Source organism: Rhinatrema bivittatum, chromosome 14, assembly GCF_901001135.1.
Source record: "Rhinatrema bivittatum chromosome 14, aRhiBiv1.1, whole genome shotgun sequence".
NCBI lineage: Eukaryota > Metazoa > Chordata > Amphibia > Gymnophiona > Rhinatrematidae > Rhinatrema > Rhinatrema bivittatum.
In genome coordinates, this window is record NC_042628.1 from 12814498 (window position 1) to 12885923 (window position 71426).

A 71426-nucleotide genomic window follows, 5' to 3' on the forward strand; every position below is an offset into this window, starting at 1 on the left:
CACGGAGGGGTAACCCTACCGGACTGTGGCAAGATAGACCCGAAGACTTGCCTTGTGTGAAGAGGGGAGGCGAGGCCTTCCCATGCCTTGGCAGCACAGTCCATGCACAACGGGTCAAACCGGGCTGGGGAGACTATGAAGGCGTCATCCCCAGTCCCCTGGGTCGGGAGGAGATCCACGCATCGCTCAACAGTGACCCCCCTATGGGCCCTAGGAGGGGGGACCCAACCCTGGCTCGTTGTGAATAAAGGCGGGTGATGGGACCCCAAAGGAGCGGGAGGAAAAGCCATAACCTCCCTAAAACTTTCACAGACGGGTCACCCCGGATCCCGGCTTCCCCTTGGGACACTCACGTCCAGTGGTGGCCGCGGCTTATGGCTTCTTTCATTTTAGCCCCCGTCCTCCTGTTGAAGGTTGGACTCCAGGCGGCCCTGGTGCGCTCCTCGCGCACCTGGAGGAGGCGCTTTGGCGTTAGCCGCAGCCTTAGCGCGATCGCTGCGCACGCGAAAAGCCAAGCGCCTGCGCGCACGCGAAGCCTGGCAGCAGCTGCCGCCCCAGCGCCCTCCACTTTTCGGGAAAGTTCAGCCCCAGTGGGCGCCCGGGTTGGCGGCCGCCGGCCCTGGCTCCTCCCTCGGCCTCTCCCTGATATCCGGCCCGGCCCCCCTCGCTCCTCCCCCCCTCCCCGGACACGGCAGCGACCGCGGCTCCCAGGCTGGATCGGCGGAGATCGGAGGAAAGCCGCAGCCGTGGGTGGGGGGCGACCCCGCTCCCGGGACCTGGGGCCGAGCTGAGCGCTGAAACGGTGCCGCCGGATTGGGAACTTTCCCAGGACTTGAGCCACAACTTCTGCGGGGCGTCGCACATGTTGCGCTTTCCCAGCGAAACGTCCCGGCGGGGGCCAAAGCTTTAAGGCGAGGCCGCTGCCCCGGGGGCCCCCTCCCCTCCCCCGCCCGGCGGGATGGCGGCGATCAAAGCCCTCCAGCAGTGGTGCCGCCAGCAGTGCGACGGCTACCGGGACGTGAGCATCACCAACATGACCACCTCCTTCCGGGACGGGCTGGCGTTCTGTGCCATCCTGCACCGGCACCGGCCGGATCTCATGTGAGTAGGGGGAGCCACCCTGAGACCGGCACAAGTATTCCAGGTCCTTGCATGCCTCCTCCTCCCGTGGTCCCCCGGGGTTCTAGATCCGGGCAGTAAGAGCCACTCGCAGACCGGCACAAGTATTCCAGGTCCTTGCATGTCTCCTCCTCTTCCCGAGGTCCCCGGGGGTTCTAGATCCGGGCAGTAAGAGCCACTCGCAGACCGGCACAAGTATTCCAGGTCCTTGCATGCCTCCTCCTCCCGAGGTCCCCGGGGGTTCTAGATCCGGGCAGTAAGAGCCACCCTGAGACCAGGACAAGTATTCCAGGTCCTTGCATGTCTCTCCTCTTCCCGAGGTCCCCAGGGGTTCTAGATCCGGCAGTAAGAGCCACTCGCAACCGGCACAAGTATTCCAGGTCCTTGCATGTCTCCTCTCCCGAGGTCCCCGGGGTTCTAGATCCGGGCAGTAAGAGCCACCCTGAGACCAGGACAAGTATTCCAGGTCCTTGCATCTCTCCTCTTCCCGTGGTCCCCAGGGGTTCTAGATCCAGGCAGTAAGACCGGCACAAGTATTCCAGGTCCTTGCATGTCTCCTCTTCCCGTGGTCCCCCGGGGTTCTAGATCCGGGCAGTAAGAGCCACTCTCAGACCGGCACAAGTATTCCAGGTCCTTGCATGTCTCCTCTTCCCGTGGTCCCCGGGGGTTCTAGATCCGGGCAGTAAGACCGGCACAAGTATTCCAGGTCCTTGCATGTCTCCTCTTCCCGTGGCCCCCCGGGGTTCTAGATCCGGGCAGTAAGAGCCACTCTCAGACCGGCACAAGTATTCCAGGTCCTTGCATGCCTCCTCCTCCCGAGGTCCCCGGGGGTTCTAGGTCCGGGCAGTAAGAGCCACTCTCAGACCGGCACAAGTATTCCAGGTCCTTGCATGCCGCCTCTTCTTCCTCCCGTGGTGCCCGGGGCTTCTGATCGGCTTTGGTAAATGGTGCCCCGTGGTGCCAGTGTCTTTCTAGGTCAGCGTTTTACTCCTGAGCCCGGTGAGACAAGGAGCTGGGCAGAGTGTGACAGCTCCCAGCAGTGTAGGCAGGGAAAGAAAGGAGGGAGCTGGAGCTCATTTAATCTAAAACTCCAGGCTCCCATCAGAAAGCAGGATAGCAGCAGTGAGTCTAGAGGAGCTGGGATATCACAGAAGCAGGGCTGCTCCCTGACACACGGCCATGCAGTATACCTGTCATTTTTTTCTGTCCTTCAGCTTTACAGATGCTTTTTGAAAGCTGTGCTCTGTGCTTCAGCCCACCTTGGTGCTGGCTGCTGGCTGCTGTCCAGGGTCAGGTGTGCAGGCCTAGATTTAGGCACAGGCAACTGCTTTAGGGCCGTGCACCCTCGCCACTTCAAGTGGGCACCACTGATTCACTCTGGCCCAGCGTCCCCTCCCCTGCTTGCCAGTCCCCGGGAGGGGAGGGGAGGGGGGGGGGGGTGAATCTGACCTCCGAGGGTCCTGCCTATGGCTACTAAAATCTTAGAGCTGGCCCTGTGGGTGCGTAAGGTGGATGCTGAGTCCTGGGCAGCCTCTCGATCTGGAGATGCCACAGCCGAATGTTTAAACAGCGCAGGGTCCACCATCCTTTCGGTAACCGGAAGCCCAAGGGGGAAACCAGCCCGGAGTTCTTCAAGTGCCCTTTCCTGCTGAATCTACTTAAGTTCTCTCCTCCCGTCCGGTTCTGACGTCCATGAGAGCTGGAACGCCCTGACCGCTCCGTCCTGCTTGTCCCTTTGCCTCGGCCGTGCCCTTGGCCCAGTTAGTAAGCCACGTGGTCTGCCCCGGACATACAAAGACAACGAGTTCAGTATCAGAAGGGTTAACCAGCCCCGCTAATTGTAAAGTGAGTTGTGAAAGATTTTCTGGCAGGTTTTAATGTTTTGGTGTCACTTCTGTTGCTAAACAAGCTTAAACAACAGTTGGAGATTTTATTCTTTTGCAATTAAAGCTTGTGCTTAAGAAAGCAAATGAGTCTTATCATTCACTGATCGGGAAAATATTTCTACAAGCAAACGTGGGGGTTTCCAGGCTGCTGGCCCCACTGGTGTCGGGTACAAGCTGCTTTAGGAAATGCTTTTCTTTTCTTTTTTTCCTTAAGAATTATTATTCCTTGAGGGGCTTTGGAAGAGTCGTGGTCTCGCATGGCTTGCCCCTATTTCCGTGGAAACGTGGGGCATTTCTCCATTTACCACAGTTACTTGTTAACTCGGCACACAGAGGGCGAGACATGCTGAAGATGGTTTCCCATTTTATGTCTGTCGGGGGGGGGGGGGGGGGGGAGAAGCATAGCACATCTGGGGTGGCCACTACGCCACCTCAGCTAGGACGACCCGAAGAGGCCCATCTGTTTTCCCCATCGCACACACGAAGTTGTGGGTTCTGACTTCCCCCTAAGAAATGCAGGAGCGCATCTCTGCACGAAAGCAGGACTGGGTCAACCTGACCAATTTAGCAGCCACCCTCAGGACCGACGCCATCCTGTTTCTATCCTTCTGAAGGTGCGCGCTCCAGAACTGTACACAGCACTCCAAGTGAGGTCTCATCGTGGACTTATCCAGGGGCAACATCACCTCCCTTTTTCTGCTGCCCAAACATCTCCCTATGCAGCCAAGCATCTTTCTGGCTTTTACTGTTGCTTTATGCAGCTGTTTAGCCATGTTAAGATCATCAGATACAATTACCCCCAGATCCTGCCCTTTCTTTGTGCTTAGAAGAATTTCACCTCAAATACTGTACCTTATCTTTTGGGGTTTTGCATCCTAAATGCATTACTCTGCCTTTTTTTTTAGCATTAAATCTTAACGGCCAGACCATTCCTCGAGCTTCGCTAGATCCCGCTTCATGTTTTCCACACCTTCCTGGCTGTCCACCCTGTTACAGATTTTGATATCATCAGCAAAAAGACAACAACCTTTCCCAACAACTCTTCCATTATGTTGCTCACAAAAATGTTGAAAAGAACCGGTCCATGGACTGATCCCTGAGGCACAGCGTTAGTAACAACCCCCTCCTCAGAGAAAACTCCATTTACCACTACACTTCGTCACCTCCCACTCAGCACACAATTTATTTATAAGTTTTCTGTGCGGAACATGTCAAAGGCCTTGCTGTCTAGTGCTCATAAGAACATAAGATAAGCCATACTGGATCAGACCAAGGGTCCATCAAGCCCAGTATTCTGTCTCCAACAGTGGCCAATCCAAGTCACAAGTACGTGGCAAATACACAAACAATAAATAGATCTCATGCTACTAATACCGGCAACAAGCAGTGACTATTCCCTGTTGATTAACAGCAGTTTATGGACTTCTCCAGCAACTTCTCCAAACCTTTTTTAAACCCAGCTACAGTGACTGACTTAATCACATCTTCTGGCAATGAATTCCAGAGCTTAATTGTGTGTTGAGTGAAAAAGAAGTTTTCTCCAATTTGTTTTAAATGTGTGCTTGCTAACCTCATGAAGTCCTTGTATTATCCAAAAGAGTAAATACTCATTTCACATTAACCTGTTCAAGTCCTTTTATGATTCTGTAAACCTCTATCATATCCCCCCTCAGCCGTCTCTTTTCTAAGCTGAACAGCCCTAACCTCTTTAGTCTTTCCTCATAGGGGAGCTGTTCCATTTCCTTTATCATTTTGGTTGCCCTTCTCTGTACTTTCTCCAGTGCAACAATATCTTTTTTGAGATGCAGCGACCAGAATTGCACCCAGTATTCAAGGTGTGGTCTCGCCATGGAGAGATATAGAGACATTATGACATCCTTCGTTTTATTCACCATTCCCTTCCTAATAATGCCTAACATTCAGGCCGATACAGTAAAGTCTGCGGGAGAGTGGGCGAACGCCCGTTCTCCGGGCGCACGCACCGGCCACTTGCTGGTGCGTGCGATTCAGTATTTAAATTAGGCCCGGTGGTAAAAACGGGCAAAAGGAGGCGCTAGGGACACTAGCGCCTCACTAGTGCCTCCTTTTTCACAGGAGCGGCAGCTGTCAGCGGGTTTGACAGCCGATGCTCAATTTTGCTGGTGTTGGTTCTCGAGCCCGCTGACAGCCACAGGCTCGGAAACCGGCAAAATTGAGCGTCCGGTTTTTGACCCGACAGCCGCGGGACAAATTCAAATTTATTTTTTTTTTACTTTTTGAAACTTTCGGGACCTCCGACTTAATATCGCCATGATATTAAGTCAGAGGGTGCACAGAAAAGCAGTTTTTACTGCTTTTCTGTGCACTTTCCTGGTGCCCGAAGAAATTAGCGCCTACCCAAAGGTAGGCGCTAATTTCTGAAAGTAAAATGTGTGGCTTGGCTGCACATTTTACTTACTGAATCGTGCGTGAATACCTAATAGGGCCATCAACATGCATTTGCATGTTGAGGGCGCTATTAGGTTCGGCGGATTGGATGCGCGTTTTCCGCCCCTTACTGAATAAGGGGTAAGGGAAAATACGTGTCCAGTGGCGGGTGTACTGTATCGGCCTGATTGTTTGCTTTTTGACTGCCGCAGCACACTGAGCTGACTATTTCAATGTATTATGCACTATGATACCTAGATCTCTTTCCTGGGTGTTAGTTCCTATGAAACTTAACAATGTGTAACTACAACTTGGATTATTTATCTCTGTATGCATCACCTTGCACTTGTTCACATTATATTTCATCTGTCATTATGGATTTCCAATCTTCCAGACTCGCAAGGTCTTCGTGCAATGTATCACAATCCGCTTGTGACTTAACTACTCTGAATAATTTTGTCATCTGCAAATTTGATCATCTTATGTGTCATACCCCTTCCCCCTGAGGCACTCCACTGTTTACTTCTTTCCACTGAGAACACTGACCTTTTAATCTTACTGTTTCCTGTCTTTTAACCAGTTTACAATTCACAGAAGAACATCTCCTCCTAACCTATGACTTTTTAGTTTTTCCTAGAAGCCTCTCTCATACACACACACATCACAACAGATGACAGCAGATATTCTTAGTTTTATTCTCCATTCCTGTCCTAGTAATTCATAACATTCTTTGTGTTTTTTTTGACCGCCGACATACACTACCTGACTGGGGGGGGAGAGCCGATGAAATACTGTGGGCTCAGCCGAGCACACTGTTTAACCCGCAGTTGGACGTGTGTTGTGTAGGTGCGTCCACAGCCCCTTATGCTATAAGGGGATTAGCGCCTCCTCAATGCGCATCCACCATGTTGCTAAACTAATAGCGCTCATCACATGCAAAGGCATGTTGATGAGGCTATTAATTAGTCACCCCAAATGCGAAAAAAATAAATAAATTGTGCGTTCAATATGCACATTTTTGGGCTCAGAAATTAGAACATAAGAACATAAATTGCCATACTGGGTCAGACCAAGGGTCCATCAAGCCCAGCATCCTGTTTCCAACAGAGGCTAAACCAGGTCACAAGAACCTGGCAATTATCCAAACACTAAGAGCAGGCATTAATTTCTGAGTGCCCACAAAAAGTTGGAGTATAAATCAAATAAGGAAATAAATTTAGCCCTACTTCTTTTAACCAGTTTGCAGTGCATGATAGCTAAGATTAACAACTTTTTCCAGTGAAAAGAACAGTCTCCCTCTGACAGCTCTAGGAGTTCTCTTGGAGACAACGTTTCCCTACCTGATGATTGTGTATTTGCACATTTCCTGTTCTGCTTGTCACTTGCATGGTGTCTGCCACTCAATTCTCTAGTTTGATGTCTTTAAATTTTTTTTTTTTTTTTGCTATATAACCATTCTAAAAGCTCATAAGTATAGTATTAAACTAGAAAATTACAGGTAGTCCTCGGACGTACAATTGGCTCCTGAAAACCACATCTTAAGTCAAAATGTAACTCAAGACTGATTGTCCCATCACGAGAATGTCAAAAATGGGGGGGATTGGTTCTAGCCTCATGCGCTGATACCCTATTTTCACCAAATTAACCCAGAATTTAGTAAAACATAGTGCTGTAAAAAGCATAGACCTTGTTTTATCTGAGGAGGAACGTGCCAAGGCATGCCTGCAGGAGGCTGGTCTGATGTTGTCCTGGGATGAGGACATCCCCAGTTCTCTTAGGCCGGGCAGTCATCAGCACTCCCACGTGCTCCTGCTGGGAGACACTCACATGATGCTAAATTGAAACAAAGGTTGTAGGGTGGGGTAACAGTTATTCAGATCGTTATCACACCAATATCTTAAAGTGGAGAGCTGCTTGCCTATTGAATGCATGCTTCCTATCCTATTTTAGCACACACAGCTCTAAAGCTCCATACATAACAAAAGCCTGTTGCTTTTATACAGATTTATTATGATTCAGATTTATCAGCTGCCTTTTCATAGAAATTTGCTCAAAGTGGCATACAAGAAGTTAGACTGACCGTGGGTACACAGGGGCACCAGAGAGATGAACCCCTTTGGTCTTACATTAGGAGATAACATTGTCTACATATAGAAATGTACAACAATATTTATTCACAATACTAAGCCATATTTTAAAATGCATTTTTTTTTTAGCATGGGTCTGCCACAGTAGCAACTTGATTCTGTGAAGCTTGTGACTCCTGCAGTGACAACAGCTCAGCTTCATAGAAGGAACTTGTACCTGTAGTGATAACCAAAGCTAAGCTCCCGCTACCGCAAGGCCTCTAGTTTTAAAACACCTCCATCAGTACACTACAGAGCCTGGTGGTAGGACATTGAAGGCTGAGGGAGCAGGGTGGGAACCTGGGTGCTCACCCTCCCAGGACACTGTAGTACCCATGAATAAAACAAAAACTGACTTGAATAAGGACTGATGTCTTACACAAGTGATCCAGCTTCTATGGCTGACAGCTAGGATGTATCCTTACAATACAGACAGGAATAACTGGATGAGTCGATTGATCTTTTTCTGCTGTCACTTGTTGTGTAGTAAGTGATTACAATGTTCATTTACATTAATATTCTTAACAACAACAAAAAAACATGGCATGTTTGTCCTTTCATTGGCATCCATTGCCCTGTTCACAAGTTCTGATTTACCTAATTGCACATGTGCAATTTATTCAGTCTCTTGAAATCCTCAGAAATCCAAAGTTATTTTCTTTGCAATTTCTCGCTCATATCCACCGGGAATGCTTTATTGCTTGTCTGGCAGTGTTTTTATCTTCCTGTTAAGCCTGAGTAGAAGGGTCAGGCTGAGTTGGAACTGGCTTTGCCCCCCGTTCATAGATGCAATGGGGATAAATTCAGGGCTGCTGCTTTAAAGGTGCCAGTTGGCTAAAAGCGAGTTAAAAATCATTGCCTGCAGGAAACTCTGCGTTGCTCTAAATTTGAGCCATGGTGGAGCTCCCTCCTCCTGGCATTAGCTGTGAGCAGTGAAGGCACCCAGTGTGATCTCAGGGGTAACTTTGTTGCAGGCTGGAATGGTTGGCTGGCTCTTTCTGTTCTTCTTCTGCTTGATGCTCATGAATAGATGGCCTTTAAGCTTGGGTTGGGGGAGGCAGGGTATGCATATTTGGTTTTGTCTACTGTGGTGGGCATGGCAGGAAGCCGATGGGTCAGGGAAACAGAGCTGATAATGACTTTCTATTTTAGGGCTTGGAGTCCATAAGTCAGAAAGCAAGTTTAGCACAATCGTGTTTTTCCTTTTTCCTGTTGTTTTCTTGTCCCATAACATATGGAGAGAAGGATCATTGGTTGTTTTTTTTTTTATTTGAACTGGTGGCAAACCTCTCTGGGTTGAAATGTTACTGGCAGAGTATTTATCGAGTAGCCTAGAAGGGTAGAAGACCTAACAAAAGAATACTGTGATTTTTTTTTTTTTAATGCTGGACAGGATTAACCTTTCCACCTGCACTCTTCCTCCAGATTTCACGTCTCAGCAGGAGGCGGCAGCTTTCCTGTTGAGTTTAGATCACCCATGGTGAAGAGCTAGAATCTCTCTGGAAAGTGTAAAGCATAAATTGAGGTGGAGTATCCTGTTCTATGTAAGACAACGTTGTCACTGTTTTATGGTTGCAATGTAAACCGGAGTGATAATTAACTCTGTTATTTGAATTTCGGTATAGAAAAGTTATAAATAAATAAATAAATAAATTATCCACAAAGTTTACAACCAGCTGTACACATCTGAGCTGGAGTTCTACTTTTATCCTAGAAGGGGGTAGGCCTACCTTGTTTTGTGTCATTTCCTACCCCAAATCACCCGGAAAAACAGCAAAATTTAATTTCCTAGCGGGTAGCAGATGGACTCAGGACCAGTGGGTATAGTGTACTCCTGATCGCAGTTGGAGACGGATCAGATTTCAGTCTGACGTCAGCCCTAGTACATATACCCCTGCAGGAAGTGCAGCTCTTCAGTATTTTCCGTCTCCATAGCAGTTAGGGACTCTATGCACACTCGCTCAGCGTTAGAGTAATTTTTACCAATGAAAACCAAATTAAGAAGAAATCTTACCTCTACAGACTAGCCCCGCTCTCCTGCAGTGACACCCATTGGGTCCCTCCCCCAGTCGAGATTCCCGAGGTGATTTCCGCAATCCCTCGGAGGTAAGCCTCGGTCCGGCAGCCGACCCATGTTTAGGAGGGAGAGGTAGGGAGGGTGGGTGCTGGTGAAGGAAGAAGGATGAATGCTGGGAAAGGGATCAGATGCAAGAAGGAGATAAGAGGTCAGATATTGGTGAAGGGGGAGAAGAAGGCAGGAGGACATTCTGGGGAGAGAGTAGGTGGGGGGGGGGGGGGGAATGTTGTGCTGTGATAACTGCCAGTAGTAAGTCAATGAGGGAGGGGGTGCAAGACACCTAATGCCATTGCATGAGCCCTGCACAGGGCTGAATGAACTTGTGGTGTAAGCTCCCCTCACCTGCTAGGAAAGGTGGTCACTCAAGGTGGAGGAGACGAGTTTTCCCTGTGCAGCAGGTCAGATGGGATGAGCTACAGAGCTAACTTTCCCCTTTCCATTTGAGTTACGACTTTTTTGCACGCTGGCGTGTGGGTGTATCAACTTGACTTGTACATGCATAGCTGTGCTTGCAGGGGGTTGTAACATCTATCCTACATTAGAAGGGGGAACTTTACAGCATTAGTTGTAAATGTAGCAGAGACATACAGGGCCTGATTCAATAAGGTATTTCTCCCATTCTCTGTCTATTGACAACAACCTTTATGAATCGGGCCCATAGTGGGGAAACCTGAATTGATGTCACCCAAGATCCTCCCCTCTCTTTTGTGCCTTGGTTGGATTAATTCTGTACTGTAATTTGCCATTAGGTCAGCACTAAGGAATTGGGTATATGTGAGGGCCTGGAGGCTGGTTAGAGGAAAGTGGCTATAATATGTGATCCCTTCACCAATGCCAGTTTATTTTTCTTTAACAGAGAATTGTGGCAAATACTGGCAGCACGGGGGATTCCTGGAACCCTCAATATGCACCTAGAGCCCATCTGTTGAAGCATATGACTTTTATAATTATTTTTTTTTTTAACTAATCCAGGGCCTGATTCACTAAGGCTTTTTTCCCATTCTGCTCCTATGGGAAAAGTGCTTAGTAAGCAGGGCCCCAAATTACAAATTGTTACACACGTTCATAAAAATTCAAAGACAATAAACTACAGGTTGAGCGGTGCTTGCTAGAATCATGGTGCAAAGACGCGTGTCCCTTCCTTGGAGCAAGAGAAAGTCGGCAGAGGGGATCCAACAGTAAATGTTGTCGGGCAACTGTGATTTTACATCGGTTTGAATAAAGATCTGAACTTCCTGCCAACCTTCTACTCTCAGTCCTTCTACCATCCCCACTCTGTGCCGAATTTTAAGCCCTCCTGTCCTCCAAGTTAATCTGGCTTCTGCTCAAGTCTTCGAGCATTCAGCTGCTAGGCTCAAAAAGATGGAACAAGATACTTCTACCCCCTCCGTCTTCTCTCCCCTTCTAGAAGAAAATCAAGGCTTGGCTGTTTGGCCAGGCCTCCCCCTAGATTCCAAGCCAGAGATTTCAACTTGTCACGCTGCTACAACCTCTTGACCATGAACCCACAATTTCGACCACCGCTGGGCTAACGCTATTTAATGGTTTCTTAATGTCTCTAAACTCTGTGCTTGCACTATTGTACTGGATTGGTTTACTTGTACAGATCTCATTATTCTCGCCATCCACGTTGACCCTTTATTATCTACCACATGTACTGTACAATCTAGATGACTACTTACAATCTGCCTCACATCCTTAGCCATCTGTATGTGCGTCTGATGTTCTTTGCTTTGCAAATTGTGATGGAACTGTAATTGTAATTTTGATTGTAATCCACCTTGAGATGAATTTAGGAATAGGTGGAATATCAACAGTTTATGGATAAATGAAATAGTTGCTGAGGTGCAACATGTACATGGATGGACAGACAGATGACCGCACCCAATAGATACTCTTGCATTAGAGAAATGCACCTAATGAGCACTGTTTTATATGAAACAAACCTAGTTCAAGTCAGCTCTCACAGCACTTGTGAGCATGCAGCCTTTAAGAAGGTTGCCAACATTTATTATATTATTGCACTTTTCAGCAGTTTACATTTAGCTACTATAGATATTCCCCTTTCCCCAGATGGTTTACAAGGAATGGCAGTGGGATTTGAATGCTGGTCTTGCTGGTTTGTAGCCCACTGCTCTAACTACTAGGCTACTGCTCCACTCGGAACCTTTCAGAGAGAGGTTGCCAGGTTTGGTTGGAAAATTGCCAGTTTTCGTCAGTCAATTGAAGGCCCTTTTCTCACATTTTGTCAAGCGCTAATGTGCTTAGTAAACAGTTATTATAGGATAAGTATCAGATGGTTTTTATGCTCCAGAACTGGGGCCTCTGTGACATCACCTTAATCTTGCCTTGGTTCTGATATAAGTGCAGGATAGAAGATATTCCACAGGGGACTGAGAACTTGCGGGGATGTGCTCTCATATTTTAAAAATAGAGGCAAGCATGGAGGAAATGCGTGACTGAACAGAAGTGAATAGAGCGACACGCGCGCACACACACACACACCATGTAGCTTTGTCCAAATCAAGAGACGGCAGAGATTGGGCAGGCCCTTGGTGAGGTCTCACCTGGAGTATTACATTCAGTTCTGGAGCCCGTATCTCAAAGATGATAGAGACAGGATGGAGGCAATCCAGAGAAGGGCAACCTAAATGGTGTGGGGGGGTCCTTATCGGAAGGCTGAAGGATCTGAATATGTCACCCTGGAAGAGAGGAGGCGCAGGGGAGATATGATACGGACCTTCAGACACCTAAAAGGTTTCTTTGAAACTTTTCTGTTGGAAAGAAATCAGTAGAACTAGGGGTCATGAAATGAAACTCCAGGGGGGAAGACTCAGAACCAACGTCAGGAAATATTCCTCAACGGAGAGGGTGGTGGACGCCTGGAACGCCCTTCCAGAGGAGGTGGTGAGGACAAAAACAGTAAACAATTTCAAAAGGGCATGGGATAAACACTGTGGATCCCTAAAGGCTTGAGGATAATGAAGGAAAGGGTGCTTGGTGGTGATTACTTCCTTTAACAATATGCATGGGGGTTACTACCCTTAATCAATAAGCCTTGATGCTTGTGACACAACTGCTCCCCACTTCGACAGCATGGGGGGGGGGGGGGGGAGAGATTCAGAGGACAACCAACATGGGCCCTGACTTTTATGGTGTGGGGTACCGATTTGCTAACTTAAGGGGAAAAAGCACAGGACTGTTTCTACAGCAAAGTTCAAAAGCAAAGAAAGCATATCAAGCAGCACTGTCTGAATTTTCGAGAAGGCTCATCATCATCGGGGGCGGATTTCCACTGATGACCGGCCCATGGTCTGCCGAGCATGGCTCTGTCACAGCCGCGCTCGGCAGACCATGTGACTAGAGCGACTGGCCCACCGGGGATGCCCGATCCCCCGATAGGGCAATCCGCCCCTGCTCATCATCCAGTAAAAATGTTGCTTTGTTAATATATAAAGCTTGGGGGTAACCTGCACGGAGCGGCAGTCACTACCCTTAATAGAAACATGGGGGTAACCTGCACGGAGCGGCAGTCACTACCCTTAATAGAAATATGGGGGTAACCTGCACGGAGCGGCAGTTATTACCATGAGAAAATTGCTGGGCAGACTGGATGGACCTTTAGTCTTTTTCTGCCATCAATACTCTGTTACTACGTTTAGGCTGAGAAGTCCCGGATGTTTTGCAGGATTAGAACTTGCAGTACACAATTTTTTTTTTTTTTTAATTTAACTTGGCAGCCATCCATAACCCCTTTAACCCCTCCTGTATTTCCTGATGCCTTAGTAACTGTTGCTGCATTTAACTGCACATATTTGCATCCTCTTTGGGGAAAGTTCTTAGTTGTATCCTTCCTTCTGAAGGATTATAGATGAAGGGCTGCTTTTGGCTCTTAAGGTTCCCCACTAGAATAGACCTTGCTCCCCTCCAGTCTGCCTGTCCCCTAGAGTTTATTCAACATAATCTTATTAACACATGTCCCTAAGGAGAACCGCGTTGGACAGAGCTCTGCGTAAACGGATTCAGTCTACTGCAGTTTTATGGCTGCTTCTCAGCCTTATTTGAACTTTTCAAGTATCTTCCTGGTTCATACTTTGCACTTATGTTCCACAAGGTGCAGAAGGGCTTTCCTGTCCTCTCAGCAGACTCTAGAACAATCCCATTTCTTTATATATTTAGAGCTTCGTTTAAAGCTGTGTGCAAGGCACAAAACCCAACCCTTAAAACCACATGAAAAGGCAAGAAAACTGTAAGGTTTGCCATCCCCAAAGGATTGGGGGGGCGGTAGGAGGTGAGACTCTGAGCTGTGGCTTTAGGGAATGAGGAAGGAGAGGGAGAAGTGAGGCGATGGGGAGCCGATGAAAAGATGTGCAAGTTCGTACAAATGAATGCCTTCTTGTATTTTCTGTTTTTCAGAAACTTCAACTCCCTCTGTAAAGAAAATATTTATGACAACAACTACCTGGTAAGTGTTCCAGGAGATTTACCTGCTTTGATGGATTAAGATTGGGGAGAGTTTGGGGGGGCATTGGATTCATCCTGTTGGGGGCTCCTTATCTCTAGCAGGTTTTGGTTGTCTTCTGGTAGAAACTAGTTATTTTAACTTATTATTTTTTCACTATATATTTCAATTTGCAAAACATAAAAATAACTTCTTTGCACAAATGGACTATTTGCAGGAAACCCCCCCCCCAACTAATTAATCAAAAGAAGAACAGAGGAACTAAGGAAGCCCCTAAAGAACATAATTCAGATTATGTCTACCAGAAAGGAGGTTAAGTCAAGGTCAAAATGAATGAAATGATTGAATTCATTCATAGAAATATTCTGAGCAATTATCACAGGGAGAAGGTCAAATGTCAGTAAATACAAATGATTTCTCAAGCAGTGAATGCATGCTAGGCCCCGGCTAATAAAGGAAGCCTTTGCAGTAGAATTACCTAAGTGGCAAGACGCTTGCATATGCTTTGTTTGAATATGGGCTTGTTATGCAGCTAAATATTCTCCAGCTTTCTTTGTAAAGTGAATTATTTCTTACCACTGCCTCAGGTAGCTTTGGTAGTCACCATCCTTCTCTCCAATGCATCGGCCCTTTGTGCGATCCCTGTAGTAAGATCTTGCTCTGTAAATCACTTTCCAAGTTGAGAAGACTTCCCCATTCCTTCCACCTTGTTGTCACAGCATCCTTCAGCCTCTCCATAATAATTCCCAGGTTTTGGCCGGCGTGGGATTTGATTTTTGTCCCACAGGGGTGTTTGCTCCCTGCATGGTAATAACCATTGTATTCATAGGCACTGCTGTCATTTCCTGTTGGTTAAGTTGCTGCTCGTTGCAAGCCTGCAGTGGTGAACTTGATATAGCCATCAGGTCCTGGGGAGTTCCAGCATTCAATTCTACCCCGCTGAAAATGTTTTAGGAACCTTCACCAGCTGCTCCTTGTTGAGCGTCTGCTCTGTACTGATGGCATGAAACTAGGCCACCTCCCCAGCTCCGGTACACAGCATCCTCTAAGTATTCCCCGCCACAACAAAACTATCCATTGGGCCCCTTACAGGAGTATCCTCCTTTAGGTAAGACTTTGACTTCTCCTTGCTCTTATCCATTTCGAGGAAAGAACGATCTGCCATGGTGGAGGATATACATAAGTCTGAGTTTAGAAGTTTAAAAGAACTTGGAGCAGAAACGCTTCAGCCGTTCAGGACAACGATGGAGCTAGTTAAACGGGAAAGCAATAACCCTTGTAATATAGAATGCTAGAAAGCTCTCAAGGATGTGGCGGTTGATCTAGTTTTAGCAGTGCAGAAATAGGGTTTCTTGACCCTCCTAGCAATTTTTAGTTTAGAAAGCATGATTGCATTAAATAATTAGGAACTCCACACAGTCCTGACACAGTAGTTTGTACTGGTACTGTTAGAGCCTTAAAGTCTAAGCACTGTTGCTCTCGGTGCTTCAGTATCTTTAATAATTGCGACATGGGCAGGACTTGGTGCTCTTGTGTCCCCAGTGAGGACAGAGGCGCAGAAAAGGGAGATATGAACACAGTGAAAAGAGGAAAGGATTATCCAGAACAGAAGGGATAGAAGATTGCAATTCCCCCCCAGGCTCTGAATGTGGAGGAATAAAACGTGCATTTTGCAGTTTTTTTTCATTAGGACTGATGTGGCTGTGTTGAACAGTCTGTTTTCCCAGACTAGCTTTTGCACTGAGAATGTAAGACCTGATGCGTTTGTGGCCGTTCTCTGAAATTCCCTTATTTTCAGAACTTGGCCTCTTCTGCCTGAGGTGGGGGGGGGGGGGGGGTCAGTTGCTAATAAGGGCAGAGAGCTGGACCACCCACCTTCTCTCTCGGAAAATAATTCAGATACTGTCTCTGGAAAAGTGAACATTTTCTCCTGCTCTACCCTGAATTTGCAGCTGTTCAGCTCAGATTATAGTGGAAGTGCTGGCACTGGACCATGGTGGACCTCCTGCTGCTTGGAATGGGTCCATGGCCTGCAGAATCTCACTCCAGGCTCGCATCAGTAGGCGGCAAATGAATGCACTGAGCTGGATATTGCAGAAGGCATAGTGGATACTTTATTCTCCTTCCTGTGTAAAAGCCTCCACTGGTTTGGAAAAGGGTTATTTCTGGGGGAGGGGGGAGTACAAAAAGTCCAACAGCAGAGTTGAAAGTAGAACTTTTAAAATGATTTTGGAATGCTTTTATTAGCCGATTTGTGGAAGGACTATTTTAATTCAAAAACAGGAGACTGGTAAACATATTGGAGTTCTGAGGAGGTTGGGAGGTGAGATGGAAGTTACAGGTTCACTCTACATGAGGGTATGGTAAGGACACTAAGGGCCAGTATCCGCTGGTGAGATCTGCCACTCCAGGACACAAGGCCAAATATCCTGCAGGATCTGCTACATTAAAACCCTTCTGGCTACACTCACACTTTGAGTCAGCAAAACTGTGGGTGCCAGGATAAGCAGTGCTTTATTATCAATGCCAAGTTATGCTCCAGAAAGCAATGCAGAAGAATACCCAGACGTAGCAAAGATAAGCAACGGCAGCAAAGAAAATAATGTACTATAAACACTTTTCTTACAGTTAGGGCAGCTGAGATGGTTCTGTTGGTGAGGATTCGCTTTCGCTGTTTCTGTTTAGTTATGCCCTTTCTGTCTGTGCATCATCTCCCTCCCCTGGCTCTCTTAGTTATGTCCTTTCTGTTTTGAGAAACGGATGAGGTTTCCCAATTCATGGTCCAGGGTAAGAATTCCCTCCCCACAGGGCTTGCACCCGTGGGGGGGGTCTGTATTCAGCCTCTGTGAGCTTGGCAGGTTAGCCGGATAAACATATCTGCATATTCAAACAGCGCCGCTCCGCTGCTGAATATATTCAGCTATCCTAAGGTTCGCCGGATAAGTTCCCAATTATTCATTTTATGCTTCTGAATATGGACCTCCTGGTGTTATGTGACATGGGGGTCAGTGTGAAAATGCCGAGGGCAAGAAGGAGGCCTCCCTCCTGAATTCATTAGCCAGGCTTGTCGGGCCACGCGGTTCCATTGCAGGTGGGCGGGGCCGGGTCCGTCTCTAAGCCTTCTCCTACTTCTCCTTCTTCTCCTGGCTCTCTCTTTCTCTCCACCCTCTGCCTCCCCTTCCCACGCTGTCCTTTCTACATTAGCTTGCTACAAAAGGGTCTCAGTTGTCAAATGGTTTGTCTAGACAAGGTTGCGTTTTGTCCGGAAAAAAAAAAAAAAAGAAATGGCCTTCTCTCTGAAAGACTTCATTCTTCTGCTGAGTTCTCGGTGAGATTTGTTCTTTCCCTTCCCTCTGCGCTCCTTTGCTGTTCTCTGCCAGTGGGCGAAACATTTCTTGGAAATCCGCTTGACCACTGGATAAGTGACAGAAGGGGCCTTTTTTTTTTTTTTTTGGCCAAACTTTCCTGCATCCCACGCTCATCTGCCATTTACCCGGTGGCACAGGGAAGCAGCTTGAGGAGAAACTCTGCCCCAGCCTTCTGCTCTAAACACTGCTTAAAACCTACGCGTTGAACTGAAATGAATAAACAGCCGGCGTCTCGTCCCCTCCGCCCTTGATTTTCTTCACCACTTTTCTCCGTGATCCTCACTCTGCATGATCCGCTGGCCCTGGTCGGTAATATAAAGGCTAGGAGGTCCGCATTCAGAGGCATTTAGCTTGGATGGCTTAGGGGCATTCCGGGGGGAGGAGTTACATTAGCCAGATAACTTATCCGCCTAAGTCTGGTCACGCCAAAGAGCTGTCCTAAAGTTAGTCAGATAGCCTGCTATGCTCAGTAGTGGGGATGCACTATTGAATATGCCTCCAAAGTTAGCCAGATAAGTTTATCCAACTCATCTTGCTATCTGGATAGTGACGGAATATGTAAAACACCCCCCCCCCTAGTTTCTGTGCCCTCTTCAAGTGGGCAACTGCACCATGACCTCTGTGTAGCTCTGGACTTAGGCAAATAGGATTTTGTCACCTCTCTTTGCAGTTGACTTTGTCTTTCTTTTTTGGCCTTTCCCATTCATGAGCGGGACCCTGGGGATTGCTTGCTGTGGGGTTAGTATTGCTTGACTCTTTCTGGCTTTAGCAGGACAGGACTCCCTTCTTAACCCTTTCTCTTCTTTCTTCTCATATGCTTGCGGCCATGGTGGGAGCAGCTCTCTTCTCCTCCTTTTTTTTGTCTTCTTGTAGGCGTTCCACGTTGCCGAGGAGCAGCTGGGGATTCCCGCTCTGCTGGATGCAGAAGATATGGTGAACCTGAAAATACCGGACAGACTCAGCATCCTAACCTACGTGTCCCAGTACTACAATTACTTCCATGGGCGCTCGCCTAGTGAGTATTCTTATTAAGTACTCTCCTCGGGAGGATCTTCTTTGCTCCAGATTCATGCAGAAACATCCGCCAATGCACTTTCCGAGCGAGAGGTTCCCTCCGTCTCTCCCGAGCGCTAATGGCCCTCAGCAACTTTCGCCCACGCCATGGATGCTTCCCTGCTGAGTAATGTATCTGATTTTCTCTGCTTCTGTCTTGTCTGGCAGATATCTCTGCAGTTTCCCCTGAGCCCCAGACACTAACTTGGATTGGCTTCATCTACTTTACTGTGTTTTCTTGGTCCTGTTCCCTTCTATCCATTCCCACAAGCACGACCTTCCCTCTCTTATGTGGCAAGGGCGAAAATATAGTCCCCAAAGCAATGAGGCTGTTCTGTTATGCAGTCTTTGTCAGGACTTCCTCCTCCATCTCGTGCTGCTGTTTCCTCCTCCTCCTCCTCCTCACCCTCCCTAAGGGACTGGACAAATTCACATCCACTCTGGAAAAGCCACCCGGCAGGCTTCCAGTTGTGTTTTCTCACATGAGGTGCGTGAGTTTCTTCCAAAACCACAGAGCTCTGTAAATAACTTGGCCCTCCACTGACAGCGCATACCATTTCCCCCATCCCTCCCCTCCAAATTCCAGGCAGGCTGACCTCTGACCTCCTATTCCTGCTTTAGTTTGTGACGCGTTCCTTATTGTTTCCAAGACTGCAACGTAAGGCACCACAGCCAGAGAAAGAGGGCAAAAGCGGTGATGCCGCATGGTAGAAGGTGGACTCTGCTCCGCGAAGCGGGGTGAAGGGAGCTCAGCTGGCAGCTCGGGCCTGCCTGCGCTCTGCACGGGATTTAAAATTCACGGGGCTCAGCTGTGCCAACTGCGGCGCACGGATTTCTTCAGGCTTAAGTCAGCGATGGCCGGTGCTGATTTATTTTCTCACTTCCCGTTCTGCTCTCGAACCACATTTGTCTCATTCTCTCCTCGCCTCTCGTTTTTTGATTTTCCTTGCTTGGTCACAGGATTCCTTCCCACCCTCCCCTTTCCTTGTGTTATTTTCCGAGTCACTTTAAAAACACGTGTTTTGGCAGGAACTCTTCCCTCTCCGGAAACCTCTGGTGCTTTTCCTGCTGCTACCTGGCTATGTGACACCCCCCCCTCCCCCCACCCAGTGTACTGGGGACAGAGTCCTGTTTGGAAGCCCTCAGGGGCTTGGGCCTATTCCAGTCTGGAAAGAAGCTTCTCTTTTAAACAAACCCTTCGAAGGGGAACTAAATCATTTAGATAAATTGCCGTGCAAACTAATGTAATCTGGGTGAATGACATGACGGAAACAGCATTTTCTGTGCTTCGTGGCAGTCATCCACCCTCATCCCTGGAGTCGTCCTACGTAGAAAGGGAAGGAAGGCTTCCTGTGGCAATAAGTGGCAGGTAACACAAAGATTATGTGCTTAAGGGTAGTTTGTAAAGGGAACCAATTGAACAGGTCAGAGAAGCCCCAGTAAGAACAAAAAATAGTACTAAAGATCTCCTCCCTCCCCAACCCATGAAAGTAAACATTTACTAATGGCCGATGGCTCAGTGTTGTGGAAAGGCCCCATTTTGATTCCTTGCGTTAACTGGGATTGGGGGTGCTGCAGAGGCAGCACTCACTGCCCCTGAGAGGGGAGGGAGCCATTGTTAGAGGTGACACCTGACGGCCAGATTTAGAGCCCATGATACTTGTTTCTGAAAGGAGCCCTGGTCCGAGGCTCTCCGCCTTAGGGTCACTGCTGTAGTGATCAGGCTGGTCTAATAAAATAGGGGGGAGAAATCCCCAGCTCGCAATACCAGAATCCCAGCCCCGATTCCAACCGAGCTGGCAGAAAAAAGGGGAAGAGAGGAAAAAGCAGGTCAAGAGAGCAAGAGAAATAGACTTTAGTTGCTGATTATTGTGCAGTGTGACATGAACCGTTGAGTTTCCTTGTACAAAGTGAGCACGGTTTCTGGATATATTCCAGGGACATAGTTACAATTTTGGCTTCATTCCCTGTTTAATCCCCTCCCCTTTCCTGCCTGCACTCGTTTCGGAGCCTAGAATCTGCAGGATAACCCTTAAAACACATTTATTCCTGGAGGAAGACCATCGTTCTGTGCCAGGGGCAGGGAACACTGGTCCTTGAGTTTTCAGGATACCCACAAGGAATGTGTATGAGAGAGTGTTTCGTACAGTGGATGCAGGGCATGCAAACTTTTATCTCATGCATACTCATTGTGGCTTATCCTGAAAACCTGCTCTGTTTGTGGCATTCAAGGTCTAGAGTTGCCTACCCCTGGTCTAGGCTAAAAGCTGTGGGCGCTGCACAGCATGGTCAATACTCTTTATTAGTCCATTATAATAAAAATGGGGTTAGAGGTACCTGAGAAAACCCCTGCCCAACTTAGCAAGGCAGAATGGTAGTGGAGGTGGGCCACATAAGTTACTGAGTTCCATCTGGCCCCTAGATCTAGATTTCCTTCATTATGCCTCTCTCGAATGTCACTTAAATGGGGAAGTCATGAAGGAATTATTTATGATTTACAAAGGTTGCCTGCATGGCTCATTTGAATTTCTGGAACATTTACCTCAGTTTGCCTGGCTTTCTCTCAGTTCCCCTCTGAGGGGAACTGAGAGAAAGGACCCGGCTGGGTCCTAATATTTCCCATGTAGTTTCTGAAATTCTTCTTCTTGCCCTCTCTCTTTAAAAAAAAAAAAAAAAAAAAAAAAAAAGTACCTTTTTTGTCACCTTAATCCAAACTATAATTCTGCCCCACACCCAGATCCGTTTCCAGGCAAATCAGAGAAGCTAATGTCTTGGTGACTCTATTTCATATCTAAAATATAAGCTCCCTTGTGGATGGTTACTAAAGTAATACTGTGCTTTATCTTCCAGTTGGAGGCATTGCTGGGATCAAGAGGCCGCCTTCAGAACCTGCAGATCAGCCGGTGGGGAAAAAGGCCGTTTCAGAAAACAAGACGACAACGGGTCTCGGGCCATCCGCAGTCCATCATCCGCCTACTGTCAAGACAAGCCCGATGGTGACTGAAAATTCTCCTGTGAGAGCTGTAAGAAGCTGCGACTCTGGGGCACCCCTTATGGGAATGTAGCTGTGAATTGGCCAAAGAAGTTCGGTTCCCTCGGAAAGGTTTAAAGCATCCGGGGGGGGGGGGGGGATAGTTCCAGTCACTTCCTTGCTAGCTGAGGCCTTTTCCTGGGCAGTGGTTGACTGGGAGGGCAGGGCCAGTGAATCTGCTTGTTATCTACTTGATCAGCTGGAGACCGACTTCTTCAGCATTGTTGGTTACTGCAGATGGGGGAACAGAGTCCAAGCCACGTCGTTGTGGTTCTCTGTTCTTCAAGCAGGCCCTTCATCTCCCCCCCCTGCCACAAAAGATGGTAGGAGAACTCTTCCAGGGGGAGGAAGAAGTTGGAATAAGCTCAAGTCACGATGAGCAAGGCATTCCAGGTTCTCTACGATAACTATTCTGTGGGTTATTTTAGTGCATTTTGGAGGGTACTGGATGGTAATTCGTTTGAAACGACAAAGACAATGTAATGGATACTGTCTGTCATTTTTTAAAACAAAACAATAGGAAAAATCCCATGAAACTGTGTTTGTTTTTTTGCAAACAATGAACAAATGTATCCCCAACAAATCTTGTAACCTGGGGTTCTCTGGAAACCTCCTGCTCCTTCCCTCCCACCCCCGAGCTCCTGGAGGCGGTTGAATTTCCCCCAGAAAGGTGGTTATTATTATTATTTATTATTTTTATATACCAACATTCGATCTGAGATATCACATCGGTTTACATTCAGGTACTGTATTTCTCTATCCCCAGAGGGCTTACAATCTAAGTTTTTGTTTGAGAAAAACCTCACATTTATGTGGCCTGCTCCAACACCTAACCCTTTCTTTTAATTTAAAAAAATAATCTCCCCGGACTTACCAAAATCACCCTGGTGGTCTCGTGGGGGCCCAGAAATGACCCCTATGCTCCTGGACCCTGCGGCCACCATGTTCCAAAATGGCGCCGGCCCTTTGACCCTGTCACGTGACAGAGACTACCCAATGGCAACAGCAGTCCCTGTCACATGATGGGGTCAAAGGGCCGGCGCCATTTTGGAACATGGTGGCCACTGGGCCTGGGAGTGGAGGAGTTGCTCCTGGGCCTCCGCTAGACCCCCAGGGTAATTCTGGTAAGTCTGGGGGGGGGGGTTCAGGAGGGGCCTGGCAGCTGGGGGTGCTATTTTTTTAAACGAAAGGGAGGGGTTGGGGGTGGGCCATGTGAATGGGAGACTTCCCCAAGTATTTACCTGCCTGGAGAACTTTGACCACCTCCAGGGATGGGGTGGGGTGGGACAGGGGTCTCTGATGACCCCCAGGGTCTTACTTGTTTGTTTTTTGTTTTCATTTTAGTGTTAGATATTGGGGAAATAGCATGTACAGTTTGCAAATAGACACAACGTTTTTGCTCTGCACAGCCTTGGTAAGGAACGGTGTTTCTTTCTGTTTGCTGCATATGAGTATACAATGTTGTACCTATGTCTGTGGCCTGGTCACAACTGAGTGAATTGCGGCATGGGATCGTAAGGTTTTTTTTTTTGTTTTCAGAACAAAGTCCTGATGGAGAAAAATGACACGGTTGGCACGAGCAGTAGCAGCTGCGCTGTCTGCAAGAAACATGTTCACCTGGTACAGAGGCTCCTGGTGGAAGGGAGGCTCTACCACAGGAGCTGCTTCAGGTAATTGCTGGGGTGGAGCATCACAGGCTGGCTGTAGGCCCAGGCACTGCCAAAACGGTGGAGCGGAGGAAAATGCTTTTCCTTCCTCACGGCCTGTTGTGTCGGCTCTGCAGCTGACTCCCGTCAGCAGTCCCCGACGAGCCCGGGCAGCACAGAACTACATGCAGTAGTGGTGTGTGTGTGTGTTTTTTTTTTGTTGCGTCGTCTTCCATCCAGCCTTGCAAGTGTTCGGCAAAAGCGGTGTTCAGCACACACTGTGCAGTTGTCAGATATGGTAAGAATTTTTAGATTTGTATAACATTTTTATTCTTTCAAGGACTCAGGATTCCAACACACAAGGCAGGTTGGTGCGTTAGAGACCTGAATGCCTCTGGGTCAGATGGCCTAGGTGAATGTTTCTTGCACCACATATGTTCCACAGGGGGGTCAGGGAGAAGCAAATTATATTTACTGTGGTCTGTCTGGGTAAATCGATGCACAAAAAAGGCGAATGATTTGGCCCGAGGATATACATAGGCAGTCAGTGGTAGAAGAGAACTGAATGTGAATATCAGAAGTTCTGGCCTGTTGTTCAAAGCTTCAGCTGCTAGCTGAAGCCTCCTTCCACAATAAATAGGCAAACCCCTGCATGTAATCTGCTTTGAGGTGTCACAAAAAGTGGAATATGAATAAGCATGGAACATGGAATAGACTTAGTTTTTGGGTACTTGCCAGGTTCTTATGACTTGGATTGGCCACTGTTGGAAGCAGGATGCTGGGCTTGATGGACCCTTGGTCTGACCCATGTTCTTATGTTCTTAAGCAATTATTATTGTTGTCTTCTAGTGGCTAGGTAGTTCAGTGAACAACTTTCCCGCTAATTGTGCATGGACACACCTCATTGATCTTGGGGGATAGCTTTTGTGCTTACAGCTACTGGTGGGTGTATGGAACCGTAGCTATTTAATTTCATATTCTAATTTTGTTTAGGTGTATGGAATGCTCTGGCACTCTTCTGCCCGGTACCTATTCAGCTGGCGCAAAGTCTGGCACCTTTATCTGTAGTAGTCACCAATACAAAGCCAGCATCCCAGGTTCTGGAACCACCAGTACCAGATCCAACAAGACCACTGTTAGCGAAAGCAGTCCTACATCTAGTCCTTCAAACTCCGCTCACCTGAATGGTACAAGGTCCGTTGACACAGGTACGGTGAACTCAGTATTACACCAAAATAATTTGGAATCTAAGAAACCTACAGAGGAACTTGTGAAAAGCTACCAGCGAGACAAAAGCTCCAGTGCCACCAGCACCTCCAGTTCCTTCAATGCCTCTGCTCATGGTTGGCCACCTCCTGTGGGGCAGAAAGTGGCTCAGAACGACGGCGACACGGTTGCCAAACCCTGGACATCCTCTGCGGCAAAAACCCAAGCAGCGCGAGAGAAGTTTTTCCAGTCCCCCAGCAGTCCTGCATCATCGGTCGACCATGCGCCGGTACCGTCGGGCAGGGAGCAGTTCAAAACCCCGCATTCTGTGATGTCCAGCAAAGTTTTCACCGGCAGTCACAGCTCTGGCATGGCCGCCGGCACCAGCGAGAAGGAGAGAGCACGGAATTTTCTACTGACTGCCCTTCCAGTGTCTTCCTCTTCATCAAACAGCCCCGGTGAAACTCGCTCCAGTGGCGCCAGCAGGTAGGCGATTGTGCCAATGACTAGGGATGTACATTCGTTTCATACATTTCCTATACAAGCATGTAATATGAAACGAATGCACATCTAATTGACATGCGCCTGCTTGGGTTTACGAAGATATTCCAAAGTCATGGGGGAGGTGGGGAATGGAATAGATCCAACAATTTAGACTCAAGCCTTCTTTCCTGTTTCTTGAAGATCTTTCCCTCTAGTTTTTCAAGACTTCTTTTAGTCTGTCTGTCTCTGAGAGGGCCCTGAAATATGCATGTTAATCAGGTAGGAGTCTATGACCTTGCGTATTAAGGAGTTTGGGTTGTACTCAGCCTTTCATCTTATTGGACTTTTCTGTTTGAGATTACAGGTTCACCCCCTCTGTATCCCATTTACGAACAAACAGTCCGAAAATGGAATCTCACAAACCTGATGAAGCGGCAAAGCAAACTGGTGCAGCAGGAAGGCCTGACAGACCTAGTGTTGACGCTGACAGGGCAGATGAGCAACCCGCACAAGGCGAGTTAAAATCTTTAATTTTTCAGTGCCGGCTAGCGTTGGGAACCTGCTAATGATATTTCATGTGCAGTTCGGAACCGGCACATGATCCATTCTCCTCCCAGTGCCACATTGTTTTTCAGCTCGTGGCATTCCTGCATCTTGGATTTCATTGCAATGCCTCATCTTTATCTGAAGCGTGATAGGATACCATTAGTTTTGCAAAGTTAGCAATCCGTTCTGAAACGGACACACAGAAAACTCTATTAAGCATAATATGTAAACATCGTTTACTGGAACTGGCATTCCCTTAGGTCAGTGAGATAATGATTGCTGGGGGTAGAAGTCGGACTTGAGCTGAGTGCCTCAAACTGGCCTGGTTTTCTTTCCACATTAGAGGATCAGCCTAGGAAGAGGGAAGCCGTCCAAGGGATTTCTTCCTTGGCTTCATATCTTACTGCTTAATAGTGCTGTACCACTCTTGTCTGCATATCTCTTAATTATTCGGCGAAGATAATTTGCAAAGCTGCCTACGCAGGTAAAAAGTGATTAACCCGTGTAAAGTGGCTTCTGAAAATTGCCCCTCCTCCAAAGTGGCTAAAAGTACATGCATTGTTACGCTGAGCCGCGATTACATCAGATATGCCCGTTGGGTGAGGAAAAATACGTGCACATATTACATTTTCAAATTTGTAGCAAAATTCTACCTGCATAAAATGCAAGCACAAGTGCCCACGGATGCTTTGGCTGCTTGTGCATTCACTCTGGGGCAGAGGTGGGTAAAAAATACAGACTACTTGAAAATTGTCCCAGCTGGCTCCCTTGCAGCTTTCTTGTTTTTTTTAATGTACCTGAAAAAGATTTTATTATTAGCTTGAAAAATAAGAAACCTGCAAGAGTTAATTGGGCCATTAGGTGATTGGGGGACGGGGGACTCAAGGAAGATAAGGGCCATAGCAGAACCATGAAATGAATTCTTTGCTTTGGTCTTTACTGTGGAGGATATTGGGGAGATACCCAAACTGGAATCATTCTTTCTAGGTGATGAATCAAATGAGTGTGTATCTGGAAGAGGCGCTAGAGCAAACTGACAAACTAAATAGTAGAAAATCACCAGAACCTGATAGTATTCACTCCCAGAATTTTAAAGGAACTCAAATATGAAATTGCAGACCTATGACTGGCAGTCTATTACTTAATCACTCAAATCTGCCTCTATACCTTAGGGTAGCCAATGTAATGCTAATTTTCAAAAAGGGCTCCGGGGGTCACCCAAGAAACTATTGGCTGGTGAGTCTTACATTTGGTGCCAAGTAAAATGGCGGAAGCTATTATTAAAAGCAAAGTTACTGGTCACATGGATCAACAGGGGCGGATTGCAGGAAAATATCAGCCTGGGGAATTTGTTTCCAAACCAGCCCACAGGGTATTTGTCTGACTCCCTTGTGCATTTTCCTTGCAGCATGAGTTTCAACAGTTCCTAAAAGCAGGCCAAACTGACCTTTCATGGGTGCATTATGTGACCAGGAGCCTGGCAGAACTGAGCCACAAAATCTCCAGTGACACCTACACACACATGCTCCCTCGTACGTGCTCAGACACACACATGCTCCCTCGTACGTGCTCAGACACACACATGCTCCCTCGTATGTGCTCAGACACACACATGCACTCCCTTGAACACGCTTACACATACACCCATATGCACGTATGTACTCTGAATATGTTAAAAACCTTTTTATTTTCTTACATTGGTGGTCGGGAGGGATTCGGGCAGAGCTATCGGCTGTGGGTGGGCTTATTTTTCTCCCTGACAAAAATCGGTGAGCGAGGCCTTCAGCCATGGTGAGGCAGCAGCGGGGTCTGCTGGATGCCCCTCATGGAAGAAAGAGAGAGATGGGGGGTCATGTGAGGAAAAGCAAATGGAAGCATTTCCACCGCCGCGGTAGTGAGGGGAGGGGAGAGCAGACGCACAGATAGCGAGGCTGCAGGGAAAGGACCATAGAAAAATACAGGGCAATAGAGCTGCGGCTGCGTCTACAGTTGCGGGGACAAAATAAAAAAAAATAAGAGGAACGCATAGGCTGCTGGAACCGCGGCCGCAGGAAAAGCAAAAAAAAAGAGAGAAAAACCCAGAAATGAGGGGCGAGCCTCGCTGGAGGCACCCGCCCTGCCAGAACAGCCTGCTGTGGGTCCGGGCGTTAATCGCAGCAGCTCAGTAAGACATGGGGGGCCGCTGCGAGCAGCACCAGGCGTCGTCGTCCCGGGCGCTGCCGCACGCTCCATTTGCCCTGCGCCACGTGAAACCTCCGTCTACGTATGTAAAGCAAGAAGCCTGAATACAGCGAGCCGGGGTGCGAGCCGGGCTGCGGGGTCGGCCTGGCATTTAGCAGCGCGGCATTTCTGCGGCATTGCTCTTCCACTGGCACCAGGGGGGTGGGATCTGGCTGAGTACGAGTGGAGAATATGCAGTAAAACACGAGCACATGAAAGTCCGTTTCAAGTGACTGGACTGACCGGCTCACCGGGGCATCCCCGAAGCCCTGATAGAGCAATCCGCCCCTGTGGATAACATGGTTTAATGGAGACTTAGCAAAGGGAGGTCGGGCCTTACTAATCTGTTAGAATTCTTTGAAGGTGGGAATAAGCCTGTGGAAAATACAGGCCTGATTTTAAAATGCATTTACGTGCTTAAAATTGAATTTTACACGTGTAAGTTCACTTTACCCATGTAAGTGGGCTTTTGAAACTAGCTACAATATAGGCCATTGAACTGTCCATAGGTTATTCACATGCAAGTGGGCTTTACCGGAGTAAAATTGCTTCAATAGTACATAAGAACATAAGAAAATGCCATACTGGGTCAGACCAAGGGTCCATCAAGCCCAGCATCCTGTTTCCAACAGTGGCCAATCCAGGCCATAAGAACCTGGCAAGTACCCAAAAGCTAAGTCTATTCCATGTAACCATTGCTAATGGCAGTGGCTATTCTCTAAGTGAACTTAATAGCAGGTAATGGACTTCTCCTCCAAGAACTTATCCAATCCTTTTTTAAACACAGCTACACTAACTGCACTAACCACATTCTCTGGCAACAAATTCCAGAGTTTAATTGTGCGTTGAGTAAAAAAGAACTTTCTCCGATTAGTTTTAAATGTGCCCCATGCTAACTTCATGGAGTGTCCCCTAGTCCTTCTACTATCCGAAAGAGTAAATAACCGATTCACATCTACCCGTTCTAGACCTCTCATGATTTTAAACACCTCTATCATATCCCCCCTCAGTCGTCTCTTCTCCAAGCTGAAAAGTCCTAACCTCTTTAGTCTTTCCTCATAGGGGAGTTGTTCCATTCCCCTTATCATTTTGGTAGCCCTTCTCTGTACCTTCTCCATTGCAATTATATCTTTTTTGAGATGCGGCGACCAGAATTGTACACAGTATTCAAGGTGCGGTCTCACCATGGAGCGATACAGAGGCATTATGACATTTTCCGTTTTATTCATCATTCCTTTTCTAATAATTCCCAACATTCTGTTTGCTTTTTTGACTGCCGCAGCACACTGAGCCGATGATTTCAATGTGTTATCCACTATGATGCCTAGATCTCTTTCTTGGGTTGTAGCACCTAATATGGAACCCAACATCGTGTAATTATAGCATGGGTTATTTTTCCCTATATGCATCACCTTGCACTTATCCACATTAAATTTCATCTGCCATTTGGATGCCCAATTTTCCAGTCTCACAAGGTCTTCCTGCAATTTATCACAATCTGCTTGTGATTTAACTACTCTGCACAATTTTGTGTCATCTGCAAATTTGATTATCTCACTCGTTGTATTTCTTTCCAGATCATTTATAAATATATTGAACAGTAAGGGTCCCAATACAGATCCCTGAGGCACTCCACTGTCCACTCCCTTCCACTGAGAAAATTGCCCATTTAATCCTACTCTCTGTTTCCTGTCTTTTAGCCAGTTTGCAATCCACGAAAGGACATCGCCACCTATCCCATGACTTTTTACTTTTCCTAGAAGCCTCTCATGAGGAACTTTGTCAAACGCCTTCTGAAAATCCAAGTATACTATATCTACCGGTTCACCTTTATCCACATGTTTATTAACTCCTTCAAAAAAGTGAAGCAGATTTGTGAGGCAAGACTTGCCCTGGGTAAAGCCATGCTGACTTTGTTCCATTAAACCATGTCTTTCTATATGTTCTGTGATTTTGATGTTTAGAACACTTTCCACTATTTTTCCTGGCACTGAAGTCAGGCTAACCGGTCTGTAGTTTCCCAGATCGCCCCTGGAGCCCTTTTTAAATATTGGGGTTACATTTGCTATCCTCCAGTCTTCAGGTACAATGGATGATTTTAATGATAAGTTACAAATTTTTACTAATAGGTCTGAAATTTCATTTTTTAGTTCCTTCAGAACTCTGGGGTGTATACCATCCGGTCCAGGTGATTTACTACTCTTCAGTTTGTCAATCAGGCCTACCACATCTTCTAGGTTCACCGTGATTTGATTCAGTCCATCTAAATCATTACCCATGAAAACCTTCTCCATTACGGGTACCTCCCCAACATCCTCTTCAGTAAACACCGAAGCAAAGAAATCATTTAATCTTTCCGCAATGGCCTTATCTTCTCTACGTGCCCCTTTAACCCCTCGATCATCTAACGGTCCAACTGACTCCCTCACAGGCTTTCTGCTTCGGATATATTTAAAAAAGGTTTTACTGTGAGTTTTTGCCTCTACAGCCAACTTCTTTTCAAATTCTCTCTTAGCCTGTCTTATCAATGTCTTACATTTAACTTGCCAATGTTTATGCTTTATCCTATTTTCTTCTGTTGGATCCTTCTTCCAATTTTTGAATGAAGATCTTTTGGCTAAAATAGCTTCTTTCACCTCCCCTTTTAACCATGCCGGTAATCGTTTTGCCTTCTTTCCACCTTTCTTAATGTGTGGAATACATCTGGACTGTGCTTCTAGAATGGTATTTTTTAACAATGACCACGCCTCTTGGACATTTTTTACTTTTGTAGCTGCTCCTTTCAGTTTTTTTCTAACAATTTTTCTCATTTTATCAAAGTTTCCCTTTTGAAAGTTTAGCACGAGAGCCTTGGATTTGCACACTGTTCCTTTTCCAGTCATTAAATCAAATTTGATCATATTATGATCACTATTGCCAAGTGGCCCCACCACCGTTACCTCTCTCACCAAGTCCTGTGCTCCACTGAGAATTAGATCTAAAATTGCTCCCTCTCTCGTCTGTTCCTGAACCAATTGCTCCATAAAGCTATCATTTATTCCATGCAGGAACGTTATCTCTCTAGCGTGACCCGATGATACATTTACCCAGTCTATATTGGGGTAATTGAAGTCTCACAAAACAAACGTCGCATAAATTATAATTTTTTAATTTTTTTTAAATGTCCCTGAAGCAGCGCAAACCGCGAAACGTACGTCGGACTGCAGGAGCTCTAAAGTGTGTGAGCATATTTAATCGGAAGTTCATCTCTTCAATACAAAATCTAGGAGCATTTTTGCCTACAAAGCACGATAGCGCTGGAGATAATAGCGCAGCGGCACAGGATACAAAGGTCGGAAGCGCAGCGGCGCTCCGCACAAGTAAGGCAATTCCGTCTTCAAATATACTGCAAAAGATTTCAAAAGATTTCATTAATTATAAAAGAGAAAAAGAAAAAAAGAGAATATTTAATTAAAGAAGTAAAAAGACATTCAATGGATCGATGATTAAACATGACCCTGTAAGGTTAAAAGTGTGGCTTACTGCCTAAATAACCAAGGGTGTTATGATGGTCCACTGTTCTAGACAAATTCTATGCACATTAAAAAAAATTAAAAAATTATAATTTATGCGACGTTTGTTTTGTGAGACAAGTGTAGTTCGTTGCACTTAATTAACTGTTTTCATATAGTGGTAATTGAAGTCTCCCATTATTACTGCACTACCAATTTGGTTAGCTTCCCTAATTTCTCTTAGCATTTCACTGTCCATCTCACCATCTTGACCAGGTGGACGGTAGTATACCCCTATCACTGTAGTCTTCCCTGATTACACAAGGGATTTCTACCCATAAAGATTCAATTTTGTATTTAGTCTCATGCAGGATGTTTATCCTGTTGGACTCTATGCCATCCCGGACATAAAGCGCCACACCTCCTCCCGACTGCTCCTCTCTGTCATTGCGATATAATTTGTACCCCGGTATAGCACTGTCCCATTGGTTATCCTCTTTCCACCATGTCTCTGAGATGCCAATTAAGTCTATGTCATCATTTACTGCTATACATTCTAATTCTCCCATCTTACTTCTTAGGCTTCTGGCATTAGCATACAAACATTTGAAAGTTTGTTTTTTGATTGTATTTTTATTCTGCTTTTTAATTGATAGTTACATTTACATGTGTAACTCCTTTTAAAATTACCTCTATGGTATATTTTAGATTCTCACAAGGGATTTGATGAAGTTCTCATGAGAGACTCCTCAGGAAATTAAAAAGCCTTCGGATAGGAGGCAGTGTCTTATTGTGGATTGATAACTGGTTAAGAGACGGGGAAACAGAGAGTAGGATTGCATGGTCGGTTCTCCCAGTGGAAAGAGGTAAATAGTGGAGTGCCTCGGGGATCTGTGCTGGTGTTTAACTTATTCATTAATAGTCTGGAAAAGGGGGAAGTGAATGAGGTGATCAGATTTGCAGATGGCACAAAAAATATTCAAAGCACTTCTAACAAAAGTGGACCATAAGGAACTGCAAAAGGACACTTGCAGATGGAGAACTGGGCATCTAAATGACTGGGGGAGGGACATCTAACGAGTTTAAGTGGGGAAAAATAATCCCAACTATAGGTACAGAATGCTGGGTTCCCTATTAGGAGACACTTCCCAGGAAAAGGACCTTGGAGTCATTCTGGACAATACCCTGAAAGCCTCAGCTCGGTGTGTGGCGGCGGCAAAAAAGCAACTAGAATGTTAGGAATTATTGGGCAAGGAATGGAGAACAAAATGGAGAATGTCCTAATGCCCCAGCCTGGCTGCACCTTGGTGAAGTTCTGGTCGCTCCGACTCAAAGAAGGTGCAGCGGAACTGGGAAAGCTACAGAGAAGGGCAACAGCTCCCTTACGAAGACAGCCTGAATGAGTTAAGGCGCTTCAGCTTGGAGAAGCCATGACTGAGAGGGGGAATGAGCGAGATTTTCAAAAGGATGTGCGGGGTTGAATAAGGAATGGTTATTTACCCTTTCAAATAGTGCTAGGACTAGGGGGGGACACTGCATGAACCTTCTCAGGTGGCAGATTTGAAAGAAATTGGAGAAAGTATTTTTCCCACTCGTCACACAATAAAGCCATGGGCTGTAGTCAAGGCCCCTGGCATAGCTGCACATAAAAGGGGTTTAGAGAAATTCCTAGAGGAAAGGTCTATAAACTATTATTAGCCAGGTGGCCTTAGGAAAAGTAACATCCACCCCGGGAATGAGCAAAAAGGAACGGATCCACTCTTTGGGAAGTGCTTGGCACTTTCTAGTGGCCCAGATTGACCACGGAGACACAGAATTGCTGACCTTTTGGTCTGACCCAGCCTGGCACATGACAAGAGCCATTTTGATGACTGTGCTATTGTTGGATCATGGAAGGTCAGTAATGTAATCCAGGTTTATCACTGTCCCAGGTCGAGAGGGGTCTCTGCCAGCTGAGGTAGGTTCATGAGTTTCTCCTTTGATTTCAGCACAGATTTCACAGAACCAGAGGTACTTGAAAACATCAGCCTCGCACTGGGCCACCTAAAGCACTGGGCTAGCAGGCTAGAAGCACCGGGCCCGGGTCGCAGTAGCAGCATGTTGCGATCTGGGATGAAGGACTTACATTTTCAAGATGCCCAGAGGGTGGGAAGCTTAGGGTTGGGAGGGAGGGGAGGTACTGGAAGGATACTTTGATGATCATTAATAGTGGACCAGGAAGGAGATATGGGGTTGGGCGCAAGGCAGAGCCAGGACCCTCTTCAACTTATGGATTTTAAACCTTGCCAGAGGGGTTGGAACAAGGGCAGGGGGATGGTGGTTCAGCTTGGTCGGGCTTATTATGTACTGCTTGAGTGGGGGCAGTGATTGGGTTGCTAGGCCCACAAGCTTCTTATTTTTTTTCCCAACAGCACCACTTAACCGGCTATATTCTTTTAAATATATCCAATTAAAGGCTCTCTGGAGATAACTCATCCGGCTAACTGATATTTGGAGTTACGTGTCTAACTCTTCCCCACCTTGGAACACGCCCAACATGCCCCTTATTTAGCTAAATCTTAGCTGGATAATGATTTATCTGGCCTAAAGTTAGCTGGACAAGTAAAGGGAAAGTTGCATTTGCCGATAGCGGCAGGCTACGCTCACCCCGGCACTGCCACTGGCCCTGGAACATTTTATTTATTTAGTACAATTTATAAATCGCCTTACAGATTCAAAAGAATCGCTCAAAGCAATGTAAGGAACATAAAACAAAGTCAAATAAAAACCAAAACAAATCATCGCCATTGTCGCAGGCTCCAGATGCTGCTGATGCTCCTAGGCCGGTGTCTTTCCTTAGGCACGTGCACGCATATGCGCACATTATATAGACCCCGTGGCAGGAAACGCTAAGCAGCACCCTCCCATGACATCAGAATGACCGGCCTATTTAAGAAAGGGTCTTGCAACATTACCTTGTCTCAGCCATGGGTCTCCTGCATCTTCAGTGCGTGTTGCTTCTGCGTCCTGGTTCCTGATTCCTCTCTGTGTTCCTGTCTTGCCTTGCCTAGTCCTGTCCATCTCATCCAGCGTCTTCCCTGTGTTTTTGTCCACCCTTGGCCTAACGTCCGGATTCTGACCACGATTGTCTGCCGCTTGCACCTGACCACATCTGTTCGCAGCCTGCCCTGACCCTGGTGTGCCCTCTGACTTCTCGAGGGACTCACCTAAGCTCTGCTGGCTGCCAGAACCTGAACGTTCAACCTGTGGTGGAGGCAGCTGGTTTAGGCGAGCATCCAGCCAATCCTGCTTCAGGGGCGTGCTCACCAGCTGTCTGCGTAGGCCTCATAAGTTTGCCTTCCAGGTTTGTCAACTTACACCTCAGCTATAAGGGCTCATATTCACGCCACCCATCACAGGGAATATTCAAAACTCAGTTTAGCCATATAACTTGTGAGTTATCTGATTAAATAACTCTGAATATTGGCCTTGATATTAGTAGTGACAGAGGGAAACATTTTTTAAACTGTTTCAAACTCTGATGTGAAGATTAGATGCCCTGTGTGTGTGCAGAAGACCAGCTTTGCTGAAATGGCAGCAATATTTTCTTGGACGTTGATGTAAAGAGAGCGTTGGTTGCATTGATGATGCATTGCGGTCAAGGTTTCCACTCTATCAGTTTATCTTCTCTGCCAGGCAATGCTGGTGCAGCTTTTGAAAAACTCTCTCTCTCTCTCTATTTTTCTCTTCAGGAAGTAAGAGTCCCGATAAATCCGAGTCACCAGCCGATTGGAGGTCCATGTTAAAACATGTAGAAAAAGGGCCAGTGGCAAATAGGTGAGTGCAAGACACTGTTTTTGTAGGGCTCTACATTTCGTTAGAAAATGAAAAGAAAAAAATATTGTCAAAATGTAGGGTTTCTTTTGTTTGCTTTTGTTTCAGAAATGGGAAAAAAAACCCCTATAACATCATGGGCCTAAAAACATTGAACCCCTCCTTCCCGAGTCCTATCTGTGGCATTTCCCAGGGCAAAATGGGGCAGGAACGTTCCCAGTTATTCCTGCTGTACTGGGTCCCGTCTTTAAAATGGCACCAGCCAACCCTGTTTCGAATGAAGCTTGTTAATGTCTGCACCCTGCAACTCCTTGAGTGAGTTGAGTACACGTCTACAGGCAGAGCCATTGCAAGGGGGTAGGCAAGAAACGTGATGATCCTGGGTACCAAGCTGAGGGTTCGGGTGTCTCGGCACCCTTTTGAGTCAGCCTATGAGCGCGCGAGCCTGGAAGGAAAGGGAGACATTGAAAGCAGCCCTTCTTCAGGTACCGTTTTGTCCAACGAGTGCCCCGCTTACGGGGGGCGGATAGATGATTATAGTTGTGGATTGAGATGTGCATGTATGTTTTCATGTTGTGTGGATGTATATTTATGCCCTTGCTTGTGTTGTTTGTATGTGTGCACAAAAGTAGATTGGTGTTCATATGTGCACAAATGTGATTTGTATACAGCAGGTATGACTTGTTGGATTTGATGAACGACCAGTGACAGACTTGACCTATCCAAGAGTGTAATTTAGCTTGGGCTGAGCCAGTGGTACAATCATTTGTGAAGGGTGCCATAGTGCTCTGGGTGAAACTGTAGAACCAGGGGTATAAATCCTTTTGTCTCTTTTCTCCCTTATCCTTTGAAAAGGTGGATTTTGAACCTACACAGATTGGCTTGATTAAAGAAAAGAATAGCAAAACACCAGGGAGCAATATGTGGAGTTTGCCCTTGGACAGGATAAGCAAGAAAGAGAATTCAAAATAAACTGCTGGAAAACAAAGCATTCATTGGGCCATGATGGCTGGCAAAGTTAGATTTTTTTTTTTTTTTTCCTGAAAACTTATTGAGATTTAGACAAAATGAGGCTGACATTCAGAAGCCATTTAGACGGATAACTGAAGTTATCCGTCTAAATGGCAAAGCAATATCCAAAGCTCTATGTCACTAAATTCTGGCTGCATATATCAGGGGTGGTCTGAGGGTGGGCAGGAGGCATTTTGGGGCGGGCCAGAGTTAGCTGCATAAGTTATTCTGGGTTAGCCGCTTAACTGATGCGGCTAACTCTGGTCGTGCCATACTGCTGTCCTAAAGCTAGCCTGATATACTTATCCAGCTGGGTATTATCAGTGGCATGGCCACAGCACTAAATATCCCTGTTAAGTTAGCTGTAACGACTTAACTAGCTGTTCTGCGGCGGAATATCAGCCCCAAGGTTTATTTTATTATTTATCTGTGTGTGAAAATGGGTAAATAAGTTGCGTGTATATGGCAAATATGAAGTGCCGAGGAGTTCAATAAAGGATAATATTGATTTGCCCCCAGCAGCACCACTGGGGAAGGGAGAGTGTGCACATGAGGGTCTGTAATCACAGAGCCAATATTTTTCATTCACTTGAATGAACATAATGGTCTCGATTTGCTTTTTGATGCTGCTAACAGAATGAAACACAAAAAATTGACATCACATCAGCTATTGACTGATTTAATATTTATATTATTAACTGGCCAGTAGTTCATTTTATATTTGTCTATGTCTTTACAAATGTCAGTATTTGAGATCTCATCTGTATCTATACAGAGATTCAGTTTGCAAATAACTCTTTCTCTCAGCAGGGTTCCAGATCTGAAGGATAAATGGCCACCGACCATCCAGACAAGTGCTACTACGTCAAAGAAGCCTTCTGTTGTCTCCACTGATACCACGAACCTCAACCCAAGTATTTCAGGAAAAGAAAACAAACCTACCCAATCTGGCACATCTATAGCAAGTAACACTGGACAGAAGGAGAACAAACTAATACAGTCCAGCACATCTGCAGCAAGTGTCAGCACTAGAGGAAAGGAGAATAAACCAACGCAGTCCGGCACATCTGCAGCAAGTGTCAGCATCGGATGGAAGGAGAACAAACCAACGCAGTCCGGCACATCTGCAGCAAGTGTCAGCACCGGATGGAAGGAGAATAAACCAACGCAGTCCGGCACATCTGCAGCAAGTGTCAGCACCGGATGGAAGGAGAACAAACCAAAGCAGTCCGGCACATCTGCAGCAAGTGTCAGCACCGGATGGAAGGAGAACAAACCAACGCAGTCTGGCACATCTGCAGCAAGTGTCAGCCCCGGATGGAAGGAGAACAAACCAACGCAGTCCGGCACATCTGCAGCAAGTGTCAGCACCGGATGGAAGGAGAACAAACCAACGCAGTCTGGCACATCTGCAGCAAGTGTCAGCACTGGATGGAAGGAGAACAAACCAACACAGTCCGGCACATCTGCAGTTAGCAACAGCACTGGATGGAAGGAGAACAAGCCAAACCAGTCAGTCACATCTGCAGTTAGCAACAGCACTGGATGGAAGGAGAACAAGCCAACACAGTCCAACACACCTGCAGTTAGCAACAGCACTGGATGGAAGGAGAACAAGCCAACACAGTCTGGCACATCTGCAGTTAGCAACAGCACTGGATGGAAGGAGAACAAGCCAACACAGTCCGGCACATCTGCAGTTAGCAACAGCACTGGATGGAAGGAGAACAAGCCAACACAGTCCGGCACATCTGCAACAAGTAATAGCACTGGATGGAAGAAATCAACCCAGTCTGGCACATCTGCAGTTAGCAACAGTACCGGATGGAAGGAGAGTAAACCAGCACAGTCCAGAACATCTGCAGCCAATGATAATACTGCATGGAAAGAGAACAAACCAACCCAGCCTGGCACATCTGCAAGTAGTAACAGCACTGGATGGAAGGAGAGCAACAAACCAGCCCAATCCAGCACCTCTCCAGCAGACCAAACTACCTTAGGAACAGGTAAGACAATGCATTGATTTAGGAAATTAGTCAAAGAAATGCAGAACAGGTAGCATAGGGGAATCTGTTTAACTTATAGTCACCAATGGATCTTTTACTTCAGCTTAGATAGCCAATGTTTCTAATGTTCTAGAGGAACTTTGCATTCAGTTCTTGGCTTCACTCACTGGCCTACCATGTAACATTACTCCTGAGTACTGCAGCGAGGGCCCATCTAGCTGACAGAGGAAGAGGTCATTAAATGATGATCTCCGAGAACTGCGCTTCCCGGTTTAGAAAAAAGAAGAAGCCATCTCTTGCATTTTATGGTGATGTCCTCACCCTCTTGCTAGCATTGTTCATTCTCCCTTTCCATGGTTTAACACCAAACCTAAATCCTTTCCATTCTTTCTGCACGTCACATCTAAACTTTCTATTCGCATTCTTCTCCCGAGTCCCAGATTTCACCCACGGTGCTAAGTGCAGTGTTGCACCGCAGCAAGACATTGACCAAAAGAGATGAATTTTATCAGATTTTGTTTTGGTAAACATTTTTTTTCTTTCTGTCACATGCCTGGGGGCCTCATCTCAGCCTTTCCTTGAAATAATAAATTGGTAGGCATATCTGAGAAAGCATGGGCTGCTTGCCAGCAGCCCAGCCTCCAGATGTGTCTGTAGGCATTTTATCTTCAAACACTTCTCTGTGCACAGGGTGAGATTTTGGCTCTGACATCCTGGATGATTTCTCAAGATCAAATGCCTTCCTCTAATGACTTGCAGGTAGTGACTTGAAGCTGCACCTATTTTTAAGATATGAAACAATGGATTTTGTTTTAGTGCGGCAGGGCTCCCTGTTGGAATAAATATTAGCATCTTGGGGCTACCCTTTCTGTGGTATTAACGATTCAAGTTTTAGTAAAAGAGTTGTATGAGGGTTGTGACGCTCTCTCCTAGTGCTGGATGTGTATGAGTCTGTTGGAACTACATTTCTGTTTGAGGAATGTTTACAAGTATTGAGCTCATATATAGGGATGTGAGGGAAAACCATTTTATTTTTCTGTGTGCATGCATATGTGCACGGGTTTATAAAGTTTATTTCCTTCTGGAAGACGTATAACCGACAGATTCATATTGTTCCAGTGTTATACAAGGCTTCTGTCTTGATACCTACATCCGCTAGTGAAATTAGAAAGTTAGAATTTCATTTGACCTACGCAAACTTGTTTGCTTAAGTCCTACAGAGGCAGAAAGCTGAGGAGATGAGAATGTCAACCAGTGGATTATTTAATTAGACTTCCTTTTCTTCTAGACCTAATTGTCTTGCTGAAGGCATAGTAGATTATCCAGATTGGGAGGAAAACAGGAGTTTGTAGATGTGATTTTAGTTGGTGGAAGTATATTGAAGTTGCTTGGGGATTTTTTTTCTCCCTTGTCAGATGGGGAGGGCAATTTAATTACCTATGTAAAATGAGCTATCTGAACTGCCCATCCTTTATGGAGGCAAAAGTACACTAGTGTTTTTTTTTTTTTTTTAACCAGCGGGAAAAGTAGGAGGGATTACAGGTGGGGGTTAGGATGGGGGAGACAACGACAAGTGTCATTTTGCATTTTCAAAACTCCATCCGTTTCTGTGGAGGAATAGTGTTAGCAGAAAAAATTGGTGCAAATCTCTGCAGCTATGTTTTCCCCCTCATGCTTTCGCTTTCAGAAAATACCTGTGGACTCTGCAAAGATTTGCATAGTTTTGAAAATTGCCTCCACCCCATGAGTATTTATCTTTATCTTTTTATCTTTTATTTGGATTTATTAATCACCCATCTCCTGGGCGCTGTACATAGAAGCAATCATAGCATTTCGATAAATACACATGAAAAACAGTGCATTTTATTGTATCCTATATTGTGGTTCTGAGCTAGAATGTCAGGTCAGGATGTGCGGTTGCTTAAAGCAACAGTGAAAACGCCAGCAAAATTGTGTTTAATATTGTGCCATTTTTAATTGGAAAGAGCACAAAACAGCAGCTGATCCTGTAATTTCTATGTTTCAGCATGCATAAACACGCAGAAACAAACAATAGACACAAGGAACAGTGAAACAGCAGGCACACCCCTAGTGCCAGTATGGCATGTGTGCAGTTGAAGGTAACTGCTTCGTCCCCTGCAGAAGCACGCACATGGGTGTGTCTGACGGCGACTCCTACCCGCATGCACGGTCACACCTGCTAGCCAAGCCCTCCCCTTGCCTTGCTCACCTACGCTCTCTGTGTTCACTCTGTCTTTGTTCCACCTGCGCAACTCTGCCCTAGGCTGAGAGGGCATTTCCTTGTCCAATGCTTCTCTCTGCTTCTTTGTTTGCTAATCTGGGCTTCAGGTTTTGAAGGTGAGCTTGAAACATGTGCAGAGGGGTAAGGGGCTGAGATGGAGGCTGATGAATTCCTCCCGTGGGTTTTTGCTTTGTGCGCACTGAGTATTTAAGATCAAGGAGCAGGACTCACAAAAGACAGGAGGTTTAATCATTAGACATGAAAATGAAAGGAAACTGTTTTAACAATAGCGTCTGAAGAGCGCGTCGGGATCGAGGCCGACTGTTTGCTTTATTTTGAACTGCAGTTTCCGTCAATTTTTGTTTTTCTGCAGCTCCATCTGGAGAGCCTCCTCGGAGGAAGAAACTGCTGGTTGCTAACTTGGATATTTCCGCTGACTGGCCCACATTTGAGCAGAGCTGGCAAGACACCAACATTTCCGGGCAGAGAGAAGAGTCTGTCCAGTCGACGTGGGCAGCTGGTAAGGGTATGTTTGCTTTTCTTATCGAGACTCTGGCTGCTTATCAGCTGCCTGGTCTTGTATATTTAGCATAGCTCAAGCCAGAGAATGGAAGAGGAAGCCATCTGCCTTCCCCCGCCTCATTGCCGCAGCAACCGGCAAACCTATTTACCCCCGGCCTCAGGAGCACCTGAGCTCTGGAGAGCCTACACGGATGCTCGGATCCACACCTGCCAAGCAGTCACTCCCATCTTGGCCATTTAAACAGCTGCGCGGTGACATTTAGGCATTAGCTGATTTTAATTCAGAGCCGTCGCTGCTGCGCTGCCTGTCCTGCACCGGGCGAAAGGGGATGATCCTGCATTTGATTTTCCTCTGCTGCTGCTTCTAGCCTAGATTTCATTTTGGTCTTCCTTGCTTTGTCAGATCCTACCTTTTTCTTTCCCATTCTGTACAAGCAATTCTCCTGCAAGGCTGCCAGTTTGTAGGTATTGTTGTTATTATTTGTAAATACTCTTTATTGCATTTAATGCTGTGTTTTTCTGCACAAATATTCTTCCTGGCATTTGTGAAGAGTCTGGGCGATGGTTGGAAGGCTCAGAATCCCTCTAGGTTGCAGATGCAGTAGAGATTTATGTGCAAATGCATAGAATGCTGGTTTCCTCTTCTGTGTTACACAATGGTGTGAGTGGAGGATGAAGAGAGATTTGTTCTGTATTCCTTGTCTTGGCATCTGACGTTTCTCTAGATAATATATCTCCCTCTCCTTTAACTGATTTCATTTCCTCTGTTTCCATATAGATAGTTCACATCTAGGTCACCTTTATGAACTGTAAGGCAGATGTGAGCTACAAACACAGTTGGTTTTCCATATATCTGCAATTAATATTCCTCTATAGGTAGCTTGCAGGTCTGTGGAGCAGGGATGTGCTGTAATTTTAAAGCCACAGAAAATCATCACACGATATTTGTTACAGTGTTTGGTGTCATTTCCCACCTGAAACAATACAAAAAAAAGAATGAAAATATTATTTTTGCCCTTATTGTTTTAATCCATACTAAAATGCAATAAAAGAAAAATAACATAGGTTGTAAACAAAAAAAAAAAAAAAAAAAAAAAATTAGCCCATGCTAAAGACAAAATGAAACGAAATGAGCAGAGCAAATGAAGCAGAGAGAAAAATGGAACAAAATATGCAAAAACTCCCCCAGAAAATGAAACCTTTTCTTCCATGCACAACCCCTCCTGCAGAGCTTCCTGTTGAAAATTTGGGGCCGCAGGTACTTTTGTACCAATGTACTCTGTGCCAGGTATTCTTTCCCCTTCCCACCCTAAGCCATCCCTGTCTGTTGTGGGCTGCCTTTCGAAAAGGCCTCATCTGGCCATGCTAATGAGGCCAGATCCATTTGAAAAGTGACAGTTTGTGTAAAAAGCCAGCAGCTGCCTTGTGTAATTCACTTATCATGAAAACTGTAGACTAGGGCTAAAATTACTAGGCCTTATCTTAGGGCAATGTCTTACAAGTTGGGTATGTGGTTTGCCATCTGCAAAAATGTCCTCACTCTACCCCAAGTTGGCGTTCATTGTATGCTTCACACACAGTTTGGGGAACTGTATACATCACAGGTATATGTGTGTGTTTGCGATGTGGAAAAGGGACAGAGCTGTGGCCTTGCTAGAAGCGAAATGAGATTTGCTCTCGAATGTGCCATTGAGTTGGGAGTACAGAGTGCGATGAACCCCCTCTAGTGGTGAGAGATTGCAGCTACAGCTGCGGAGAGGTAACTAGAGTTGTTGTTACAGCTTAGCTAAGAGAAGGGCTTTCTTTAGGCTGCTGCTTCCAGTCCCAGCTGAGGAGTTTCCACACGAGCAGAGCTGACAGTAGGGGGAGGGTGTAGGGCCCAGAGGGACTCGTCCGCAGCGGGACCCTGCAGTGCTGAAATGATAGAGTATGGGGTGGAAGCTACAATAGCTGTGCAGGGCTTCCCAAAATGCATGGCCCAAGATGGTCCGTCCCCCCCGAGGATCGCACTGGAAGTCCTACTCCTCTTGCTTTCTGAGTTTCTTATGGCGAACTGCACCGGAAATAACTTACCAAGATGAAACAGGACTAATGTCTGCTGCCTCCCGCTCCGTGCCCTGTAGTTCACAGCAACAGAATTCACTGCAGCTTGGCCTTTGTTGCTTGGACTTTTTAACTTCTTCTGCTTTAGGTTATCCTGTTCTGCTGGGGTGTGGGTTTTTGTTTTTTTTTCCTTTTCACTGAAAAAGGAATATTCAAGGCAACTGATTGCCCAGACTGTCTCCCCCCCTCCCCCCCCAGGCTGAACGGGAATTTTAGAGACAAATTGTTTGTGACCTCGGTCACCTTGAAGCCGGGAACATTCGGCCTTTTCCTCGGAGGGGGAGGACGCCTTTCCGACATCACCTCGCTGCCGCCAAAACGGATGCTCCCATTGGTGGCAGAGAAGCCCCAACAAGGTTAGCGAGCTCATACCTGAGTTTAAATCTCACCGTTCAGCCTTCTTTTCCTTACCTGGACCGTCAACCGCCTTAAATCAGGAGCCACGGAGATTTCCCCCCTTCCAACTTACTTTCTTTCAAACCTTTTCCTGCAAATTTCGTCTAGCCATGGGATGCACACCACACGTTCAAACCCGCCGGTCTGGTGCAAACTGCGCGAGAACCTTCGTCCCACGCACTCTGCACCAGATTCCAAAGGTCCTTTCACTTTCTAAAGTGCTGAGGGTAAAAGGTACTCGCGGATCTGCCTTCCCCACAGGTAAGAATATTTTGGGGAAATAGCGCGCGTGGATTTCAAGATTACAATCCGCATGTGCCATTTCCTCATCCCACTCAAAACGTGACCCCCGGGAGCACCTCCCTCTAACGTGGCGAAAAGTAAACTTCAGACGGGGCCAAATTTACTCAGGGAAATTGCTGTTTTGCCCACGCCAAACGGCTTTGGAAATTGCCCTCAAAATCAGAAGCTTGATGGCCTGTGCAGGTTCTGCAGGTTTGCTCAGCAAAAAAATCCAAATTTTGATTTTGCCCGGAGTCATTTTTTTTTTAAGCTCAAACCAAAGAATAAAGGGGACTGGCAGTGATTCAGCCATGAGCGCTGACAGCGGCCCCTGCTTCAGGGAAGTGAGCGCTGGGCTGCAAGAAGCTTGATCCGCTGCCGGCAGTAAGCGTGACGTAACACGGCGGCGCGCGGTGGCATCGCGCGATCTGGCAGCCCGCTCCTAAAGCCGTGCTGCCCCCTCCCCGGGCGGTCGTGCTACTATACAGGGCTCCTGCAGTGCTCCGGGGTCTGGGTCAGCACTTACCGTTTTCTTTCTTTGAGAGGAAAACGCCCCCTGCTTCCACGGAGATGCCCGCCCCCTTCTCTCTGGAAGTATAAGGAAAGGTTTGTTAAACGCAAGCAGCGCCTCGGAGAGCTCTGCTTCCTTCCTGTCCCTCCCCGACGTGAGTTAGGAAGGAGAGATTGTGTCGCCTGTTCGGTCCTCGCCCAACTAACTCTCTCCCATTTTTTCTCTTTTCTAGTCCGACCTGTGGCTCCACAGAGGCCCCAGGAGCTTCCTAGTAGTGCGAAGGAGTCTCCAATGAAGGTAACAGTTACAGTAATTCTGCAAATTCAGCTTTCTTCCTGCCGTGCTTGTGACTGCGCAGGCAACGGTGGACAGAGAAGCAGAGGTTTTGCTTTTCTTTCCCCGAGTCGTCCTCTTCCTCCTCCTCCCCGCCATTGTTTGTAAAGTGATCTTAGCAGGCAGCAGATTTAAAACAAATTGGAGAAAATTATTTTTTTTCACTCGGTGCACAGAAAGGCTGTGGGATTTGTTACTGGAGGCTGTGGTCAAGGCGACCGGCATTGCTGGGTTTTGAAAGGGTTTTGGACAAGCTGCTGAAACCGGTCAGACTGGGAAAAGCCGCGGCTCATCCCTGGGAGTGAGCAACAAGGAGTGGGATCTGCGGGTATCTCCCAGTGAGTCCAGATTGACCACCATCAGGGACAGGATGCTGGGCTCGATGGACCCTTGGTCTGGCTCAGCATGTCGAGTCTAATGTTCTTATGTTCTGATCAGCTTTTGTAAAAAGGGGGTTACCTTCTCAACGGAAGCGAGTGCAGCATCAAACCTCAAATTAATAATCACTTCTGAGATTTATTTGAACACGTTTATAAGCCACATACTCCAGAGTGGGGTACAAATAAAGCATACGTAAAAATCATACACAATAACATATAAAAAGAGACCTAAAAGCAATCTAAATTTCTGCAGAGTAAAATAAGAGCTATCAAGAGGCTACGTGAGGTGACCAGAGTGAAGCAACTAGTCTACCGGTTCAAAGGCGTTTTTAAAAAGAAAAGTTTTCAGGGCTTTTTTTTAAACACCTTGTAATTTGCTATCATGTGGAGTTGCGCAGGGGGGAGAACTCCAAAATAGTGGACCAGCAATGAAAAACACCCGGACACAGCCAAATGGGCGAGATGGGCAGAGGGTACCTCTAGCCTCCCCCGATGAGCAGATCTTAAGGTCCTGGAAGGGATATAAATTCTCATGATGGACCTGATCCAGGGTGTGTGAACAGTATTCACTAATTTGTGTATGAGCATTGCTGTTTTGCATTTCATCATTGTAAAGGAACAGAGATCCAAAAAGCTGTCTGCAAGATTCTTCCTTCAGTTTGAGGCTGTAAATCTGGTCACGGGGATGAGCATTTGAGGGAACAGGTACAGCCTGACGCCACCACTGGCTGCAGACAGAACAAACATTCTCACTGCTTTCCGTGGCTTTTTACAGCTCCGACGAGACTACGTCCCTGAAGAGGAGATCCAAAAGCAGCTGCATGGCATTGAGAAGCAACTGGATGAGCTGGAGCTCCAAGGGGTTGATCTGGAGAAGGAGCTGCGTGCTTGTGAGGGAGGTGAGTAGTTTTTGTGTCCTGTTCTGGAGGGAGAATGGACAGTAGCTTTGGCCAACCACCTGTGTTTTTGGCATCACACTTTTTTTTTTTTTTTTAAATATTTTGGATATGGTCTCTGTACATGGCATGAAATTAATTTTTGGAGAAGGGTCCCTGTAAATACCATTGCCTGATAAAGTCATTGATGAAAATGAAAGCGGATGAACAACTGTCATTGGCACGTGATACTTTTCCTTTTGCGACAAAGTTTTACCAGTATGTTTTTATATGCAGTAACTGTATGGTAGGCCTTCATTTACAACGAATGCCCATTGAATGCTCTGTGAAAATGTTAATAAATTTAAAGGTACAGAAGCTAAAGTTTCTTAAGTGATGAAGCATGGAATGTTGCTTAGCCAACCAAATGATGATGGTATTGGCTGGACATTCCATGCTTTCTAACTCCGCAGAACAAAACAGACCTGCTAGGAGCTTTATCAAATATGTTTGTCATATTCACTCAGTTCCTTGTAACTGAACTATAGGTCTGTTGTTTACCAGTCAGTCTAGAATAAGAGAACGGGTCCCGTCATTGTCCTCTTGCTCAGGAGATGCCCTAGAATTCAACTGTAAGGAAAACTAGGAGCCCTATCAATGCACGAGGTAGATTCTCCAGTAGAATGCACACCTCATAGGGTCTGGACGGGTATCTGTTCTGAAAGGGCTTATTCCGGGGGCACTGCTGCAGTGAATGCTATCTTAATGGTACAAAATCCTGTCTTATGCTTAGACGAGATGGAAGATACCCTCATGGTGGAGTGGTTCAAGTTAATCCATGAGAAGCAGCTTCTGCTAAGACAGGAATCGGAGCTGATGTACAAGTGAGTGCACTCAACTTACTCGACTCTGTCCCCTACTAGTACAAATGAGAAGCAGACAGAGCAGCGGGGGCAGTTGTATGTCTTGGGTACCATGAAAGAAGGATGACTGGCTTTAATTTTCTGATCTCTTCTGTGTCATGAAAGAAAATGCAGCTCCTTGGCCAGGTTTGCTATAAGTCATTTCTGTGTATGTTCTAGATTATTTTTGGAGGGTGAAGTAAGAAGGAGGGGATGCAAGTAGATGGGACCTAAATTGGAAAAGTACCAGCTCAGCTAGGGGGGAGGTCTCTGGAGAATGTGGTCAAGGCTAATACCATAGCCGAGTTTGAAAAAGGTTTGGATAAACTTCTTGAGGACGGGTCCATAGACAGGGCAGATTTGGGTGTCACCACTTCATCCTCTGGGACTGAGCAGAGTAGGGAAGTGACTTTCCTATCAGGATGTCCTGGGTTCTTCAAATTGGTCACTGTCAGAGACAGGAGGCTGGACTCGATGGACTTTGGTCTGTCTCAGCAAGGCACCTCTTCTGTTCTTATGCTAAAGAACGCAGATTTTAGCACTGTGCGGTGCTGTAATGACATTGGAACCTCATTTTTGTCCTACATGTCTGTGCATTTTGTGTTTGGTAGCAGAGCAGAAGAAAAGCTTAGGACTTGCCAAGGTTATAAGGTGGTGTGCTTGGATGCTGGGAGTTGGAGCAGGCAAAGATTTGTATTTCAGTTTGTAATGTCCTTGGAAGTAAGAGCACAGGTCATGCATGTGTGTAACAAGGAAATTCGTTTCTCCTACAGATCCAAACAGCAGGCACTGGAGGACCAGCAATCTGGTGTGGAAAATGAGCTTCGAAACTTGCTGAGCAAACCAGGTAAGTGAATTCATTCTGCCCTCTCTCAATGAGTTTAAAGAATTCCCTATGCCAGCTCTCATCGGGAGATCCTGATTACTAAGCCCTGCTTCCTGCCGCACCAGGCTGCGATGATAGAGTTTAATTAGCTGCTGGGAAGCTGCAAGCACAGTAGTAACTAGAAGTATTGGGGGAAGCACAGGCACTCATGTACCTGTGTCTGTTTGGCAGGTTACACGGAAGACCTAGGAAGTCGGATGTTTGGGCAGTGGCCATGCTAGTATTACCAGCTATTTGGATCATTGCAAAGTTTTGTGGTTAGTCGTGGGAAGGGAGGTGTGCTGGGTGTGAACTAAGTGGGGATCTAGTATGCCAAGAAGGTAGAGTTCGGTTGAGGAAGGTGACAAAAACTGACTTGGATAAAGAGAGAGCACTTACAAGCCATTACACTCTGTAGCTGGCTGCTAGGATGTATCCTTGGTAGTGTGGACAGGAGTAACTAGGAGGACCGGATGAGCCAGGTGGTTGTCTTCTGCCTTCACTTACTCTGTTCCTATATCCTGATAGCTGAGCGATGGAAGGCAGGGCTATTTTGATTTAGGAGGGGTGGTCTAGTACTTAGCACCCAGGCCATGCACCTTTGACCCTGCCATTGTTGCGCTGTGTAACTTTATTGCATGCGCTGCTCTGTGCCCTCGGGCTGGCTCTTCTGCCTCTCTTTTCTGTGTCCTGAGGGCAGTTTACGTGACTTGGCAGGCTGCTTATGAAGTTGATAGGAAAGGAATGCAGGAATGTGGCCAACATGTTTGAATGGAGCTTGGCACATATCATCTGCAGGCCTGGTTTACATGACCTGGCATGCATCGCATTCACCTGGCCTCCAGGAGCTGCCCCTATTTCTGAAGTTACTGCATGCGATTTGTGCACCGTGTTTTCTCCTAGAGCCTTTGTACCACACGGCACATGCTTCTCTGTCCCTACTTCCATCTCATGACCTCTGTCTGGCAGGTTAGGTGGTCTTGTATAACCCGATTTCAGCTTTCAATAGCCGTTGTTACTGTGCTTGGATCCCCTCTGGATAGTGAGAGACCCCCACTGGCTGCCCATTGCCTGAAAAGTAAAATTCAAAATCCTTGTGTTGCTGTTCGAGGGCTTGAGGAATATAAACCCGCCTTCCTTCACTAGGAACCCTCCATGTAGCAGAAACACAGACCATTCTTTTGTAGCGGGTCCCAGCCACTGGAACACCCTACCCTGCTGAGCATGGCCAGGTTGTTTGGAAAAGGGGTCAAAGGAGGCCTTTTCTCAGCTTGGGCCAGGTAACAGCCTCAGTTTAGTTCTTATTGTGCCAGTTTACTATGTTACTGTCATTTATTCAAAGTAATGATGGCAGAAAAAGATCAAATGGTCCATCCAGTCTGCCCAGCAAGTTTCTTATGGTATTACCTGCAGCTCCGTGCAGGTTACCCCATGCCTTATGTTAAGGGTAGTAACTGCCACTCCGTGCAGGTTACCCCCATGTTTCTCTCAAGGGTAGTAACTGCTGCTCCCTGCAGATTACCCCCATGTTTCTCTCAAGGGTAGTAACTGCTGCTCCCTGCAGATTACCCCCATGTTTCTCTCAAGGGTAGTAACTGCCGCTCCGTGCAGGTTACCCCCATGTTTCTCTCAAGGGTAGTAACTGCTGCTATGTGCAGGGTTTCCCCAAGCCTTTTGTTAAGGGTAGTAAGAAACTTTATTTTGCTTAGCTCTGCATAGAGGCGTCCAGTGTCATTGTGCCACAGATCTAGAGGCTTAAGGAGGTGGTACTGGTTGTGTGCAGATGACTTTATGGGATCTTCTCCCTGTAGATGAGTTGAAGTCACCTCAGCAGAAGGCTCGAGAAAGCGAGTTGCTGGAAAAGTACGTGAATATTGTCAATGACAGAAGTGAGATTGTGGACTGCCTGGATGAAGACCGGCTCAGGTATGAAACGCTTGTGCATGTGGGGAGACTTATTCAGTTTATCCAATGGTCTTAAATATACAACTATGCAAGACAGAAGTTTTCATGACTTGATAATGCCCACAATCAAATGCTTCTTAAAATCCTATTAAGTTTCCCTCTGTAGCTTCAGATTCTGTTGTCTTGTCGTTTCTTCAGGTTAAGTAACGTCAATATATTATCAGACTTCTCTGTATGGGGGGCAATAATCAAAGCTATTTATGCTGGTGAATGTGGGTTTACCCCTGTAAAAATGTTTTATTCCCCTCCCCCCTTCCAGTGCAGGTAAGGATAACGCCCATGCATTTATCTGCATAAAAAAAGAGGGGGACAGGTTGGGGGAGTGAAGGTCAATTGTGTGCACAGAGATTTCCTTTTTAGTTCTCTGTGCATATTTTCCGGCTCCCAGGGAGGTGAGGAAGTTTATGGGTCCTTTTTGTACTTGTATTTTGCGATTGCATTTTCAAGCCCTTTGAAAATGAGTTGGCATTCGGGTCATATCAAAATTGCCCTCCTGTTGCTTGTTTCAAGTATTTGTAGAGAATAAGTTCACCTCTTAGATCAGCGGTTCCCAAATCCATCTTCATGACTCCACAGCTGGTCAGGTTTTCGGGATATTGGCAGTGAGTATGTAAGAGGTGAATGCACATACGCTGGGTTTCTGATGTCATCTTCTTTTGGAAGGTGTGTGAGCAGTATAGCGCTAAAAGTTCTGGGATCCTTGTCGAAGTGATGAGAATCAAGACCCAATCAGTAAGGAGTATTTCCAAATCATTTATTCAAAGAAACAGTCGATCTCTGTGTTTCGCCACAAGGGCTGCGTCGGGAGGGACAGACGCCTGAAACTGGTGATACGGCATCAATGGATTGCTTAATTGAGATTGTATTTGCTGCTTTGGGCATTTCGATTCTGTCCGCATTTCTTCTGTGCGAGTTTGGAACGGGCTCGATTGAGTAATCCATTGACGCCGTATCACCAGCTTCGGGCTTCAGTCCCTCCCGATGTGGCCCTTGTGGTGAAATGCGGTCCATGTCAGGGGACCGAGATCAACTGTTTCTTTGAATAAATGATGTGGAAATACTCCGTACTGATTGGGTCTTGATTCTCATCACTTCAACAAGGATCCCAGAACTTTTAGTGCTATACTGCTCATGTATGGTTTGTTACCAGTCTGTATACCGCTCATCGTCTCCACTTCATTGTTTTCTTTGGAAGGTAAACATTCCCAGCAGCCCTGATCCCTTCTGGTAAACTTTCTAAATGGGACAAATCAGAGAGCTAGTTACAAGGTGACAGAGACCCTGACCTACAGGTCTTTCAGCTTGGAGAAGAGATGGCTGAGGGGGGACATGATAGAGGTGTTTAAAATCATGAGAGGTCTAGAACGGGTAGATGTGAATCGGTTATTTACTCTTTCGGATAATAGAAAGACTAGGGGGCACTCCATGAAGTTAACATGGGGCACATTTAAAACTAATCGGAGAAAGTTCTTTTTTACTCAACGCACAATTAAACTCTGGAATTTGTTGCCAGAGGATGTGGTCAGTGCAGTTAGTATAGCGGTGTTTAAAAAAGGATTGGATAAGTTCTTGGAGGAGAAGTCAATTACCTGCTATTAAGTTCACTTAGAGAATAGCCACTGCCATTAGCAATGGTTACATGGAATAGACTTAGATTTTGGGTACTTGCCAGATTCTTATGGCCTGGATTGGCCACTGTTGGAAACAGGATGCTGGGCTTGATGGACCCTTGGTCTGACCCAGTATGGCATTTTCTTATGTTCTTATGTGGGTCAGCTAGAACCAGTGAGATTTACTCAAAAGGGCTCCAGGGATGTCCCTGATTAATTTTAGGGAACTCTGGGCCTGATTTCATGAAGGTTGAAGGAATACTGCAGAGACTGGCATTCACTCAGGGGTTTGAGGAACAAGTTAGCAAAAAATCTTTTTATTCCTGAAATATTTCACACATTGCTTTCTTGGAAGACGAAAATTGTCCTTGGGTTCTAATTAGATTTAGAGAGTAATAATGAAAGCCTTTTCTGCTCTTTGATTGCCTACCCTCTATGCGGGGAAAAGCAAGCATGATTGCTTTTCCCCGCATAGAGGGGAAGCTTTTCCTCGCATAGAGGGGAAGTGTTCCAAGTGGGTTTGGATAGAGAGAGGCAACAGCAGACACAGTTATAGACCTTCAAAACTACATGGTTGTTTTTCCTTGAAAAAGCAGGGCACATTTTGTATGGGTTCTTTTGTGGGAGGGCAATAATCAAAGCAAAACCATAGTTTTGGATTGATTTATTGGTGCAAACCTCAAGGGTAAAAGTAACCTTGGCGTGTGCCCCAACATGCCCAGTTTAGAGAGGGCCAAGACACAAAACACCTGCACCTACCTTGCCCTGTGGTTAGGCTTGGCGAGGACATGCCTCTCTTATTGGCCCTTGTACCTGTGCTTTTCTGTGGATAAATATATTCTAACTGGGTGAAAGCCTCGGAGTGACTTGCTGGGCTCTGGCATTTTCCGGCTGGCTGGGAAGGCTGCAGGCTCTGTTTGCCTTGCCTTGTTATCGCTCTCATTTCAGCCAGTGGTGAAAGGTGAACAGCCTCGCCCAGGACAGTGCTCGGTGTGTGACCGCCTTAGCCTTCTAAATGAGGGGTCGCCCACTAACAGGCCAATACAGTACAGTGCGTTTCGGCAGAGCGCACTGTTATCCCGCGATTGGACGTGCGTTTTCAACGCGCTAGCTTTACCCCTTATTCAGTAAGGGGGTAATAGCGCGTTGAAAACTAGCGCCCGCAACATCAAATGCATGTTGATGGCCCTATTAGGTATTCCCGTGCGATTCAGAAAGCAAAATGTGCAGCCAAGCTGCACATTTTACTTTCAGAAATTTCCGCCTACCAAAAGGTAGGCGTTAATTTCTCCGGGCACTGGGAAAGTGCACAGAAAAGCAGTTTTTACTGGCGATATTAAATCAGAGGTCCCAAAAGTGAAAAAAAAAGTTAAAAAAAAATAAATTTGAAATCAGCTCGCGGGTTGAAAAACGGGTGCTCAATTTTGCCGGCGTCTGGTTTCCGAACCCGTGGCTGTCAGCGGGTTTGAGAACCGACACCGGCAAAATTGAGCGTCGGCTGTCAAACCCACTGACAGCCACCGTTCTGTCCAAAAAGAGGCGCTAGGGACGCGCTAGTGTCCCTAGCGCCTCTTTTTGCCGCGGGCCCTCATTTGAATACAGAATCGCGTGCACAGGAGAGTGGCCTGTGCGTGCGCCGGGAGAGCGGGCAAACGCGACTTTTACTGTATCGGCCCGTAAGGAAGTTAAACCCTGGCTTTTAGCCAGCAGCTGCAGTAGCCTAAGAGCCACCTTTACATTGCCGCTGATAGGTGGAAGGGCAAGTGTTGTGGTTTTTTTTTTTTTTTTTTTTTTTTTTCCAGGTCGGGAGTGGGAGTGATTTAGTGGTTAGAGCACAGGACTGGGACATGGACTTTTGGCTTTGCCACTTTACAGCTTCTATTTATTTATTTATTTAATTTATACCTCATCCAGCATTGTTCAGGCTCTAGACGGCATTCATCAGCTAAAATGCCGTTAGGTGGTGTGACACGCTAATGTAATGCGCAATAAAAATGATACATAAATTATAAACAAAAGAAATGGAATCAAAGATTCTTTAAAAGATCATCAGAGCCAAAATTTGAGCTCAACCAAAGTCCTAAACATAGTCCAGTTTTTAAAAGCAATTTCTGCCAGTAATTAATAAACGCTATGGGCGGGGAGCTGCAGGGTTTATTACATACTGCGTATTTCGGCCCTGAAAGCATGCGTGGCTGTTTCAATGCACCTGTACACTTATAATGCAGGAAAACACGGAGGCAGCCAGATTTCAAAGCATGCGTGTACTCAGCCCCTGGAAAATACATACTTTAGCACCTACTTGGAGTCATCAGTTCACCAGTCCTGCCGTCAGTTCACCCGGACCTCCCAGCCCAAAAACTGCAGACAAAAGCTAAATGCGATTTCAGCTGTACAAATCCATTGGCAGGTGTAAGTGCTGGGATAAGTTCAGTAATGCATGCACGTGTACCGCTCGCCAAATCTCACCCCTGAGCCCGCCTCTCTTCTCCCTTGAAAACATGTACGCGTGCCGCTGCTAGGGCACATGTACAAAACACTGCTTATGTGTGTGCAGGCTACTGACATGCATAGCTTCCAACTGTACATGCGTAAATCTTTTTTGCAAATTTAACCCAATAATAGAACAGAAAATGAATGCCTGGAGAACCTCGTGATAAGTACAAGCTCATGGTTTATGAAAAAAGAAATTAAACAAGGAGCAGCAGTCAGATCTAACATATATTAACTCCAGGGCAGCAGTGGAAAGCAGGTTTCACAGAAGGACAGCTATGCTGTATGTGCCTCAAATCTGTGGGGGATGGAATGTCAAAGGATAGGTCCAAATCAAGAGAAGAGAGTCCATTTTTCAGCTTCAGTACATTGTCTGTCTGTGTCCTTGTGGCTCGGGGATGGATTCATCCGGCAGTCCATCACCCCTCTCGCTAGCTGGAAGCGACTGTGCCGTGCTTGTACACGGATACCAGACGGGCAGCTGCATTAGCGCTGTGCATCTCCAAGGTGCTCTGATTTCGTAGAAATCTGTTTGTACTGGTTCGGTTACAAGAACAGAAAAGTTTAAAAGCCCAGCATCCTATCTTGTTCTCTTGGTAATGAATTAGGAGGAAAACAGCTTTTCCTTCAGCCCGGCCCCATGGCTGCCATTTTGTGTGCCTTGCTCCGTTCGGTAATGGATAAAACGAATTCCTGTTTGTTTGCAGGGAGAAGGAAGAGGATCAGATGATGGAAGCGATGATTCAAAGATTGGGTAAGATTCCACTCATGAAGCTGTGTTTCTGCCAGATGGGGATTTCTATCCTCTTCTTTCAGGAAGAGGCTGGGGTGGTGGTGTTGGGTGTCGATGGTCTAAAACAGTGGCTCTCAACCTTCTTCCCATCCTGACACACCTGACAGGCCACGCTCACAATTGTGACACACTGCTCATTACCATTCACGGCGGAAATAAAAAGAACTAAAGGTCCAGTATTATTTTTATTGTTAAGAATGACACAAGGGAAAGATAAGTTCTCTGTCTGAACAGAAATTGCAGAAATAGTAAATATCCCATACCAGAACAGCATCAACTTCCAGCACTCGCACAGTAACCACCTTACCTAAGAAAAGGCAACACTGAAAATATTACATCAGGCCTTAAAACTCCTATTAGGAAAACTGACCAAGCCAGGCTGCTATAGAGCCCTACACAGAAACTGCACGCCCAGCAGAGAACCTCACCTGAATCACATGTGCAGACCCTCACCTAATAAAGAATAAAGAGACCATAAAGCATAAACAGAAACATGCAGGCCAAAACTGAACTGGAAACGGCAACAAGCCAGAGAGACTGTATGCAGTGTAACAAAGGAAAAAGAAGCATCACCAGTCCTCATAAAATAAAGCAAGAAATATAAAATCAGTAGCAGTAAAACCAAACTAACAAAAAGAACAGATTATTTCAAAACAGCTGATGAATGGAATATCCAATAATTAAAATCTCATATCAAAGATTTCTAAATACCAATAAAATATTTCAAAATAGCAGACACAAAGACCCAATAATGAAAAATAGGGATACAAAAAAATCCTTTGCTCTGCATACCTGGGAACGTTTGATATCCAGGTGCCCTGACATTGTTTTGAATTCGCAGAGTGAGAGATGGTTTGCTTGCAACTTTCTCCGCTCTCTGTCACACTCAAGCTCTCTGTCTCTCACACTGGCTCTCAATTACACACATACACATGCGTTTTCTCTCTCACTTATATAGGCTCTTAATTAAACATTTACACACATGCTGTCTGTCTTTTCACACATACACACACACACGTTTTCAGTCACATACTTACACACATGCTCTCTCTCTTTCTATCACTTATACACAGGCTCTCAATCACATACTCATATGCTTTCTCACCTACAGTGGCTCTCAGTCCACACAGGCACACATGCTCTCTGTCTTTCTTCTACACACAGGCTCGTAATCATACATACACATAATCTCTCTCACACATACAGGTTCTCAATCATATTCTTACATTCATGTTATCTCTTTCACACCAAACGGGTTTTCAATCACTCACACACAGGATCTCAAACACACGTGCTTTCTCACTCATTCACACCCTCTCTCTCTCCCCACCGAACGAGTGGCAGCTGCAGCCTCCTCCACATCCAGCCCTCGCGGCCTCAAGAAAGAACACCCATTAGCTGCGGGGGCTGACGTTGCTCCTTTTTTGCTCCGTGCTATGCTCCTCTTCTTCAGGCCACGCCGCTCTTCTTCAGGCCGATGCTGCATGCACTAGCATGGTCTCTTCTTCCCGCGTGTGCAGCCGCTGCTCACCACTGCCTCTTCCAGAGGGGCGGGTAGAAGAGTCCATGCTGGTGCCACTGACTCCAGCTCCCCTGTCGCGTCCCGCCCGGGCGGAGGATGAGTTCCCATTTTGCTGGGGCAGGGGGAGCAGCTGGGTTAGTGGGGGGACTGGGAAGTGTGGTGTCACACCTGCGTGTGCTTGGCGACACACCAGTTGAGAACCTCTGGTCTAAAGCATGCTGAGTTTCGCAAAGTGTGCTAGGCATGTAAAAACGACAAGTTGTGGTCGTTGCTTGGCCTTAGGCATCCATGCTTCCCTTTTTTTTTATGCACACGAAGTGGGACTGTGCAAATCTTTTTTACTTCGCATGTGGTAAAATGGCGGGCGGCTTCTTTCCTTGTGAAATTTTATGCAAAATCAAAGTTAATGAGCTGCTGCAAAGCAAATTTAATGCAAAGCTGCTCAATAGCTGCAGTGCTAAAATCTCTCCACAACGGCCTGCGCAGGCTGGTTTTGGCTCAAAGATGACCACCTCAACAAGGTGTCGTTATCTTTTCTTTACATAATTATCAATGGGAAACTTGTGTGCGCGAGTATTCTACCGGACGTGCTTGCCTATGAGTGCCAGTAAGAAAACGTGGGTGTGGAAAATCACAACTTCCGCGTGGATTTTGGAGCACTTTAGTGCATTGGCCCTCATAGGGTCAATAGTTAAAAGATCTAGGAACCTAACGTAAGGAGTTAAGCCCCTAAGTCTGCATAAGTGAAATATTTCCCCTAAGGGCCTGTTTTTACGAGGCAGTAAATGTAGGGGCCTAAGACGTAGGCAGGCACTTCCTTACAATGCCAGACGCCTAACCCAGGCATCTTCATTTAGGCACCTAAGTTTGATGAATTTCCCTCCTAAAACCTAGGCGCCTAAGGACAGCCAAATTTTTGCCAAATTTTCGGCACCTAGGTTGGGCCCTCGGCTTCCTTTCAAAGTCGTCCTCTTAAGAGCTCGTTTGCATTTCTCTTTTACAGATCTGCAGAAGGACAATCCAGAGGGCTCCAAGAAGAAATCGAAATTTCGTTTGTCAAACATCTGGAAGCAGAGAAACTGAACTTCATGGCAGAACTGCGAGAGGGCTTTTGCCATGGAACGAGCGCTGAAGGCTGGGAATCTCTGGCAAAGCGCAATCCCGCCATGGCGGCAGGCAGCGGCCCTGGCCCCGCCTCCACCACGCCCCCCCCCTCCTATCTGCAGATGTAAAGAGAAATGGTGGAACGGCTCACATTGAGGGTGTGAGCGGAAGAAGCCGGGCTCTGCGGGATGAAGGGCCATGCGGTAACAGGGCAGGAGCTGACCGGACGTGATTTAGAGGTCTCTTTTCAACAGCTTGGTCCACTGGATATATGAGAGTGGCAGAGACGACCGTAACTTACTGCAGTGAGCTCTGAACCACTGGAGTTTAGATCTTGGGCTTTTCAATTGCTTCTACGTCCCACAGGGCTAGGGCAGGGTCTGTCTTAATCTCAGGTGGGTAGCAACAGGGAAAGGCTCGGAGGTTTTTGAACAGTCAGGCTGTGATTTGCAGAGCTCCATAGGCCTCCCACCCGCTTCCTCACTCTTCACTCTCACCCTGATTCTTGAGTCTTAACTTATTTGGGGGAAAGCGGTGGGGGAGAGTGATTTGCATAGAGCATTGGGGCCACCTGCTGTTCAGGTCTGAACCCTCAGCAGGTATGAGGAGCCACAGACAGGAAGACCACTGAGGAAGCATCTGAGGGACAGGCACATTGAAAGTGTGTGTGTAAGGGCGGGGGAGGAGGTTCACGGGGAATTTCAGGCCCACTGAGCCCTCGGAGCTGCAGAGCAGGGGGGTTCACGGGGAATTTCAGGCCCACTGAGCCCTCAGAGCTGCAGAGCAGGGGGTTCACGGGGAATTTCAGGCCCACTGAGCCCTCGGAGCTGCAGAGCAGGGGGGTTCACGGGGAATTTCAGGCCCACTGAGCCCTCGGAGCTGCAGAGCAGGGGGTTCACGGGGAATTTCAGGCCCACTGAGCCCTCTGAGCTGCAGAGCAGGGGGTTCATGGGGAATTTCAGGCCCACTGAGTCCTCGGCGCTGCAGAGCAGGGGGTTCACGGGGAATTTCAGGCCCACTGAGCCCTCGGAGCTGCAGAGCAGGGGGGTTCACGGGGAATTTCAGGCCCACTGAGCCCTCGGAGCTGCAGAGCAGGGGGTTCACGGGGAATTTCAGGCCCACTGAGCCCTCGGAGCTGCAGAGCAGGGGGGTTCACGGGGAATTTCAGGCCCACTGAGTCCTCTGAGCTGCAGAGCAGGGGGTTCATGGGGAATTTCAGGCCCACTGAGCCCTCGGAGCTGCAGATCAGGAAGCCGCTCTAGCCCTCTGCTGCTGCAACGCTCTGCAATAAAAGTGTGTGCAAAGATCTCAGGCCTTCTTATAGCTGGAGAGCTCAGGGCATGAACTCCGCTATCCTAAAAAGAGAGAAACTGCCACCAGCGCTCTTGGTTCTCTAGAACCACTTTGCAGATTGTGTGGTTAAGAGTTGGGCGCATGCAGGAACGGGCTCCTGATTACGATGGGCCTGACCCTTATAGTAACTGAAGAAATGCAGGCTCTGACCTCACAGCCGGTGGGAAGCCAAGGCAGGCATCTGTTTAATGATGAAGAGGGTTCTCAGGTTTCAGTTTTTCTGTTTGGGTTGGAGATCAGTGGGCCCAGTCTCTCGCTGGGATCAGAGTTCTTCGGAAGGGCACGGATATGAGCGGAGCTCGAGCTGAGCTTAGCCTGCAGGGCAGCTCCATGAAATGAAGCCGCTGTCTCCCAGATTGCTGATGTTCTGAATTTATCCCCATCCCTTATTTAAAGCATTGGATTAAACAACGAGGGCAGCTTTAATAAGGGCAAAAAATAAAAAATGCAGAAGAAAGGAAGCAAAATGCTTTGCATGCAGGATCGCAGCTCTGACGTCGGTAAGATGATCCTGGCTTTTTCCCATCTCGCAGCTGGCGAAACTCTGCCTAACTCTGTCCCGCTGTCTCTGAAGAGTGCATGAAACCTGGATTGTACCAAGATGCCAACCTCTGGGGGTGGGCAGGAGCAGGAGGTAGCTAATGGGATTGTCTGAGTTAGGGAGGGGATTGGAAGAGGGAGCGATTTCCCCTTCCATCGATCTGTCTGGGATGTAACCGGGTGCCCTCCCTCCTGTTTCCTTGGTTTATTTCAGTGCCTGTGGCACCGGGAGTGGGTTTGGGCATCAGTCCCCTCCCCCCCCCCCCCCCCCCATGTTTTCCTGTTTCCAGAAATAAAAGTTGCTGCTAGCGCTTGACCCTCAAAGAGTTGGTGGATAAGGGATTTAGGTACTGAACTCTCCCTGAACTGCATTCTTCTTTTGTACGTTTGCCTAATGTCAGAGCGCAGTTTTATCTCCATCAGTGCCTTCCTATGTAGGACCCACCTGTTTATTCTGAAAATAAGGTGTAATTCTACGCTTGTCCACCAGATGACGCCACAGCTCTCTTGAGCAAGGATGAGCTTGGCAATTTGCAGCAGTTAACTACGCTTGAAATATCCTAGGACATTAAATAAATATTTTTTTTACTTGCAAGTTGTTTGTGTTTGCACATGTCTTATTTTGAATAAATAAGATCATAAAAATGTACTTTTATATTTCATATGGCCAGAGTTCTGCATGCCTCCTTTGGGGCACACTGAAGATAAATTTTTAATAAATCCCATTGAGTTTTTTTTTTTTTTTTTTAAAGCTATTCAGTGTCTGTGCTGATGACTTTCAAATGGATCTTCGAGGAAACATAGTCAATAATTAAATATACACTTGAAAGCTGAGAATGTATTGATGGGCAGTTTGCATTAATTTTTTTTTTTTGGGGGGGTGGGGGGAGAAGAATTATTTGTTTCCATTATATTAGCCTAGGATTCATAACGACATTTTCTGATGCTTTGATGTTGGGATTTATCTGTTTTTGGTTTTAAGGTGGAATGAGAGCACCATTTATCACAGCAGCGCCAGAAGACGTGGCCCAGCGAGTAGAGCAATGGGCTTGGGAACCAGGGTTCAAATCCTTGCCTCAGGTACCCACTTAGATTGTCAGCTCTTTGGGGAAGGGGCTTATTGCATCCGAATTGCTAATGTAAGCCGCCTTGAGACATTTTATTTGGGAAAGTGAGCTAAAGATCCAAATTCTTATATGGATACGAGATGATGACATCATCAGGTCATAAAGATGAAAGCACAATTTGGCCTCTGCTGCTCATGAGGCCGTCTCTCGATGACGAAGTGGGTTTGACATTTTATTTTTCTTGTCGGGTCATTCTTTGTGGCCTCGGTTCGATGCTAGCCTTCACGATGCTCTTCGTTTACTGACTTTTTAGAAAAGAAAGTATCGAAAAGCAATTCCACCCCAACAAAAAAACAAACAAAAACCAAACATACAAAACAAGCCCTTAGCATGGGAGGAAGGGAGGAAACCAACATGTGAACGAGATGCTCGACTCTTTTTTTTGTATTGTTATAGCGAACCTCTGCAAAACAAAATCTTTGCGCTTTTTGAGAAACCTGCGAACCCCTAGGTCTTCAGTTCCATGGCCTGCGCCGCCAGCCGGGCCCTCCCCCCCCCCCCCCCCCCCCCCCCGTACCGCATTTCACACGAGTCCAGGCCACGCTCGCTCTGTGTGCCGCCGACTTCCACGGATTTACTGACAGACAAAGGGGGAAAATCTTCTGCGCCTCGCGACCGAGCCCAGAAAAATCCGAAAGGTTGGATGGGACCCAGGGCTGTTCTCCTCCTCCGTGTTACAGAAGGGAACGACGCTGTGGCCAGGCCACGCCAGATGCTTTGCTGTGTTGCTTCCCCCTCCATTCCTGTTTGTTTGCTTATTGTGAAGATCTGGACGGGTGCCTCGTGCAGTGCCTCTGTACGCTGGCAGGGGGCTCCCCGGTCTCTGTGTACAGCTTCCATGTGGGGAGTAAAGAGCAGGGCGGAGCACGAAAAGATGAACTGAACAGAACCAGCTGCAGTGAGAAACCTCACCCTCCAGGCCCTAATAGGCTGACTCTTGGGGTGCAGCTTCCCCTATCCTTTGCATGCCACAATGGGACTCTCCTACCCCGTCTTTCTCTTTCCCTGCAGGTGTGAACACCTGCCCCCAACTCTGCCTTGTACAGAGACACGTTTGTCCTTTTTCCTTCTCCCATAGAAACAGAAATAACGGCAGAAAAGGACCAAATGATCCACCCAGTCTGCCCAGCAAGCTTATGCCAGTATCTGCCGCACTGTGCAGGTTACCCCCATGCTTATCGGTTTCCCAGGCTGTAAAAGTCAGGGTCCTCGGATGCTGTCTGAACCCAGTTTCCATTAACCCTTGCCATGGAAGCAGAGAGCAATGTCAGAGATGCATCAAAAGTATAAGGCTTAGTGATTAAGGGTTGCAAAAGTTGCATCAGCAAGTTACCCCCATGTTTGTTTGTTCCCCAAACCATAAAAGTCGGGGCTCTTGTTGGTTGCTCTCTGAATCAGAGAGCAATGATGGACTTGCATTTACAGTATCAAGGCTTATTGGTTAAGGGTAGCAGCTGCCGCACCAGCAAGTTACCCCCATGCACCCTTTTCTTTATTTCCAACCTCCAGCCTTTAGGGATCCACAGTGTTTATCCCAAGCCCCTTTGAATTCCTTCACTGTTTTTCGTCTTCACCATCTCTTCCAGGACTCCACCACCCTCTCCGTGAAGAAATATTTCCTGACGTTGGTTCTGAGTCATCCCCCCCCTGGAGTTTCATTTCATGACCTCTAGTTCTATTGATTTCTTTCCAACAGAAAAGGTTTGACGATTGTGCATCAATAAAACCTTTCAGGTATCTGAAGGTCTATATCATATCTCCCCTGCACCTCCTCTCCTCCAGGCTGTACATATTCAGATCCTTCAGCCTCTCCTCATAGGTCTTCCAATGTTGACCCCTCACCATTTTGGTCACTCTTCTTTGGATCGCCTCTATCCTGTCTTTATCCTTTTTGAGATACGGGCACCAGTACTGAATGCAGTACTCCAGGTGAGGCCTCACCTAGGACCTGTAAAAGGGCATTATCACCTCCTTTTTTTTTTTTTTTATTTCTTACTGGTTATTCCTCTCTCTATGCAACCCAGAATTTTGTCTTTAGCTATTCCCTTGTCACATTGATGATCTGAAGATGGTGAAGCAGACACTATCACACCAAGGTCTCTCTCCCAGTCCGTGCGCATTAGTCTTTCACCGCCCGTCACATACGGCTCTTTTGGATTGGCGCACCCCACATGCCTGACTCTGCACTTCTTGGCATTCAATCCCAGCTGCTGAATCTCTGACCACTCTTCCAGCTTTCTTAAATCACTTCTCATTCTCGCTACTCCTTCAGGCATGTCTACCCTGCTGCAGATCCTAGTATCATCCGCACAGGGACGGTTCTAACATTAGGCAGGGTGAGGAGGCCGCCTCAGGTGGCAAAATTTTGAGGTGGCAAAAAGTGCCATATTTGTGACATATCTGCGGGGCTCCTCAGCCCTGCTGGTGTATTTTTTTTTTCCTGTGGGCGTTTTCTAGCTAGTATGGTGGTAGCGAGAATTTAATGTGCTCGTGGGTCTCCCAGCCCCACAAGCAGGAAGAAAGCAGTGGTAGAGGCAGCAGCAGCACAAATTTATAATGTGCATGCAGGACTCCCGGCCCCGTGAGCATGAAGATAGAGGCAGCAGCGGCACAGGTTTATGATGTACCCGTGGGGGGGAGGAGGGTGTCCCAGGCCCCACAGGAAGAAGAAAACAGCGGAAGCAGCTGCAAGGAGACGGATCATGCTGTTGTCTAAATAATATATATATGTGCGCGTTGGAAATGACTTTGACCATCTGTCCAATGATTCTCTGATACACAGGCCCCTGAGGCAGCCACCGCTGGTGGCGAAACACGGCCAGAGTCGGGCACTTGTATATGATTCTTTACGTCTCCTGCAATAAAATTTGAGAAAGACCTCCTGTGGCATCCACCACTTTGTTACTTCCACACGGCTTTACTGGATCGCCTACCCTGTTGTTTTTTAAGTGAGAGAGGGGACAGAAGGTAAAGGGGGTGAGTGAGAAGGGGAGGAGGCAGAGAAGGAAAGTGAAGGGGGCTGAGTGAGAAGAAAGGGGAGGCAGAGGAAGCATGTGAGTTACTATGCGTATGTGTGAGAGAGCTTGTGAGTGTGAGCATGTGCGAGAGAATGTGAGCATGATTGTGAGCGAGCTTGTGTATATGAGTGAGCATGTGTGTGAGAGCACATTGTGTGTGAGAGAGAGAGAGAGCACATTGTGTGTGAGAGTGTGAGCGAGCTTGTGTGTCTGACAGCATGAGTGTGTGAGAGAGAGGGCATGTAAAAGTGTGAGCAACCGTGTGTGTATATGTGAGAATGAGCATATGTGTTAGTGTGTTTATATGAGAGAGAGTGGACAAGTTCTGTGGGTAGCCTCCTTACTAATCCAGGACACTTTTACAGTGACTGGAAATCAAACGTTCCCAGGTATAGAAAGCTGGAATTTTTTTTATCCTTATTACTTTCAATTATTATTGAAATATTATTTGATGTCTACTATTTTTACATATTTTATTGGTTTTTGGGAACTTTGGAAATGTTTATATGGATTTAATTTGAGAGAGTTATTCTATTCATCAGCTGTCTTGAAATATTATTTTATTAGTATGGGTTTAATATTGACTGTTTTATATTTCCTGATTTTATTGTTTTATGTGCAATGGTGATGTTTCTGTTTTTCCATTGTTGCACTGCATACAGAGTCTGGTTTTTAGCAATTTCCAGTTCAATTTTTGTCTGCATATTTCTATTTGTACTTTATGGTCACTTTATGCTGTATTTGGTGAGGGTCTATCTGTGTTCTGGTGTGTGAAGGAAGAAAGTATTCTGCTGTTGTATAGTTTCTGTGTAGGGATCTATAACAGCCTGTCTTGTTCTGTTTTCTTAAGAGGGGATGTATTGGTATTTTAGAATCTGGTATTATTTGCAATGTTGCATTTTCACGGTTAGGATTTTTACTGTTTGAGTGCTGACAGTTAGTGCAGTTTTGGTATTGGAGGTTTAGTGTATTGTATTTGTAGTTCAGTTTATTCATGGCTTTTTGAGGACTAAGCTGAAACCCAACATGCTTTACAGTACACCTAATACCATATGGGCTCCAAGTGTCTTTTTTTTGCAGGGTTTTCTCACTGGCATCACAGCATTGCATGTAAATATTGTTGTAAGATATATTTTTACATCAGAAGACTGTACTTTGAATGTCCTTTTTTATGTGAAATCTGTTATTCATGCATAGCTTTAATTGTGTGTGGTGAGAGCTGGGGGAATGGGGGAACGTAAGGTTTGCTGAGCACCTAATACCCTTGCACTGGCCCTGAAAGAGAGCGCCACGCACAGACCCTCACCATTCAGCCATCTCCCACTTCCCCAGGGTGCGAATACTGGGGGAGGGTGGGAAGCAGATGGTAGGGTTACGAGGGGCGTGGCAGGATCGCCGGCTTCTTAGAAATATCACTGACACTCTTATCTGCCGCACTTCTGGGAACTCTGACCCCTGTCTGTCCACTTCCCCAGCATTTCAAATACTGTAAGGGCCACGCTCCAAGAGGGTCGCCAGCTCCTTGCCATCTCAGTAATTTGACCTGTGAGGGGAGTGCCATCTCTTCCCTCGCCTCAGGCAGCAGATTGCCTTGAGCCGCCCCTGCACTCACAAATAGACAAACTTTACCTTCTATCCCTTCTGCCAGGTCGCTCACAAAGATAGTGCACAGAACCGGTCCCAAAACCGAGCCCTGTGGCACTCCACTTAACACCGTTCTTTCTTCAGAGCAGGTTCCATTTACCATCACAAGCTGTCTCCTGTCAGTCAACCAGTTTGCAATCCACACGACTACCCTTGGCACTCACTCTCAAGCTTCTCATTTTCTTCACGAGTCTTCTATATGGAACTGTATCAAAAGCTTTACTAAAATCCAAGAAAATCACATCCAGCTTTCTTCCCGGATCCAATTCTCTAGTCACCCAATCAAAAAAAAAATCAATCGGATTTGTCTAACAGGACCGTCCCCTGGTGAATCCATGCTGCCTCTGGTCCAGCAACCCACTGGATTGTAGATAATTGACTCTCCTTTCCTTAGCAGAGCCTCCATTAATTTTCCCACCACCGAGGTGAGGCTAAGTGGTCTGTAGTTTCCAGCCTCCTCTCTGCTCCCACTCTTGTGAAGCAGGACCACCACTGCTCTTCTCCAGTCACTCAGAACCACTCCCGTTTCCACTATTGAACGTCCTTTAGTGGACCTGCCAGCACATCTCTGAGCTCCCTCTGTAGCCTGGGATGAGCCTCATTCAGCACTTTCAGTTTTCCTTGCTTCTCCCGTATATTATCTTCTGTAAACGAAGTTTCATCTACTCCACCCCCATCCAGTCTTGTCAACTAGCGATGGTCCTTCTCCAGGGTCTTCTTTAGTGAACATCGAACTGAAGTATTTGTTTAATATTTCTGCCATTTCTTCATCTCTCTCCACCCATTGATCCTTTTCACCTTTTCAGTTTCACTTTATCACCTCGGACCTTTCTCCTTTCTCTGATGTATCTGAAAAATGTTTTGTCACCTCCCTTTACCTCTTTGGCAATCCTTTCTTCCGCCTGACTTTTTGCTTTCTTTCTTCACCTCCCTCAGTTTCACCAAATATTCTTCCCTGAGTTCCTTTTTTTGAGATCCTTTATATTTTTTTGAACACTGTTTTTTTGCCTTTATTTTATCAGCCACCTCCTTTTGAGAACCAGATCGGTTTCTTACTTTTCACTTTTCTAACACATAGATTTGTTGCCTTCTTAATTGCTCCTTTTAGTTTGGTCCACTGTTGTTCCTCTCTCATTTTCTCCCAGTCTTCTAGTTCTACTTCCAGGTACATCCCCATTTCAACAATATCCATATTTTTGAAATTCAAAACTCTGGTCTTCATGTGACCTCTCTGTATCCTATTTGTGATATCAAACCATAGCGTTTGATGATCACTGGTGCTGAGGTGGGCATCCACCCAGACATTAGAGACATTATCCCCATTAGTGAGCACTAAGTCGAGTATAACTCCCTTCCTTGTGGGTTCCATTACCATTTGTTTGAACAGAGCTCCTTGCAGGGCATCCACTATCTCTCTGCTTCTGGTAGATTCTGCAGAAGAGATTCGCCAGTCTACATCAATCAACACTTTTCTCTCTTCTTTCCCACCTTTTGGATGTCTTCAACCAGATCTCTGTCTAGTTCGTCTGTTTGAGGCAGAGGCCTATAAACCACTCCAGAAAAATGGATGCATCATCTTTTTTTTTAGGATGGCCCATAATGCTTCTTCTCTACCCCACATTCCTTGCAGTTCAGTTGCTTGGATATTGTTTTTGACATAAAGAGCCACTCCTCCCCCTTTTCTGTCCTTCCTTAACAAGTTATAGCCCGGTATGGCCGTAGTTTCCCAATCATGAGAATCCGTGAACCAGGTCTCTGTAACAGCAACAATGTCCAAGTCTGCCTCCACCATTAGGGCCTGCAGCTCTGGGATTTTATTGCCCAAACTACGAGCATTTGTGGTCATAGCTTTCCAACTCATCTGCTCTTCTTAGTCATTTTTTCTGCCATTTTGAGCTGACTGACTTTTTTTCTTCTCCCAATTCCTGCATTGCTTGGGGGTGACATGGCAATTTCATTGACCACCTCCTACCACCCTTGCCTTCTAGTTTAAATGCCTCATGGTATATGCTCTGATTTTCTCACTTAGCATTCTCTTTCCAGCCAAGGACAGATGTAGACCATCCTTCACTATAACCTTTTACTGTTCCATACACGGCCCCATCCACCAATGTAACCAAAACCACTTGGTTTCCACCATGCTTTGAGGCAAACATTGAATGCAGAGCCTTTCCTTCCCCTTTACATGAACAGGTTAACAAATAAAAACAAAAAAATATATACAGTATAATGTGATAACTTTTTTTATTTCTTGCTTAGGATTTGAGAGCTAATACTCTTTCAGGTCCGAATGCTTCTCTCATAGATAAACATATTCTACGGCTGCCTCTCTGTAAATACATAGTTTCTTCTTAGCACTCATAAGCCCAAGGATGTCAACTGCACCTCTGCAGAAATGCCACCATCTCTTCCCCTGTGAAGGAGTCTCCATGAAAACCCTCTTTCACCCAGCACTGGACTCAACATCTATCTGGCCTGGTCCATCTTAAAAAGAATAAGGCAACCAGGTCGCTCTGAGGTCGGGGCCCTGAGAGCAGGCTTAAGAGTACAGCCCTGAAAGAAAGAAGACAGGCCCCAGGGGCTCCAGGAGGAGGCCGCTCCTGTAACATTTCCATCCTAACCATGAGTAAGAAGGGAAAGGCAGCCCCCTAGACATCACTGGCCTGCTTCGAATGAGAAGACTGGGAATGTTTTAACTTGAAGCTGTGTTGCAGAGAGGGGATGCTGTTTTGTATTATTGTGTTATGTTGGGTTTTATGATATTATAGTACAGTTATCCTGATGTAAACAACCTTGGGCCCCCTTTTTAGAGAAAAAGGCAGTAGATAAATACAAAATAGGAAGTAGAAGTGTACAGAGCACCTTTCCCATAGACACAAAACAGTTAAAACTCATATTCAGATTAACCTGGTGCCTTATTATGGGGACTTGGGTTAGATTCCCAGGTTAGGTCCTCTGTTCTCTGGGTTGGCCAAGGCTGGGGATAATGTGGAGGAAGCGCTCACATCCTATGGGCAGATGGAGTTTTGGTCATCAGTCAGTGGTGACACTTACTGGCTGATCTCAGGGTCCTCATGTCCTGGGTTCCAAAGAGAGCCACGGTCTGTGGTCCCTAGTCAAGGGTGGGCTAGATGGGGGGGGGGGGGGGGGGGTTAGTTGGAAATGAAAACTCATGGGACTGTAACCTAATAAAGCTGTGCCTGACACAGCTGGCTGCCCAAAAGGGGCAATTGCCAGGGCAAAAAACCCCAAACCCCTTTACTAAATCTGACACACAGTGCACAAAACCAGGCACGTAGATCTATGCTACCCCCTTCTTTGTTGGTTTACCACCGATCTCTTACCATTTCTCAGAGATTCTCTGTCCTTCTATCTCTCTACCCCATGAGATCCTGCCAGGTACTTCTGACTTGGATTGGCCACTGTTGGAAACAGGATGCTGGGCTTGATGGACCTTTGGTCGGACTCAGTACGGAAAGTCTTCTGTTCTTTCTCTCTCTCACTCTGCTTCTCTTTCTATAACTGCCCTGCTCCCTTTCTCCTGCTCTTTGATGCCCACTGTGATTGTTTAATTCTGTCTTTCTCTGACCCTCTCTTCTCATGCTTCAGCATCTTTCTGTCCGTCTCTCTGTCTGTTCATGTTTCCTGATTGCTTAATGGGAGATTATACTTTTGGCCCTAATCACGCGGAGACTGGCTGGTAATTCTCCCCTGATGATGGAATGCGGTAAGGTTTGATGGTGAACTTTTATCGTCTGCCTCTGGCCAAGGCTGAGATGTGTCACAGTCTTTCAGAGTGGCAAGCCGGAGAAAAGGCCAGAGGTGCAGAACTGTCTTGTACCGTCACTTCCCCCCCCCCCCCCCCCCCCTCTGTCTTCCTGCAGGTGTTAATACAATTCCTATCAAAACAGTTAGTGGGTTAAAAATGAATTGAAGAAATCAATCCAGAGGGTATAAATGAATTAGCATGTAAATGAGGACACTTGCTATACATGGTTTAATATAGCCTGCAGCCGTAAATAATTCCAGGGACGGCATCAAAAAACCGCAAACAACTTCATATTTTTTTTTTTTTCCTGCTGCTGTTCACCATTGCAGCCATAAGTGACGGAGCCTCCCCCATGCAGAATTGCAGCAAAGTCACAAGAAGCGGGGGCAGCAGAGAAGGATTAGAAGTGAATATACTGTAATAATCAAACATTACTTACGAGTCTGAATGCAGTCTGTCAGTGCCAGACTGCATTCACCGAGAGAGAGGAGAGGCGGCAGTGCTGGGCAGCGCTGTCCACATGGCCATGGGTAGCCATCGGTGAAATGGTGCCCGTCCCCCCTACACCAATCCTACTTTTCCCCTCATGGGGCGAGGGGGGAATAGCGTTCCTCTACATTCGGAAAGCCTTCCGGTGCAACTCATTCATCTAATTTCTTCTACAGTGGTGTTAGAACAGTGCTTTTTGTCAAATAAATTGGAAACATTATTCTTGGCTGAAAGTTTCTTCTGCTTATTTGATCTGAGCACAAGCTTTCCAAGTTTCCAAATAAATTCTAGAGCAAAACTTTTTTCTTTAACGACCTGAATCCCTACCCAGAGCCCCCTTTTTTTTTTCCTTTCTCTGGCATTCTTCCCTTTTTTTTTTTTTTTTTTTTTTGCATCCTTTGCCATATAGCTGAGTTATGTTACACCAGGAACAATGAGCAAATGCTCCCTGTATTAACAGAAGAGGGTGTCTGACTGGGACATTGCACCATTTATTACGCACAGAATGGGAACTGCCATGTGTCATAGCTGATGCTACAGACTCCATCCCATTGACTTAACAGTCTCATGGACTGGCAGCCTCCCATCTCTTTTTTTTTTTTTTTTTATAAAATATTTCTTCATGGAAAGGATTGTGGATGGCAAGACCTGGTCTCCTAGTGCAGGTGGTGGAGCAAAAAATAGTAACGGAATTCATGAAAGCAAATTTAGGCACAGAGGATCCTAGTCTGTCGAGCAGTGAGCAAAATCCCAGAGATCAACGGAGGCATTTGGCATGGTAGCAGGAATAAAATTGGGCTTGGTCTTGGGGTCCTTCACTGCTGTCATGATCCATGCTTCCAGGTTTCTGTGGTAGCACACACTAAACTCCACATGGCTGACGACCGCAGAATGGAGAATCTCTGTGATCTCAAAACTGATGATGCAGGATCCATCCCCATTGACCATAACGGAACAACACAATCCGTCTGAGGGAAAGAGAAAACATGGACTTACGAAGACTTCAGTATTGGCAGTCCACGGTGCAAATCATCTGTGCTGAGTTACAGCAAATAGAAATTAGCTTAAGGCACAGAAAGATGAGTAAAGAGTCAACTTGTGAATGGCAGAAGTTCTTATCTCATCTACATGATTGATACTGACTGTGGTAACCCTGGGAAAAATATAAGACACCCGAAAAAAAGAGTGAGGACGTATGGAAGCCATTTGAAGAAATGATCCCAATTATAGTGCAGACCTGGGGTACAATATACTAAAAGGTCGATTTTAAAAGCCCTTATGTGTCTCGGAGCGGCGCGCGCGCTGCGCCGATTTTAAGAAACACCCAAGTACACGCCCATCTCCTGGTACACGCCCAAATCAAAAAGGCAAAAAAGGGGCAGGATGTGGGTGAGGTCTGGGAGGGACATGGGTGGTCTGGGTCGGTAACATGAAGTCTGCACGTAATATTTACACGCACCAGCGCACGCTGGGGTCCCCTACCGCGTAACTTTGCTTCTGCTATGGAGGGCGAGTGAGTTTTAAAATAGAAAAATCAGGGCCAGTCAGCGGGGTTTGAAGGGTAAAAGGGAGGTTGTCTAGCTAGGGGGGGGGGTTAGGAAGTCCTCTCCTTTACTGGGGTGAACTGGAAACGAACTGAGGAAACGGGTATCTGCGTCGGCGCGCGGGCCTAGCAAAATCCACCCCACGTACGCGGTTAGAGGTGGCATTTGCGCACACGGGTACACGTGTGTGCATGGAATGACATGGCTGAGCCCGTTGGCGCGAGCTGGCATACGTGCGTACATGTACGCCCGCGGGGCTGTTTGAAAGTTACCGTCCCCGAATGGGCTTTAATAAGGAATGGCTTTACTTCATTCGCTGCCAGTGATGAGTGTCTGGATGTATGCACTTTGCATTTGTTTTCAGTTTTATGTTTGAATGGCCCCAATACTTGTACTGAGACCATGCTGGCATTCGCTTGTGAAGGTAACCATCCCCTTGGAGGATCTACTTACCGGGCCCTGTTCTGCTATTTGAGAGAGTGCCTCAAGCAGTTTCTTTACAAGACTAATGGAAGTCACGGTAACTTTCAAACCGTCACCCGGGCGCTTATATGTGCGCACCTGCTGGTGCATCCTGGGATACGCTCGCATCTGCGCGTGTTATAAAATAGCTTGGCCGTGAGCACGTGTGCCAAATTTTTAGGCGTATAATTCCCGCTTTTACTGCGTAAGTCGGGGAATTTTAAAAGGAACACGCGTCCATGCCATTCCCAGTTTAACCAGTTCATCCACCAGTTCTCCCAGTTAACAGCTAGGTCCTCCAAGTCCTCCTTGCTTGATAGCCTACACTCCCATTGACCCCAAACCCTTAAATCACTGCAGTTATGGCTGGTTTTTTTTGTTTTTTTTAACTTACACCTCCTCCATGCTGCTGGAGCTGGACATGTGTCCAGGCGTGCAGATATTTATGTGCACATCTCTCGGACATGCCTAGAGCGCCCCAGTTCCCCACCCCTTTTCAAAATATGGCCGTGTGTAGATCTGCAATAGCATTTATAACTTCCGCCTATCACATGTGCACATGTTATAAAATACATGTATCTCTACCTTGCAACATTTTCTTGTATGTAGGCTTATGCGTGAATACATACAATG

The 71426-nt window shown here is 46.5% G+C and overlaps 1 protein-coding gene across 7 annotated transcripts; it reads left to right on the forward strand.

The window, feature by feature from the left end:
* Positions 1-654: 654 nt before the first annotated feature.
* LOC115075824 (MICAL-like protein 2) lies at positions 655-57908 on the forward strand. Of its 7 annotated transcripts, none has more exons than XM_029576626.1 (17): positions 655-1101; positions 14031-14079; positions 18318-18459; positions 21348-21520; positions 23068-23198; positions 24168-24866; positions 25228-25376; positions 34852-34936; positions 36752-37950; positions 40566-40718; positions 44239-44303; positions 45495-45618; positions 46388-46478; positions 47270-47343; positions 49173-49287; positions 54137-54183; positions 56748-57908. In XM_029576626.1, exons 1-17 carry the CDS (start codon positions 959-961, stop codon positions 56825-56827), a joined length of 3519 nt encoding a protein of 1172 aa, XP_029432486.1. In that variant the 5' UTR covers positions 655-958; the 3' UTR covers positions 56828-57908. The 7 variants fall into 7 exon arrangements, with proteins under 7 accessions (XP_029432486.1, XP_029432489.1, XP_029432487.1 ...); XM_029576629.1 differs by having other exon boundaries at positions 40566-40712; XM_029576627.1 differs by having other exon boundaries at positions 36755-37950.
* Positions 57909-71426: the final 13518 nt, after the last annotated feature.

Excerpts from the sequence above, each read along its gene's own strand:
- LOC115075824 (XM_029576626.1), top strand. The coding sequence starts at position 959 with ATGGCGGCGATCAAAGCCCTCCAGCAGTGGTGCCGCCAGCAGTGCGAC. Across the intron at positions 1,102-14,030 it reads CGGCACCGGCCGGATCTCAT|AAACTTCAACTCCCTCTGTA; the intron begins GTGAGTAGGGGG and ends TCTGTTTTTCAG. Across the intron at positions 18,460-21,347 it reads CTTCCATGGGCGCTCGCCTA|TTGGAGGCATTGCTGGGATC; the intron begins GTGAGTATTCTT and ends TTTATCTTCCAG.